Raw genomic sequence first — 72,089 nt, forward strand, 5'->3', positions numbered from 1 at the left:
GTGAACTCCGGGAGTTGGTGATGGACAGGGAAGCCTGGCATGCTGTGATTCATGGGGTCGCAAAGAGTCGGACACGACTGTGTGACTGAGCTGAACTGAACTGAATATATGTAACAGATAATTATATATTATATAATTATAATATATAATGTAATTTATAAAGAGCTATAAATTCTTAATATAGTAACACTTTGGAACTAAATTCCGTATTATATTAGCAAAACTGAGAAAAACTTACTAAATTCATTGTATCAAATAGAGAGAACTAGAAATACATCATTTTACTCTGAACTGAAAATACTAAGTAAGGTTAAATAATTATTTTAAAATTCTTAAAGTTAGTTAAAATGCAAGGTTCGTTCCCTGGGTCGGGAAAATCCCCTGGAGAGGAAAATGGCTACGCAGTGCAGTATCCTTGGCTGGAGAATCTCATGGACAGAGGAGCCTGGTGAGCTGCAGTCCAGGGAGCTGCAAAGAGTTGGGCATGACTGAGCAATTAACACTTACTCTAGTTAAAGATGGAAAAATTAAGAGATTTGCATTTTGTTCCCTTTCTAGATACCTGCTACTACTACTAAAAATAATAAAAAGATTGAAGAACAAACTGGAAGGGGGAGAAAACCCCCATCATTTTCAATGAAATAGGGAAATGATACAAGCGTAAATTGTAAAATAGGAAGCAGAGTTACCAAGCAATGAAATGACATGAGGGAAGAGGCTGAGTGCTGAGAACCAAAGCAAGCCTTGAGTAGGACACAGATTTCTTCGCAAGGAAGAGGCACAGTCCCGAAACCCTGTGATTAAATAGCAAGATCTGGGCCTGGAGGAGTCTCAGGAAGAGTGGAGTGTTTAGTGTGACGGGGTGGTGGAACTAGAGAAGAGGCGAGGCTGGTGTGCCATCTTTACAGCTTCCAGCCTGTTCTCTGAGCCAGAGTGATTGCTAGAGCGAAAGCTGAATGAGCAAAGGAAGAGAAGAGCCAGCAGTCTCATTTCCCTCCCCACCCCTCAGCAGATCTCTGCCAATAACTCATTGACAAGTACTCTGTGTCATGGCAACCGTAGCTTGAAGGAAGGCAGGGAAACACACATCTATCACAGTGTCTGGGGTAGAGACCGCAGGGGAGAAGGTGAGTGCGTCTTCAATTTGTGCCACTACAAAAAAAGAAAAAGAAGTAGGATAAAATCTAGGGGGAAAAAACTAAAATGAAGATAAGCTACAAAAAGAGAGTGAGCCTACAGTGCAAAATAAATCTCCAGTAAATAGACCAAGAGATAAAACATGCCTTTTTCATGGTTTCTGTGTGGCTTGGTGGCTTAGATGGTAAAGAATTCACCTACAAAGCAAGAGGCCCAGGTTTGATCCCTGGGTTGGGAAGATCCCTTGGAGAAGGAAATGGCAACCCACTCCAGTATTCTTGCCTGGAGAATTCCACAGACAGAAGAGCCTGGCAGTCTACAGTCCATGGGGTTGCAAACAGTCAGACAAGACTGAGTAACTAACACTTTCACTTTCATAGTCACTGTTGTAGGTTGAATAGTGTCACCCCCAAATTCACGTCTACACAGAACCGCAGAATGTGAACTTAATGAGAAATAAGTCTGTGCAGATGTAATTAGTTACCATGAGATCATGCTGGATTAGAGTGGGCCCTGAATCAAATGACTGATATCCTTACAGTAACAGAAGAGGACAAACAGAGACACACATAACATAGAAGTTCATGTGATCCTGGAGGCAGGGATTGGAGTGATTATCTTCAAGCCAAAGAATGCCAAGACTTTCAGGGAGCCCCCAGAAGGTAGGAGGAAGCTAGGGAGGGTTCTTCTCTAGATCCATCATAGCCCTGCTAACACCTTGTTTTCAGTGTTTTAGTCTCCAATCTATGAATCAGTAAATTTCTGTTGTTTCAAGCCATCCAGTTTGTGCTGCTTTGTTATGGCAGTCCCAGGAGACTAATACAGTCTCCAAGAACTTACATACAGCATGAGTGTGGTGGACAGATTCCAGGGCAGCCCTCATGATCTCTGCCTCTTGGTGCGCATGCCCTGGAATTAGCTTCTCTCCTTGAATGAAAGTGGTGGTGTTGTTTAGTTGCTGAATTGTGTATGGCTCTTTTGCAACCCTACGGACTGTAGCCCATCAAACTCTTCTGTCCAAGGGATTTCCCAGGCAAGAATACTGGCATGGGTTGCCATTTCCTTCTCCAAGGGATCTTCCCAATGCAGGGATCAAACTCACGTCTCCTGCATTGGCAGGCAGGTTCTCTAAACCACCAGGGAAGGACTCATGATTTGCTTCCAACTAATTTAATTCAGTAAATGGGATAAGATGTATGTGATTATTATATGTGATTATATTACATTACTTTATGTGGGGAGAGAGCAAATTAGCCAAGATGGCATGTTGAGGCTCTCTCACCCACATTTTGTAAATAATGCTGTTTAACAGCTGAGATCATTTATAGCACTGCGCATGCACGTCACTAGGTACTCACTCAGTCAAGGGTTGTGTCCTATGTGGATGTGTGAGCTCCACCTAGAAAAGTGGTGGCATTAAAGCTGTGTCGTGGCTGTGTCCGCTGAGACAGCCATGAGAGGAGAGAATATTGGATGTTCACTGCTACGGCTGCTGCATCAGCCAGGAGAGAATAAACGTGTCTGCAGTTCCTGTAGCTCCTTGCATCTTCTTCCAGCCTTTTAGCTCATTCCTTGCCAACCGTGGGTTCAGCAAACAGTGTGGAAAGTGTGAACAGGGAGACAATTGGCATCACGAACAGGATCAGTGAGACACATTGTAACCCATCTTGTTAGGAGACTCTGTCTCACTGATTTTGAAGGAGTGAGCTACCATGTTGCGGGCTTCATGGGATATGGAAAGAGCCACAAAGCAAAGAGGTGAGGGTGTGATAGCAAAAGATGAGGCCCTCAGCCTGGCAGCCTGCAAGGAACTAAATTCTGTAAACAACCATGCTGAGCTGGAAAGCAGACCCTTTTCCAGCCAAACCTCACATGAGATGGCAGTCCCCCTGGCACCATGATGGCAGCTTCTGAGACTTGCAAGAACAGAACCCAACTAAAGCTGCACTCAGACACCTGACCAACTAAAATTGAGAGAAGTATGTGCTGCTTTAAGTCAGTAAGTTTTGCTATCATTCTTACTAGATAACTAGTACAACGCTGTAGAACTTGAAGGAAAGTCAAGAGTTCAGAATAACAATTTTAGACATGGGAGGAGGAAATATTGAGATGGAAGTTCTCAGAAAATAAATTAAATAGATAAAAACCGCATTAGCAAAATACAGTAAAGAAAAAAAAACTTGACTGAATATAGAATCTCGAGAAATCAAATAATGCCAAATGAAAAATAGAGCAATATAATAAAAATAACAAATTTGATATTTTAAAAAAAGATACCATATAGGCATCTAGGAAGGAAGTAGTTTGGAAGCAGAAATGGAAATTGAAGAAGAAAATAGAAGTTAAACAAATGAAGCTAAGCAAATAAGAAAAAACAATAATTAGATGATACTTTCTGGAAAGGAAGACCAGAATTTGCAGACTGAAGAAGCAGACTTTGTCCAAGTGAAAAACTGATGCAGAATGACATACACCAAAAAGGATCCTGGTACCAAAAGTATTCAAATTGTTGAACTTAAAGAATTAAGATACAATTCTAGGAAAAATCTATATAGAAAAGCAAGTAGCAGTCAAGGCGAAAAAAAGATCTGGCTGTGTTTGAATTTCCCCATAGTAATACTTGAATGCCAGAAAAGAGGAAGAATGTCTATACATTTCTGAGGGAAAGAAAGTGTGACTCTAAAATTTATTCCTAATCAAGGTGTCCTTCAACTCTCAAGAGTACAGAAGTTCAGAGGATACACTGTTCCATAATACTTCTTTAAAAAAAGGGATATCAATGAAATTTACTAATATTCAATTAAAAGCTGCATAAAACATAGAAGTCAAGAAAAAAGAAACTGAAGTGAAAGGAGTGATAATGGACACTGAATCCCTTTAAGGCCACTCCTAAAAAGTGTCAAAAATTCTGGTTGCAGAATAAAATGTAAATGTTATTAATTTTGACATTATGAAATTAATATTATGAGAATCTGCGAGAGGATGTTGCAAGAACCTGTAAGTGCAACCCCCACCCACCCCCGGCTCAACTGCCGAACAAAAAGGCTATGGATACTATGACAAGTTTCAAGATATAGTTTAGAAAATCATGATGCCAACCTTCTAATAGTTTTCTTTACTCTTGAGGAAACTTCTAGAAATTGAATATTTGTAGTAATAAAGAAGGATTTCAGGTTCACCAATTTCTTCAACTTCAGTCATTAAATTTTAATTAAATAATTTATCAAATCCTTCAATTCCCATTTTATAAGATTCTATTTACATAATTGAGGGAAGAATTGTGAAAGTAAGCTAACCAAAGTTTAGTGGTGGCTTTGGGGCAACAAAACTTGGGATAAATTTTGCATATTTTCTTTGTATTTTTATGAATTACTAATTTAGATTTTTAAAATGATAAATGTGCGTTGCTTCTATAAAACTAAATTTTCTTATAAATAAACCTTGTTAATTACTATGCAATTAAAAACATAATATAGACACCTAATAAAAATAGAATGAAGATAAAAATAAATTAGTAAGGGAATTCCCTGGTTGTCCTGTGGTTAAGACTTAGCACTTTCACTGCTGGGGGCCAGGTTCAATCCCTGGTCAGGGAAGTAAGATCCCACAAGTTGCTCAGCATTGCTACTAAATAACTAAATACATAAATTAATGAATTAATGATTGAATAAATGTCTACATCCAAAATTCATGTATATGTTGCTTATAAAGAAATGTATATGGAATGAAATGATATAATATGTTTATAGAAATATTTGCAACAGAATACTAGGCAAATGCAAGCAATAAAAAAGCATAATTACCATAAAAAATGAACACATTTGAAAAGAAAGCCATCTACATTAAACAAATTTTATTTTTAAAAAAGAGACAATTCACAATAAAAATGTAACTTAATGAGACTTCATGTGTATTATAATGTGTTAGGTAAAAGCTACTTGAAGAAGAGAAGAAACTGGCAGAAATACAGATGAGAGAATTTAATTTAGAGTAGGTAAAAAAATTCTGAAAGGGATGGGAATACCAGACCACCTGACCTGCCTCTTGAGAAACCTATATGCAGGTCAAGAAGCAACAGTTAGAACTGGTTGCAACAACAGACTGGTTCCAAACAGGAAAAGGAGTATGTCATGGCTGTATATTGTCACCCTGCTTATTTAACTTCTATGCAGAGTACATCATGAGAAACGCTGGGCTGGAAGAACCACAAGCTGGAATCAAGATTGTCAGGAGAAATATCAATAACCTCAAATATGCAGATGACACCACCCTTATGGCAGAAAGTGAAGAGGAACTAAAAAGCCTCTTGATGAAAGTGAAAGAGGAGAGTGAAAAAGTTGGCTTAAAGCTCAACATTCAGAAAACGAAGATCATGGCATCCATCACTTCATGGGAAATAGATGGGGAAACAGTGGGAACAGTGTCAGACTTTATTTTTTGGGGCTCCAAAATCACTGCAGATGGTGATTGCAGCCATGAAATTAAAAGATGCTTCCTCCTTGGAAGAAAAGTTTTGACCAACCTAGATAACATATTCAAAAGCAGAGACATTACTTTGCCAACAAATTTCCGTTTAGTCAAGGCTATAATTTTTCCAGTGGTCATGTATGGATGTGAGAGTTGGACTCTAAAGAAAGCTGAGCGCTGAAGAATTGATGCTTTTGAATTGTGGTGTTGGAGAAGACGCTTGAGAGTCTATTGGACTGCAAGGAGATCCAACCAGTCCATTCTGAAGGACATCAGTCCTGGGTGTTCATTGGAAGGACTGATGCTAAAGCTGAAACTCCAATACTTTGGCCATCTCATGTGAAGAGTTGACTCATTGGAAAAGACCCTGATGCTGGGAGGGATTGGGGGCAGGAGGAGAAGGGGACGACAGAGGATGAGATGGCTGGATGGCATCACCGACTCGATGGACATGAGTTTGAGTGAACTCTGGGAGTTGGTGATGGACAGGGAGGCCTGATGTGCTGTGATTCATGAGGTTGCAAAGAGTCGGACACAACTGAACGACTGAACTGAACTGAAGGTAAAAAAAAAAATTAATGTACAAGATATTATAAGATTGATTTGTACCCTATAAACAAAAATTTTCATTTTTCAATGCCAAAGAATATCTATAAAATAGGATTGTGTATTAAGTGAAAAATTTTTTTAACAATTTCTGAAAAATACAGGACCATTTCCCCTACCATAATACAGTAAAGCTAAGCAAGTAAAATGCAATGAAAAAGAAACCAAGAGGGACTATTAAATCCTTATAATAATATTTTGCTAAGAATTGTGGGTTAAAAGAGGAAGTGAAACTAGCGATTATATACTAGTTAGATATTAACAATACTACCCATATTAATATAGGGATTGAACTCAAAGCTCTCCTTGGAGAAAGATGTATAATGTTTGATGTATATACTCTTAAGAAAATAAATAAAGGAAGGCAAAAAGACAAGAAGGAAAGAAGGAAGGTGAGAAGTGAGAAAGAAAGAAAAGAAGAAGAGAAAGAAAAAAGGAAAGAAGAAAGTAAAAAAGTGAAATATATTTAAGAACCAAGAAAAGTAACAATAGACAACTGTATATTAATAGGTAAATGAAATGAAGAAGGATAATTAGATATTACTAAATAAAAATAGTAGTTCAGTCAGTTCAGTCACTCAGTCATGCCTGGCTCTTTGCGATCGCATGAAGCACAGCACGCCAGGCCTCCCTGTCCATCACCAACTCCCGGAGTACACCCAAACCCATGTCCATTGAGTCGGCGATGCCACCCAACCATCTCATCCTCTGTCATCCCCTTCTCCTCCTGCCTTCAATCTTTCCCAGCATCAGGGGCTTTTCAAATGAATCAGCTCTTTGCATCAGGTGGCCAAAGTATTGGAGTTTCAGCTTCAGGATCAGTCCTTCCAATGAACACCCAGGACTGATCTCCTTTAGGATGGATTGGTTGGATCTCCTTGCAGTCCAATAGACTCTCAAGAGTTTTCTCCAACACCACAATTCAAAAGCATCAATTCTTTGGCACTCACCTTTCTTTATAGTCCAACTCTCACATCCATACATGACCACTGGAAAAACCATAGCCTTGACCAGATGGACTTTGTTGACTAGATTACTTTGTTGACAAAGTAATGTCTCTGCTTTTTAATATGCTATCTAGGTTGGTCATAACTTTCCTTCCAAGGAGTAAGCATCTTTTAATTTCATGGCTGCAATTACCATCTGCAGTGATTTTGGAGCTCAGAAAAATAAAGTCAGCCACTGTTTCCATTTTTCCCCATTTATTTCCCATGAAATGATGGGACTGGATGCCATGATCTTCGTTTTCTGAATGTTGAGTTTTAAGCCTACTTTTTTGCTCTTCTCTTTCACTTTCATCAGGCTTTTTAGTTCCTCTTCACTTTCTGCCATAAGGGTGGTGTCATCTGCATATTTGAGGTTATTGATATTTCTCCTGACAATCTTGATTCCAGCTTGTGGTTCTTCCAGTCCAGCGTTTCTCATGATGTCCTCTGCATAGAAATTAAATAAGCAGGGTGACAATATACAGCCTTGATGTACTCCTTTTCCTATTGGGAAGCAGTCTGTTGATCCATATCCAATTCTAAATGTTGCTTCCTGACCTGCAAAAAATAGAAGGATTATTACCAATAATTAAGTTTAGGAAACAAGCCATTCTATTTTCAATAGAAGCTTAATGCAATGAGTTTGGTACTTACAGCATACCATAACTGATAAAGCTGGAGAATCAGGGTTTCATCTGGGTCATTAAGGATTGCTGAAAAAGACTGCTGAACTGCACTCCCAGTGTCAACATTGCATATCATGAAGATGGAGATTTAGGAGGTGACAACAGGAGTGCCTGAATTCAAGAACACAATATCAAACATTTTATACAGGAATCGAGTATCTTGGTTTGGAAGCTACCCCTGCTATCATTGCCATTTCTTCTTTGCTCTTCTCCCCTCGCTTTGCTCTTGAAGAAAAACCCAGTATCTGTATGACTGGGACAGGCAGCAATAACAACTAGATTAGATGGGACCTAATTTTTACCCAGAACCCTGCCCCAAATAGATCTGGAAAATGTGGTTTTCAGGCTTTCAGATGCTACAGTATAGAATGTGATGAGTGGAGCAGGCTGGAATGGATGCTGAATACTAGTTAACTATATCTACCACAATAGCTAATACTTGCTGAGCAGTAATACTGGGCACTGTTTTAAGAATTGTACCTCTATCAGTTGATTTAATCTACATAATATCCCTATAAGTTTGGTACAACTATTAACCACTAGTTTACAGGCAAGAACAGTAAGTGCAGAGATCAAGTAACTTACTCCAAGTTTCATGGTAAAGGGCTGAGTCAGGGTTCATACACAGTTAATCTCTAACTCTAGAACTTGTACTTTAAACTGTTACATTCAATATCTGTTTTTGTTCTTTATTTGATAAAGATCAATACAAATTTAAAACTTTCATCAAAGTGGATTAAAAAGTAAAATAATGAATGTATAAGATTAGGGACTCTTATTGAGCACAGGAGATGACAAATCCTTGCTCCATGATGCTAAAAATGGTACCTTGATGGTATTAAATTTAATGAAATGGATATTTTCATTTTCTTAGTGAGGTGGATATTTCTAAGAAAATTTAGTAATCTAAAACTGATGCAGCAATGAATTTGGAAACCTGAGTGTATCAGTACCCTTGGTAGAAAATAAACACTCCTCGGAAAGGGATATGGCTTAATTTATTAAACCACTACTGTAAAATCCTCAAGGAACTGATCATTCTATATCACACCATTTATAAAATTTCTGAGCCACATTATGAGATATAGTGAAAGCGTCACATTGTTTTTCTGCCATTTAACTTTACCACAATGCAATTAACCACCTTATTTCAGGGCCTCGACTATATAGCAGAAAAGTAACCATTGTCATGTGGACCTAATTCCCTTTATCATTTCCTCCCTCTCTCTCTCCCTCTCCTTGGCATGGCATTTACCTTCAAAGGCCTTAAATAAAGTCATAATACGGCCGTGTGAGCTGTCTCCAGCACCCAGGTTGGCATCTGCCTGGGGGTTCAATTCCCAGTTATGGCAGTCTCTCTTCATTGTCATTTGCTGGGTCCAGGTTGGCCTTATCTGGTTTCCTGGCCACTTAACTCTATTACTGTCTTCTGCCCAAATCCCTCTCTCACCTGTGAAACCTCTCCAGTCATCACAGTATTCAAACTTCCAGGAAGAAATACTTTTGGCGGCTGTCTCATTGCTTCTTAGGCTATAAAGGGCTCTCCAAGGGTCCGACTCACTTCGGGCCTTCTAGACATTGGGCAGAGGTCTGACCTAGTTGTCTCGTATCCTCAAGCAGAGCTGAGGAACACTTCTGTGCTCAGTGTCTTTCAGGTGCAACCAGACCTGAAGCTGAGCACAGATCTCTTCTGGTCTCAAGCCTGTAATGTTTCCTGGGAGGTCATCACCATCTCCTCTCTCCTGTAGGACCTTAAGGGTTGGAATGGGGTCCACATGGGAGGGTCAGGGAGTACTTGATGCTTTCTTGAAAACCATACCAATGTCTACACCTTGCTTGCTCTCTGTCCTCCTTATAGTGGACAGAGAGAGGACAGGAAGAGACTCTGTCCTGTCAAGAGACTATTAGAAACCTGGAGTCAAGAATGTGGTGGTCAGGAGACTCCTTGTGCTTATCAACAGTGAAACTGAGTGTTGGTCACTCGGTCATGTCCAACTCTTTGTGACCCCCTGGACTGTAGCCCACCAGGCTCCTCTGTCCACAGACATCTCCAAGCCAAGAATCCTGGAGTGGGTGGCCATTCCCTTCGCCAGAGAATCTTCCCAACCCAGGAGTTGAACCCAGGTCTCCTACATTGCAGGCAGATTCTTTACCATCTGAGCCACCAAGTATATGCCCTGTCAAAATATTTTCTTAAACTTAGACGTGGCCTTTCACTTCCTAAATTAAAAACCTGGTGCTTCTGAGTCTCTGCTTCCACTAGAATAGGAAACTGAGGAGGAAAGGAGTTTTCTGAACTTGTGGGCTAAAAATGAACATCAAATTATTTAAACTGTTCTTAGGAATTAGATACGAAAAGTTGGAGAGTTCCATTTTTACCAATTTATCATAATGAATACAGATAATATGTAGATAATGTAGATAATATTAGCATATCAATGATCATTTTATTAGCTATAATTGATATGTTTATAATAGTAAATAAATATGTCAATGCTAGCAATTTATTTTAAAAATAGACCAGGTTGTATCACAGGAATGCAAGGTACATATTTGTTACTTGCCTATGTTTTTGTGTAATTTTTTTTAAATTTAGCAAGAAATTAATGATCAAGTCACTTTGTGAAGGGGTGTGGTACCAAAAGGGCTTTCTAGGTGGCTCTAGAGGTAAAAAACCTGCCTGCCAATGCAGGAGACATAAGAGACTTGGGTTTGATCCCCGGGTTAGGAAGATCCCCTGGAGGAGGGCACGACAACCCACTCTGGTATTCTTGCCTGGAGAATCCCATGGACAGAGGAACCTGGTGGCCTACAATCCATATCGTCACAAAGAGTCAGAGATGACTGAAGGGACTTAGAATGCATGCATGCTCAGTACAAAAAACACAGTGTTTCATAAAATATCTAACACAGACCTCAAGGATCTTAAGATCTGGTTGGAGAGTCAGATGATACTAGTTCATTGTATGTACAAGAAATATTTTAAAGCAGTACATTCGTTTTTCCAATAAATTATATAAATATGCTCTAGGTGTTCATAGAATATCAGATTACTGTAGAGTGATGTGTGTGTGTGTGTGTATGTGTGTTTGAGTCATGTCTGACTCTGCGACCCCATGGACTACAGCCCGCCAGGCTCCTCTGTCCATGGGATTCTCCAGGCGAAAATACTGGAGTGGGTTGCCATTTCCTTTTCCAGAGAATCTTCCTGACCCAGAGACCAATGTTGCGTCTCTTATGTCTCCTTCATTGGCAGGTGGATTCTTTACCACTCATGCCACCTGGGAAGCACAGAGTGATAGGAAGGAATTTACCAAGAGGGGTAATATGATTTCAGTCTTAAAAGATAAGCTGGGTTTGTATGAAATGAGGATATTTTAGATAGGCAATACAACAGGTAAAATTATGAAGGAAGGAAGAAAAGCTAATTATATACATATTAGCGATTCAATGAGTGAACTTTCTATGACAAAAGAAGGAAATGTTAAAGGTTTAGAGACACTGTGACTTACAAATTTTGCTCCTGAGGTACTATTGATTTAAAAGTTATCTTGTGTATTATTTAACATGCTCAGCTGGTAAAAACAATTTAGAGTATGTCAGTCTACATAAGAGATATGTTTATTCTGTGTGAATAACAAGATTTATTGACTGTAAATTCAGTGTACTTCTCCCCAACAATTACCACCAGGGTGTGGGTCAAGTCCCCAACCTACTTTCTTTCGACTTTGTCTCTCTCAAGACTTGGCTTCAAATGTGGTCAACTCTTCTGCTGTCTACTTTATTTCTATTTTTAATAGAGATAATAATACCAGTCACTGTATTATTTTTTAACTTCAAAAATTTATTTTTATTAAAAAATTATTTATTTGTTTTTTGCTTCCCTGTGTCTTTGTTGCTGCACGCAGGCTTTCTCCACCTGCGGTGCACGGGCCCCTCGTTGCAGTGACTTCTCTTGTTGCCGAGCACCGGCTCTAGGCACGTGGACTTCAGTAGCTGTGGTTCACGGGCTTAGCTGTGCAACACGTGTAATCCTCCCAGAGCAGCGGTCAAACCTGGGTCCCCTGCACTGGCAGGCGGATCCTTAACCATCGGACCACCCGCCAAGTCCCTCTCTGGAATCTTTTCTGTTATTCTTATCAAGGTACGATCCTTATCAGTCAAATGGAGATACAGTTGTTGCTGAAATTATACACAAAATGTTAAAACTTTCACAAAATGACCTTGGAATTGAGAAAGAATAACTGCTGCAGTGACAGATTTTTGTTGCTGGTTTGTCACCTAAACGTGAATTGTTTTTCTAATTGGGCTGTGGATTTCTTGGGGGTCGAAGAGTAGACATTTATGGTTCTTTGTGTGTACTATATGATTAATGAGAACTTCCACAACATCTCTAAAGACAGTTACTGAACTGGAAACACATAGCTACTTTATTTCTCAGGGGCTACTGAGAGAAGAATCCTTACCCACTATTCTCACCTTCCACTTCTCTCGTGCCGCTGTCAGGTGGTCATGTGTTCCTCCCCCTACTTCTTTTTTCTTTCTTATTTTTAAAAGTATTTATTTATTTAGCTGTGCCAGGCCTTCGTTGTGGCATGTGGGATCTAGTTCCTTGACCAGGGATCAAACCTGAGCCCCCTACATTGGGACTGCAGAGTCTTAGCCACTGAACCACCACAGAAGTCCCCTGGTGCCTACTAACTCTCTGATCCAAGGGTACTAGCCTCTCACTTACACAGGTCTGAGTCCAGCTCTTGAATCTAAAGGGAGCTTGCTTTTTCACCCACTCCGCTTTTCCTCTGCTTCCTTTGTCCATTCCTAGAGGGCATTGCAAAAACATCTGCTCCTACCTTGCATCAGCTTTACCTCTTTTATTCTTTCTCAATCTCTAATTTTCTCCTTTGTTGTTATTCCCAACATATTGCACTTACTTACTCTCTAAGTATTTGTTGATTGATTGGTTGGTTCTGCATAATGCAAAAAGGTTACCGACTCTATTTAAAAAATAATGAGATTTGTGACTTCCCGAAAGCATAAGTAAGGAACAGATAAACTCTTGCATGACAAATTGAGAAAGTAAATACTTTGTCTTATTAGATTGCTTCCACTGAGATGCAAATGAAATAAGTGATAGATCACCACCATCAACTAAGTTACAAACACTGCTTAGGTCTATAACAACCATTACTATATCTGCAATCATTTTTTTGTTTGTTTGTTTTGTTTTAAAAATTACTGTCTTGGTCAAAGGGAACATGAAAAATGCCCATTGGGTCAATAATGTGTTCTTTTCATCTGACTCCAACTCCTAACAGTGGTTACAAATGTGTTAAATGTTGGTCAATGTGGGGCTCCATCAGGAAATAAGAGGTCAATGCCAGCATAAAGAGTAGCAGTCATAGTAGTAGCCACAATATCTTATCCATTTGCTATTATTCTATTAGCAGATAGGCTATGGACTCTAAAATGTTTGAAATGGGAAGATCTGGATTTTTCATTAATTTTAATTCATTTGGTGTTTTTAGCTATGGTAGACTGGCTTCACTCGTGTGTGTGTGTGTGTGTGTGTGTGTGTGTGTGTGTGTGTGTGTTAGTTGCTCAGTCATGTCTGACTCTTTGTGACCCCATGAACTGTCGCCCGCCAGGCTTCTGTGTCCATGGAATTCTCCAGGCAAGAATACTGGAATGGATTGCCATTCCCTTCTCCAGAGGAACTTTCCAACCCAGGAATCGAACCCTGTTCTCATGCATGGCAAGCAGATTCTTTACCTTTTGAGCTACAGGAAAGTCTGTTCACTCATTCTCTTCCTCAATTATATTCGCTATCCTTACCATTGGACTTCCCAGGGGGTGCTAGTGGCAAAGAATCTGTTTGCCAATGCAGGAAATGTAAGAGACATAGGTTCCATCCCTGGCTCAGAGGATCGCCTGGAGGAGGGTATGGCAACCAATTCCAGGATTCTAGCCTGAAGAATCCCATGGATAGAGGAGCCTGCCCGGCTATGGTCCATAGAGTCACGAAGAGTTGGACATGACAGAAGCAACTTAGCACATCCTTACCATGGCTTCATGGAGGCAAAATGAACTTCTAACTCCATAATTTGAAGCATCCCTCTCAAATTTTAGAAATATAATGAAATTGACTGAGTAGGTCATTTAGTTTAAGCATTGTTTATGCTTTCATTATAGGATTATTAATTACATCAGTGGGTCTCTTTGTTCTGTTTTGCAAAAGGTAGTTTATTTTATTTATTTATTTTTGGCTGCACGGGCTTTCTCTAGTTCCAGTGAGCAGGGGCTACTCTGTAATTGCAGTGTGAGGGCGTCTCATTGTGGTGGCTTCTCTTGTTGGGAAGCAAGGCTCTAAGACACATAGTGAAGTGAAGTCACTCAGTCGTGTCCAACTCTTTGTGACCCCATGGACTGTAGCTTATCAGCCTCCTCCATTCATGGGATTTTCCAGGCAAGAGTGCTGGAGTGGATTGCCATTTCCTTCTCCAGGGGATCCTCCTGACCCAAGAATCGAACCTGGATCTCCTGCATTGCAGGCAGACCCTTTACCTTCTGAGCTACCAGGGAAGCCCCAAATGTGGGGGAAGCCCAGCGATACTGGAGTAGGGAGCCTATCCCTTCTCAAGCATACTAAGACACATGGGCACCAGTAACTTCAGCTCATGAACTCTAGAGAGCTGGCTCAGTAGTTGCGGAACACAGGCTTAGCTGCCCTGCGGCATGGAGGATCTTCCTAGACGAAGGATTAAAACTATGTTCCCTGCATTGGTAGGTGGAGTCTTAACCACTGGGTTAAGTCTTAACCAAGGAAGCCCCACATCAATGATTTTTTAATCACCAGATTAAAAAGTCAGGGACCATGACTTGTTCATCTCTATTTATATAAAAAGTCTGGAAATTGGAGATGCTCAGTGATTAATTGGATGAATACTTAATTAATTGGATGAATAAGTGCCTATGAATGGAAGAACTGGGAACAGAGGACAAAAGGCACTTCCGTCAGTTCAAGATGTGATTAAACAGAGGGAATCTGGACAAGCAAAGCCCATTTGGAATAAGGGCAATTCTTCAGTTTGGTTGAAAGTTTTAATACATACGTTAGGAAAGATCGAATGTAATCAAATTTGAATCCCAGATTGAAGGCCAGATTTAAGAGTTTGTGTCTTGATTCTGCAGATAGTAGGGCTTCCCTGGCGGCTCAGATGGTAAAGAATCTGCCTGCAATGCAGAAGACCAGTGTTCGATCCCTGGATCGGGAAGATCCCCTGGAGGGGGAATGGTTACCTACTCTAGTGTTCTTGCCTAGAGAATTCCATGGACAGAGGAGCGTGGCAGGCTACAGTCCCTGAGGTTGCAAAAAGTTGGACATCACTGAGAGACTAACACTTCTACAGATAGTAGGAAGTTAGAACCATTTGTAACAGAAGAATGACACAAAAGAAACAGTGTTTTAGGAAGAGGAGGTGAGTGAAGAAGTTTAAATATAAAGGAAAGAAGGGCCAGGACTAGAGTGGTAGAAGCAGAATAGCAAAGTAGGGAAGATGGAAGACAAGCTTAGAAGGATGAATTATCAGGATTTTTGTTATGTTTAGATTTGAAGAGCAAGAGAGAACTATGTGAAAGATAATTGTTTTCTGATTCAGAATCAGGATAACAAAAACTTGTTAATCCCATTGCTAATAACAGAGGAAATAGGTACCAGCTTGGGAGGGGAGAAGGCATTGGAAATAGATTTTAGGAACTTTAAATTTTAAGAAGGTTGGAAAATATATGAGTATAACTATGCCACACGGGCTTCCCTGGTAGCGCAGATGGTAAAGCGTCTGCCTACAATGCAGGAGACCCAGGTTCGATTGCTGGGTCAGGAAGATCTCCTGGAGAAGGGAATGGCAACCCACTCCAGTATTCTTGCCTGGAGAATCTCATGGATGGAGGAGCCTGGTGGGCTACAGTCCATGGGGTCGCAAAGAGTTGGACACGGCTGAGCAACTTCACTTCACTTCTTCACACCACACACAGCTTAAAATCTGGGAGTAAAATTCTGAAGAAAAAATTGAATCAAAAATAAACATTTGGTAGCATCTACATAATTTCTCAAGAATGGAAGAAATCTGTAAGGGAGATACTGTAGAGGAATTGTAGCAATAATAATTAAACTCTTGGATCATCTTGGTCAAATCTGGTTATTTTTTGGAACAATGCATATGGAAAGATAGATGATCAAATTAATCTTTATAGTCATTTCCCACATTAGCAAACAAGTTAATTAATTTATTTGGTTGGTTTGTTATTTGAGTTATAATTAACAGATAATATTATATTATTATACTATATTATTCAGGTGTACAACATAGTAATTTGATATTCTATAAATTATGAAATAATCATTACAATAAGTCTACTTACCATCAGTCACCATACAAAGTTGCCATGATATTATTGACTATATTCCCTGTGTGTGCATTACATCTCCATGACTTATTTATTTTATAGCTGGAAGGTTGTACCTCTTAATCCCTCCTAACCTATTTTGTCTGTCTCCCACTCCCTCTGGCAACCACTGGTTTATTCTCCATCTCTATGAATCTGTTTCTGCTTTGTTTCTTCATCTGTTTTCTGTTTTAGATTCCACATATAAGTGAAAACCAATGGTATTTTTCTTTGTCTGACATTTCAGGTAGCATAATATCCTTGAGGTCCTATCCATGTTGTTGCAAATGGCAAGATTTTGTTCCTTTTTATGGCTCAGTTAGATTCCATTGTGTATATACACTGCCTCTGCTTTATCAATTCACCTATTGATGGATTCTTGCTTCCATGTCTTGGCTGTTGTAAGTAATGCTGCAGGGAACATAGTGATACACATCCTTTTTGAACTAGCGCTTTCATTTAAAGGAACAAGAAAAAGAACAAGCAAAGCCCAAAGTTAGTAGAAGGAAGAAAATAATAAAGATCAAAGCCCAAATAAATTAAATCAGAAATGAAAGAGGGAAAACTACAACTGATACCACAGAAACACAAAGTGTTGCAAGAGAATATTATGAACAATTATATACCAAAATATTAGGCAACTTAGAAGAAATGGATAAATCCTAGAAATGTACAAGCTTATGAGCCTGATTATTTAACTTATATGCAGAGTACATCATGCAAAATGCTGGGCTGGATGAAGCACAAGCTGGAGTCAAGATTGTTGGGAGAAATATCAATAACCTCAGATATACAGATGGTACCACCCTTATGGGAGAAAGTGAAGAGAAACTGAAGAGCCTCTTGATGAAAGTGAAAGAGGAGAGTAAACAAGCTGGCTTGAAACTCAGCATTCAAAAAACTAAGATCACGGCATCTGGTCCCATCACCTCATGGCAAATACATGAGGAAACAATCGGAATAGTGACAAACTTTATTTCCTTGGGCTCCAAAATCACTGCAGATGGTGACTGCAGCCATGAAATTAAAAGATGCTTATTCCTTGGAAGAAAAGCTATGACTGACCAAGACAACATATTAAGAAGCAGAGACATCACTTTGCCAACAAATGTCTGTCTAGTCAAAGCTATGGCTTTTCCAGTAGTCATGTATGAATATGAGAGTTGGACCATAAAGAAAGCTGAGTGTCAAAGAATTGATGCTTTTGAACCCTGGTGTTGGAGAGGACTCTTGAGAGTCCCTTGGACTGCAAGGAGATCAAATCAGTCAATCCTAAAGGAAATCAGTCCTGAATATTCATTGGCAGGCCCGATGCTGAAGCTGATGCTCTGATACTTTGGCCACCAGATGCGAAGAACTGCTTCCTTGTAAAAGACCCTGATGCTGGGAAAGATTGAAGACAGGAGGAGAAGGGGATGACAGAAGATGAGATGGTTGGATGGCATCACCGACTTGATGGATATGAGTTTGAGCAATTTCCAGGAGTTGGTAATAGACAGGGAGGTCTGACATGCTGCAGTCCATGGGGTTGTGAAGAGTCAGACACAACTGAGTGACTGAACTGAACTGACTGATGAGCCTGAATCATGAAGAAATAGAAAACCTGAATAGACCAATTACTAGTAATTAAATTTTTAATAAAGAAGTCCAGTTCCAAATAATTTCACAGGTGAATTACACCAAACATTTAAAGAAGAGTTAATACTTGTTTTTCTCAACTTATTTCTCAAAAAGTATAGAGGAAGAAACATTTCTAAACTATTTTGCTAGGCTAATATTACCCAGATGTCAAAACCAGATAAAGATACCATAAAGAAAGAAAATTACAGGCAATATATCTGATGAACATTGATGCAATAATTCATCTCAACAAAATATTAGCAAACCAAATTCAAATGTCAGCTAACTTACATAAATTTTATAATTCACTTCAGATTTTATTTTTGTTCTGAGGGTTCCCAGGACAAAAAATAGTATCACACAGTAGGCTGTTTGAATGTATTTGTTGAAATCTTTCTAATTTACACTTGGAGAACTTACACACTTTTCTGAGAAGGAAGTATGTTTAAGATTAATTCCTAGCACCAGGTGATTTTATCCATAAACTCTTTAATATATACTACTAACCTATAAGTTTTTTTTTCTGACATAAAGACACTGCTAACATCATATTAAATTCAATTAACATATTTTCTTAACGTTATTTATTATGCAATCCACAGTTTAGTTTCTCCAACTTGATAAAAAAATCTCTTTTCATGGTTGATTTATTTGACTCAGGAAGCACATGAAAGTCACAATTATTATCACTTATCATATTATTTGCTCTATTTAATCCAGAACAGTCTCACCTTCATTTTCCCTCTTGCCATTGATTTATTGGGGCAAGTGGATCATTTGTCTCAGGTCTTGAGGAATGATTAATATTCTGTATTTTTATGCTTATTTCCTTGTGGTATTGTCTAACTTGTCTCTAGCTCCTATTTTTCTTAAACTAGAAGTTAGTTTGAAAGCTTCAATTGGATTCAAATTGAATTTTTTTTTGCTAGAGTATTTGTACTGTTTATTTCTTATTATGTTATACCAAAAGGCTTGTAATAAGTGGTTGCCCAACTTTTAGTGATGGCTAAGTTGGATCCTTGGTTTTGGTGGTGACAAACTGATACTCCCATTGTTAAATTTTCCTCTTAGATTTTTCTCCTGATGGCCTTTTTCTCATTCTATCACTTCTTTAACATTTACTTTCTGTAATTTTTCTTTAAATAGCTTTCCTTCATCAACTGGGACTATTTTAAATATATGACACAGGGCTGATGGGATAAAAGGTTCTTTCTTTCTCTTTAATTGCCATTTTCAAAATAAGAAGTCATGGCTCTAATTGCCTCCAGTGAGTTCTGATGAGTCTTGCTACTTTTTTGTTTTTGCTCTCTTGTTCTCTTTTCTGGAATAGTGTTATGACTCATACATTTTTATAAAATTATTTTCAGTGAACTGAAGTTATTGTTTTTGCACTCAAATTACAGTATTCCATCTTTGGCCAACCTGGCTCTTATCTCATTTTGATATAACCCTAGTATAGTTTGGTGACTTTTTTTGGGGTCACAATAGAATATCTAAGGCTTATCTTATAAATTTTTTGATCTGAATCTGTCCCTTTCCATAAGGATCTCTAGTTTCTTTTTAATAAGTGGATGATATTTAGTGTTCACAATCTGACACTATGTTGGGTCACTGATTTTCGATCTTTTCAGTAGACAGAGCTAGCCAACTTCTTATCACAGAAAAATATAAACATACCCAAAAGTTCACCCAGGTGGCTCAGTGGTAAAGAATCCACCTGCCAATGCAGGATATGCAGTTTTGATCCCTGGTTCAGGAAGATCCCCCGGAAGAGGAAATGGCAACACACTCCAGTATTCTTATCCGGAAAATCTCATGGACAGAGGGATCTGGCAGGCTACACTACGTGAGGTCTCAAGAGTCAGACACAACTTAGCAATTCAGCAAGCACAAAAGTCGAGAGAGTAGCATAATAGATTCTTCATGTGCCATCATCCAGTTTTTCAACAGATATCAGTATTTTTCTCATTTGGTTATATTTGGTTCCCAACACTTTCTATAAAAAGTTCTTGGCAAGGGACAGGAAGTAGAATACCATAAATGAGAAACCACAAATGGAAAGCAAAAATAAACAAATGGAACTATAGCAAATTAAAAAGCTTTTCTACAGTGAAAGAAACCATCAACAAAATGAAAAGACAACCAACTGAATGGAAGAATGTATTTGCAAATGATATAGCCATTAAAGCATTAATATCCAAATTATATAAATAACTCATATAATTCAATATCAGAAACCCCAAGAAATCTGGTTAAAAAATGGGCAGAGAACCTGAATAGATATTTCTCCAAAGAAGACATTCAAATGGCCTGCAGGCACACTCAGCATCACTAGTCATCAGGGAAATGCGACTCAAAACTACAATCAGATACTGCTGCATATCTGTCAGCATGGCTATCATCAGAGTGAATAAATATTAACAACAAGTGTTGGTGAGAATGTGGAGAAAAGGGAACTCTTGTCCATTGTTGGTGGGAATGTAAATTGGAATATAAGTTTGGAAAACAATGTGGAGTTTCCTTAAAAATTTAAAATAGAACTACCATATGATCTAGCAATTCCAGTTCTGGGTATTTACTTGAAGAAAACAAAAATAGTTGCTTGAAAAGCCATATGCACCGTTATGTTCACTGCATTACTACTTAACGATAGCCAAGAAATGGAAGCAACCCAAGTGTTTATCAAAGGATGAAAGGATAGAAATCTTGCCATTTTGGACAACATAGATGGACCTAGAAGGTATTATGCTAGGTGAAATAAGTTAGACAAGAGAAAGACAAATACCATATAATATCACTTATATGTAGAATCTAAAAAAAATAAAGCAAATGAACAAACAAAATAAAACAGAAACAGAGTCATAAATACCGAGGGTAACTGGTGGTTGCCAGAGGAGAGGAGGGCAGAGGTTTAGGTGAAAGGGATTAAGAGGTACAAACTTACAGGTACAAACTTAAGAGGTACAAAGTCACAGGGAGGTAAATAATACACAACTTAGTAACACTGTAATAATTTTGTATAATGACAAATGCTATTAGACATCATGATGATCACTTTGTAATGTATTTAAATGTCAAATCACTAGGTTGTACACCTAAAAGTAACATAATAGTATATATCAGCTATATTTCAATAAAAAATAAGATATAAAAATTAATATATTGACTATTTATAAATTTTAATCTAATTTGCCTTTATAACCCTTAATTTGAGATTAAAGGATAAGGAGATTTGGAGGAAGATGCGATTGGTATTAAAATCAGATGTCAGTGTAGCATTTGTGCTTTGATTTTTCCAGTATAGAGAAGGAAGATTAATACTTTCCAAAAGTATTAGTGATTTATGTTTTATCAATTTTTCTGTTTCTACAGTATGAAACCCTTGAGGGCAGAATATACTTTTGGATACCCTTCTCAGCCAGAATCCAGCAAATTGGAGACAATTAATAAGACAAATCAGAGATAATGCTGATACATTAAACCTAAAAAAGAGAAGCACAGAAAATGAAATTGACAAAATGAAATAGTGAGGAAAGATGGTTGCAGATAAATTGGGCTATCCAAAATTAAAAGTCAGAAAACAAATTATTATTTGTCAAGTACAAATTATTGTTCCCTAAGAAGAGGTGGCAAAAATACATAGAAGAACTGTACAGAAAAGATCTTCATGATCAAGATAGTCACGATGGTGTGATTACTCACCTAGAGCCAGACATCCTGAAATGTGAAGTCAAGTGGGCCTTAGAAAGCATCACTATGAACAAAGCTAGTGGAGGTGATGGAATTCCAGTTGGGCTATTTCAAATCCTGAAAGATGATGCTGTGAAAGTGCTGCATTCAATATGCCAGCAAATCTGGAAAACTCAGCAGTGGCCACAGGACTGGAAAAGGTCACTTTTCATTCCAATCCCAAAGAAAGGCAATGCCAAAGAATGCTCAAACTACCGCACAATTGCACTCATCTCACATGCTAGTAAAGTAATGCTCAAAATTTTCCAAGCCAGGCTTCAACAATATGTGAACCATGAACTTCCAGATGTTCAAGCTGGTTTTAGAAAAGGCAGAGGAACCAGAGATCAAATTGCCAACATCCGCTCGATCATGGAAAAAGCAAGAGAGTTCCAGAAAAACATCTATTTCTGCTTTATTGATTATGCCAAAGCCTTTGTGTGGATCACAATAAACTGTGGAAAATTCTGAAAGAGATGGGAATACCAGACCACCTGACCTGCCTCTTGAGAAACCTATATGCAGGTCAGGAAGAAACAGTTAGAACAGGACATGGAACAACAGACTGGTTCCAAACAGGAAAAGGAGTACGTCGAGGCTATATATTGTCACCCTCCTTATTTAACTTCTACGCAGAGTACATCATGAGAAACGCTGGACTGGAAGAAACACAAGCTGGAATCAAGATTGCCGGGAGGAATATCAACAACCTCAGATATGCAGATGACACCACCCTTATGGCAGAAAGTGAAGAGGAACTCAAAAGCTTCTTGATGAAAGTGAAAGAGGAGAGTGAAAAAGTTGGCTTAAAGCTCAACATTCAGGAAACGAAGATCATGGCATCTGGTCCCATCACTTCATGGGAAATAGATGGGGAAACAGTGGAAACAGTGTCAGACTTTATTTTATGGGGCTCCAAAATCACTGCAGATGGTGATTGTAGCCATGAAACTAAAAGATGCTTACTCCTTGGAAGGAAAGTTATGACCAACCTAGATAGCATATTGAAAAGCAGAGACATTACTTTGCCAACAAATGTCCGTCTGGTCAAGGCTATGGTTTTCCCAGTGGTCATGTATGGATGTGAGAGTTGGACAGTGAAGAAGGCTGAGCACCAAAGAATTGATGCTTTTGAACTGTGGTGTTGGAGAAGACTCTTGAGAGTCCCTTGGACTGCAAGGACATCCAACCAGTCCATTCTGAAGGACATCAGTCCTGGGTGTTCATTGGAAGGACTGATGCTAAAGCTGAAACTCCACTACTTTGGCCACCTCATGCGAAGAATTGACTCACTGGAAAAGACTCTGATGCTGGGAGGGATTGGGGGCAGGAGGAGAAGGGGACGACCAAGGATGAGATGGCTGGATGGCATCACCGACTTGATGGATGTGGGTTTGAGTGAACTCCGGGAGTTGGTGATGGACAGGGAGGCCTGGCGTGCTGCGATTCATGGAGTCGCAAAAAGTCAGACACGACTGAGCAACTGAACTAAACAAATTATATTTTGCAACTTATTAAAGCCTTCTATTAAACAACATTGCTAATTTGTTCTGGTGATTCTCTAAATCTGCTTTAACAGAACCATAGTCATGGGAACTGAACCAAGGTATTATGACAGTAACATGGGATAATGGTGCTGATGTTTTTATATATTCTAAATTTGTGGTGCTGATAAAGAATTTATTGTGTTATGGGAAGGGAGGTGGGAGGGGGGTTCATGTTTGGGAACACATGTAAGAATTAAAGATTTTAAAATTAAAAAAAAAATAAAATAAAAAAATCAAATAGAAAAAAAATAAAATAAAAAAATAAATTAAAAAAAAAGAATTTATTGTGGTGGCTAAGTCTAATATATGATTTATATTGCATCAGCAGCAGAATTGCAACTGAAATTGCAAAGTATCATGGCTATTTTTAAAATGGCTTTTCTATATCTTAATTCTTATTCTAATTGCTTCAGGGTTTTTTTTGTCATGCTTATTCTTTGCCAAAAATACAATGTGGTATTTCAATTGAGAGGCTCATATTATTGCCATTGTTGGAGGTTTTATGCAGATTAGGCAAAACAATGTGTATGTTTTGGTAAGCAGGTTTAAAGCCTTCTCATGACAAGTTCCATTCTTTAAGAATACTTCCCTCTCTATATTGGAAAAATCAAAACACAAATGCTACACTGACATCTGATTGTCATACCAATCACATCTTCTTCCAAATCTCCTTATTTTAAATGAAGTGTATGATAGTTGCATAAAAAGTTAAGTTTATTAACTTTTAAAATTAAATCAAAGCTATCATTCAAATGAGCTTTGGAGAAAACTAACTCTTGTCTGATTAGTTATTTTAATTGAGCATCTACAATGATTATTGTACTTTAATATTTAAAACTGACAGTCAACCTCTCATGTCATATAGTAGGAGAAGTACAGACACTATTCTTCAATACCTTCTTCAGAAACTGTAGCCCTACTAATGCAGAGTATATCATGCGAAATGCTGGGCTGGATGAAGCCCAAGCTGGAATCAAGATTGCTGGGAGAAATAGCAATAACTTCAGATATGCAGATGACACAACCTTTATGGCAAAAAGTGAAGAGGAACTAAAGAGCCTCTTGATGCAAATGAAAAAGGAGAGTGAAAAAGCTGGCTTAAAACTCAACATTCAAAAAACTAAGATCACGGCATCTGGTCTCATCAGGTCAGTTCAGTTCAGTTCAGTCGTTCAGTCGTGTCCGACTCTTTGTGACCCCATGAATCGCAACACACCAGGCCTCCCTGTCCATCACTAACTCCCAGAGTTCACTCAAACCCACATCCATCAAGTCGGTGATGCCATCCAGCCATCTCATCCTTGGTCGTCCCCTTCTCCTCCTGCCCCCAATCCCTCCCAGCATCAGAGTCTTTTCCAATGAGTCAACTCTTCACATGAGGTGGCCAAAGTAGTGGAGTTTCAGCTTTAGCATCAGTCCTTCCAATGAACACCCAGGACTGATGTCCTTCAGAATGGACTGGTTGGATGTCCTTGCAGTCCAAGGGACTCTCAAGAGTCTTCTCCAACACCACAGTTCAAAAGCATCAATTCTTTGGTGCTCAGCCTTCTTCACTGTCCAACTCTCATATCCATACATGACCACTGGAGAAACCATAGCCTTGACTAGACACTTCATGGCAAATACATGGGGAAACAAGGAAAACAGTGACAGACTTTATTTTCTTGGGCTCCAAAATCACTGCAGATGGTGACTGCCGCCATGAAATTGAAAGACACTTGCTCCTTGGAAGAAAAGCTATGACCGACTTAGACAACATATTAAAAAGCAGAGACATTACTTTGCCAACAAAGATCCATCTAGTCAAAGCTATGGCTTTTCCAGTAGTCATGTATGGACATGAAATTTGAACCATAAAGAAAGCTGAGCAATGAAGAATTGATGCTTTTGAACTGTGGTGTTGGAGAAGACTCTTGGGTCCCTTGGACTGCAAGGAGATCCAACCAGTCAATCTTAAAGGAAATCAGTCCTGAATATTCATTGGACAGACTGGTGCTGAAGCTAATGCTGCAATACTTTGGCCACCTGATGCGAAGAACTGACTCACTGGAAAAGACCCTGATGCTGGGAAAGATTGAAGTCAGGAGGAGAAGAGAATGACAGAGGATGAGATGGTTGGATGGTATCACTGACTCAGCGGACGTGAGTCTGAGCAATCTCCAGGAGTTGGTCATGGACAGGGAGTCCAGGTGTGCTGTAATCCATGGGGTTGCAAAGAGTGGGACAGGATTGAGCGACAGATCTGAACTGAACTAGTGCCAAAGAGCAAGGTTAGTGATGACCAGACAGTAGATATGCAGGAAGTCAGGCTGTGGCCTTCTTGAGTGCCACCCCTCTTCTCACTATTGTACTGTGTACCATGGTGCAGGAGGACGTGAGCAGAACATGACTGCTGGTTGACTTGTGAACTGGCCGTGGGCAATTGAAGGCTCTTCACCTGCTTCTGGTCCTTGGGATGAAACTTCTGTCCACTGTTCCCACAGTGGGAGCCATTTTCAAGGACGTGTAGCTTTGAGAGAGCAAGGTGTTGATAAGACTGCAGCCGCCCAAAGGCAAGCCTCTATATAATTCCCTTGCTTATTAAGCATGCCGCATACCTGGCCTGGCTGCCACTTTCTTTGGTCTCTCCCTGACCTGCACAAATGGCCACTAGTTCAGGTTTTACCTGGGAAGCTCTCGAGGGTGCCATCCAACAACAAAAAGTTCTGTCTCATTCTTCCATCTCTCCTTGCCCTCCATGTTCCCAGCCAGTTTCAAATTTCATCAGGAAGAAGTCTTGAGGTTGTGAACCAACATACAGTGAGACAATTTTGTTCTATTTTTTTTAAAGTGAAATATTTATCCTAGAGCAGTATAAAATTGGAAGGTGAGAGTTTTAACTTTAGTTAAGTTGGCTCCTATGTGCTACCGAAGATTGATGAAGCCTTATTCTAAGACCCATTCTCATCTTCATTCCCAATTTGCTCTCCTCTGTTTCCTGCCCTCAGGCTCCTCATCAAGTTCTTCTCTTTCTTGGGTCCTGAACCCTCCCTGCGGAGACTTCTCTCTCCATGGAATTAGAGAATCTTTCTTTTTTTTTTTAAAGATGGAAGAATCTTAAGGGACACCTGACAGACCCCAGAGCATTTCAGTGCCTCTTATCAGCTCCCTGTAGCAGATTTTGGCTGCCAGGAGCCTTACTTTTTTTTTTTTTTTTAATAAAAATCTGTATTAATTTTTATTGGAATATATTTACAACATTGTGTTAGTTTGTGCTGTACAGCAAAATGAATCAGCTACATGTATACATATATACCCCCTTTTTGGATTTCCTTCCCATCTCAGTCACCAAAGAGCATTGAGTAGAGTCCCTTGTGCTATTCAGTAGATTCTCATTGTGTGTGTGTGTGCTCAGTTGCTGCTTTCCCAGGCAGGGGTGGTGGTGGTGGTGGTCATGATAATGATGTATAGTGATTATCATAGACCACAGTATCAAGCCAGTAGTACTACAATTCATTAAAAAAAAAAAAAAACCTCTCTGTCCCAAGCACTATACTAGGAATTTACATTTAAAGTTAACACAACTGTCTTGTGAGGAGAACCATTTTCCCATCTTCAGTATGAAAAAAATACTGTAGTATAAGTGAAAAGTGAAAGTGAAAGTCACTCAGTCATGTCTCTTTGTGACCGCATGGACTAAACAGGCCATTGGAATTCTCCAGGACAGAACACTGGAATAAATAGCCATTCCCTTCTCCAGGGAAGCTTCCCAACCCAGGGATCAAACCCAGGTCTTCCACATTGCGGGTGGATTCTTCACCAGCTAAGCCACCAGGGAAGCCCACTGAAGTATAAGGTAATTGATAAAAACTGTACTAAGAATAAGTGACTTGAATGTCTGGGCCATCTATACTCTATGGTATCACCTCTGAAAAACATCAGTTTATTTCTGACATATGAATGATCCACGAATCAATACGTAGCATGTGCTCGTGTGTGTGTGTTTATATGTTCGTGCTCAGTCATGTCTGACTGTTTGTGACCCCATGAACTGTGGTCCACCATGGGATTTTCCTGGCAAGAATACTGGAGTGGGTTGCCATTTCCTACTCTCCAGGGGATCTTCCTGACCCAGGGATCAAACCCACATCTCTTGCTCCTCCTGCATTGGCTGGTGGATTCTTTACCACTGAGCCACCTGGGAAGCCCAGGTTTCCGCCTAGGGAAGCCCATTAGTTATTCATTTTTTACATAGTAGTGTATATATGTTGATTCCAATCACCCAATTCATCCCCTGCCCTCTTCCCCGCTTGGTATCCATGTTTGTTCTTTACATCTGTGTCTCTATTTCTGCTTTGCAAGTGAATTCATCAGTACCATTTTTTTTTAAGATTCCATATATAAGTGACATTATATGATGTTTGCTTTCCTCCTTATGACATGTTTTACTTTGTATGACAGTCTCTAGGTCTATGCACATCTCTGCAAATTGTACTATTTCATTCTTTTTTATGGCTGAGTAATATTCCATTGTAGATCTGTACCACATCTTCTTTGGGAGGCTGCTGTCCAGAGCTACAGTGAGTTGGTAGATGCTTGCCTTCATTTCAGACTCTCCACCTACTATGACTAAGGCTCTTTTCTTCCAGAATTTACCTAAGATGTGAAGCATACCTTACATATCTTGGTTTTCTTCTAGAAACCAGTCTATTCCAAATATGAAGAATTTAGATTATTCATATAACTATTCATATAACATCTATACTAAGCTTTAGGAAGTAGTATTGTTAGAATAATTAACAAGGAGACCATTAGACCAAGGTATCTCTAAAGTCTATATAGCCTATGTAAACAAATTAAAACTTAAGCCAGAGTCAATTTCTGCAGATGTCTGAAGATCAAGAAAGGGCAACCTGAAGATAGCCAATCATAAAGAGCCAGCTAGGCTTAAGGTAGGGCCGACCTGCCGGGACTTCCTTGGTGGCTCAGATGGTAAAGCATCTGCCTACAATGCGGGAGACCTGGGTTAAATCCCTGGGTCGGGAAGATCTCTTGGAGAAGGAAATGGCAACCCACTCCAGTATTCTTGCCTGGAAAATCCCATGGATGGAGGAACTTGGTAGGTTACAGTCCATGGGGTCACAGAGTCAGACACGACTGAGCGACTTCACTTTCCTAGTCATTTTCAGTTTGGTATTGCCCAATTTAAATCACTGTATGCTCAAATAAAAATATACATGGTTAGATAGCCAACTCAATAGACAAGAATTTGAGCAAATTCTGGGAGATAGTGGAAGACAGAGGAGGCTTGCGTGCTGCAGTTCATGGGGTTGCAGAGTCGGACCTGACTTAGCAACTGAACAACATCAAAGCTCAAATAAGCTTTTCAAGAGTTTAATCTCCCTTACTTTATATTTTAACTAGAGTACATTAATATTATTAATAGTGTGCTATTATTATTGTGCTAAGGGAACGCAGAGGTGATGAATTATTTACGTAGGTATTGAGTAGTGTTGGACCGCGTCAGCAATAATACCAATACTTTAAGTCTGGGTGCAGTTTTCCTTCCAGTAACATGTGATGAATTTTTGTTCATCTTGCCCCAAAATATTGACCTCAAGCAACAGATATAATACAGTCCCAAGAGACAGAAACCTGGGAGTGAAGGCTCTCTTCTTGTCAAGTCTAATTTGCCATTAAGGTCCCATTAATTCTACTTCACAGTTATCTCTTGACTCTGTTTTCCTCTTCCCAACCCCTTTCTTATATTTTGGGGCTTCTCTGGTGGCTTAGCTGGTAAAGAATATGCCTGCAATGTGGGAGACCTGGGTTCAGTCTCTGGGTTGGGAGGATCCCCAGAAGAAGGGAAAGGCTACCCACTCCAGTATTCTGGCCTGGAGAACTCCATGGACTGTATAGTTCACGAGGTCTCAGAGTCGGACACAACTGAGCTACTTTCAGTTCACTTCACTTCATTTCTTCTTATACCTCAGGGCCTATAGGATAAAATTTTGAACTTTGAATACAAGGCACTTTATCCTCTGACCATTGCCTGCCTACTTTGTGGCCTCATTTGTAGCCAGTACTCATTTGTGGTCATGAAAATGCAGGTCTCAGGTTTCCTTCTGCAGGAAGCATAATTGACTGATGGCCCCAATGCTGTTCTGGATTCATGCTTGTGTTCACATAAAGGCCAAGTTTCCCACAGGCTTCTCTCAGCCAAAGTCTGAGTAGCACGAGGATTTGTTCTAATGCATGCCCATTCTTTGGGGCTTCTGGGTGGTTCAGTGGTAAAGAATCTACCTGCAAGGCTGGAGATGCAGGAGTCATGGGTTCGATCCCTGGGTCGGGAATATCCCCTGGAGGAGGGCATGGTGACCCACTCCAGTACTCTTGCCTGGAAAATCCCATGGACAGAGGAGCCTGGTGGGCTGCAGTCCATAGGGCTACAAAGAGTAGAATACAACTGAAATGACTGAGCACGCATGCATGCCCATTCTTATGAGTTACCAGATCCTTGAACAGGTAGTTTTGGCCAGAGGACTCCCCTGACTTCTGCCTGGCTGAAACTTTCTCAGAACTATGCCACATCCAAAACTGTGACTGTACAATCCTTGTCCATCTCCTCTCTCTCACAGGAGGTAGATCTGCATTGCAATCTGAAGGCTTTCCCTTCCTCCTCAGCTTGAAGGTGTTAGTCACTCAGTTGTCTGACTCTTTGCGACCTCATGGACTATAGCTCGCTGGGTTCCTCTGTCCATGGGATTCTCCAGGCAAGAATACTAGAGTGGGCAGCCATTCCCTTCTCCAGGGGATCTTCCCCATCCAGGAATCGAACCCGGGTCTCCTGCATTGCAGGCAGATTCTTAACTGTCTGAGCCACCAGGGAAGCCCACTCCTTCAGAGGGCTTTTTTCTCAATAAATCTTTTGTACATCTAATCTCATCTTAGCATTTCTTTGTGGAGGACCAAAACGAACAACAGTGGTTCCAGGAATGATTTGAAGAAACAGCAGGGGCAACTGGGGATTTTTTAGCTGCGAAATGAAATGTTTTCTGCTTTACGTTCTACCAGTAAACAAGCCTTTTCCAAATACAAATTTCTGAGCCCAGGTGAAACAAAGCCACCTATTCCGAAGCCATCAGCTACTTCCTCCCCAGTAAGCAATAAGCTCTGAAGAGTCGGGAGGATGTAAGAGGTGATCATCCACCACCTCTTACGGTAATCAAGGAATAGGATGTGAATAATCAAGAAAGTAGGATTGGCCCCAGATAGCTAGACGCATATGAAAGATGATTTCAGCAAGCCCGGATGCTTGAATCTTCCCATCCATGAGCTATCTGTGCTCAGTTGTGTCCCACTCTCTGTGACCCCATGGACTGTAGCCTATGAGGCTCCTCTGTGCATGGGATTCTCCAGGCAAGAATACTGGAGTGGGATGCCATGCCCTCCTCCAGGGGATCTTCCCAACCCATGAATTGAACCTGGGTCTTCTACATTGCAGGTGGATTTGTACCATCTGAGCCACCAGGGAAGCCCCTTCCCATGGTGGGAAGATTGCTAAATCTCTTCATGTGAGAGATCTGGGTTTTCCTAATTAACAGTAATCTTTAGATATTCAGGTTATCTGCCCCTTGCTGCAAACTTATATATAGCCTGGCTCCTCCGCTTCCTCCTCAGAGTCAGCTCTCTCAGGATCACCTGAGATATACTGTCTCCCAGTTTGAGTCCTAACATTCCTACTGAATAAAACCCAACATTCAACTTTTAGGTTGCACGTATTTTTTTAGTTGACATAGCTAAGGAGCCTGATGCTGGGAAAGACTGAAGGTAGGAGGCGAAGGGGAAGACAGAGGATGAGATGGTTGGATGGCATCACTGACTCAATGGTTCAAATGAGTTTGAGCAAACTGTGGGAGCTGGTGAAGGACAGGGAAGCCTGGTGTGCTGCAGTCCCTGGGGTCGCAGAGTCAGACACGACTGAGTAACTAACAACATCAACAAGCCAAGGAGCAAGGAAGGGATCAGTGTATGGAAAATTACGAAGTAGAAACATCAGGGGATAAGGGAGGATTCTGACTAAACTGACTTGACAGGATTCTTGCTGAAGACAGGCCAGGGTGAGCAGATATCACCTGGAGATTGGTAAGAAATGAGGAATTTGATCAGATATGGAGGGTGGGAGACTCTTGCTGAACTGGTTGATGCAGGCCCAGGCAGGATAGACACTGAGGCCTAAGGTCAAAACCTAATTGAGAAGAGGACTTAGAAGAGCCTGACCAAAGTCTGGCCAGATAGTTTTTGTTAAGCAGGAAAAAGCGATCCCAAATGTACTGCTGCCTTTTCACTGCTAATGCGAGTAAAAAAATATTAATCTTGGGTAGACTACAGAATCCAGGAAAAATCACTCTAGGATTTTATTCAGAGACAGTAGTATTAAGTGGATCTTAAGGGCAATCTTAAGGGGAAAAGAAAATGTTATAGGAAATACACATGCATTAAAAAAAAATTTTTTTTTTTTCATTTTTGTCTGTGCTAGCTTCACCGATGCTTGGGTTTTTCTCTAGTTGTGGCCTGTGAGCTTTTCATTGTAGTGGCTTCTCTGATTGCAGAGCACATGCTCCAGGACATGCGGGCTTCAGCAGTTATAGCATATCGGCTCAGTAGCTGTGGCTCTTGGGCTCAAGAGCACAGGTCAATAGTTGTGGCTCAAGAGCTTAGTTGTGGGATTGTCCCAGATCAGGGATCGCAACTTTGTCTCCTGCATCGGCAGGTGGATTCTTCATCACTGAGCCACTGGGGAAGCCCCCATATGCATTTGTTTTTGAAGGAAGTATAAAGAGGAGAAGCAGTAAAGCAGTTATATCTTCAATACTTCAATGACCGGGGAAGCAGTAGCTAAGTATTTTAGTTAGTTAGTTAAGTCGCTTGGTCAGTCGTGTCCGACTCTTTGCGACCTCATGGACTGTGGCCCACCAGGCTCCTCCATCCATGGGATTCTCCAGGCAAGAATACTGGAGTGGGTTGCCATTTCCTTCTCCACTTTGTTCTAGGAAAATGAATTATGTTGCTTGCTGCATTCACAGTCCTTGCACAATTCTACCATCTCCCTCATTCCCATACTCACAGCACATATGATAAAAATTATCCAAAGCAGTCGTATAATATACAATAGCCCCCTTGGCTACAGACATTGGGTTAGGAGCACTTGATCTAATAGTAGCTGGTGTGTAGATCTGTCTTTAACCATGACTTAGCATGAATTGGTGATCTGGGTCAATTATATTCTTATTCCCACTTGCATGACTGAGGAAAGAGGAATCAGTTAATAGTGGGTTTGAAGCCAAATATGTGCAGAGGGCAGCTCTTGAGATAGATTTGGAGCTGTAAATGAGCTATTAGACTTAGTTCTATGAAAAGTCAGGACAATCTGAGTTATAAGCAGAAGCGAGTAGGTGGAGAAAAGTTCCGAAATACATAGAGAAAAAAAAAAAAACTTGGTTAGTTGGTATTATAGATTAAAAATGGTTGCAAATTCTTTGACACTTTGTCACTTGGGAATTTCAAGAGATTGTTAGCTTCCAGTTCCCATTTCTTTAAGTACTTACTCTAGAAAGTAAGCAACATGCAATGTCACCAAAATGCTCATGGAGGAGTCTATGTGGAGAATTAAGGCCTGTGATCAGTAGCCTGGGGTTAGCTCCCAGCCAATAGCAGCATCAAGGCTGTCAGGCAGGTGAGTAAGCCATCATGGGAGTGAATCCTCTAGGTGTTAGTGGAACTGCACCCACTGACCCCAGGTGGACCAGGTTAGAGCCGCCCACAAGCACCTCCATCCAGATTGTGAGTTCATGAGCAGAATAATTGATGATGGTATTTTTACTCTTTATCATTTTTCACTGTGGTGAAATACACATAGCATAGAAGTTATCCTCTTAACCATTTTTAAGTGTACAACTCAACATTAAATATATCATATTGTTGTGCAGTTGTGATCACCATTTCCTTGAGTTCTTTTTATTGTACAAAATTGAAACTGTATCTTTGAGAAACAACTCTCCATTCTTCTTTTCCCCTGGCAACCTCCATTCTACTTCCTCTCTCTATTAATTTGTTCTAGGAACCTCATGTAAGTGAGTATTTGTCTTTTTGTGACTGGCTTAGTTCACTTAGTGTAATGTCCTCTCCCTCTTGAACTACCCACCCTCCCATCCCACTCCTCTAGGTTGTCACGGAGCACCAGATTTGAGCTCCCTGTGCCATACAGCAAATTTCCACTGGCTATTCAGTTTTACATATGGTAATGCAAATGTTTCAATGCTACTCTCTCAATTTGCCCCGCCCTCTTCTTCCCCCTCTGTGTCCAAGTCTGTTCTCTATATTTGCATCTCCACTGCTGCCCTGCAGACAGGGTCATCAGTACTATCTTTCTAGGTTCCATATATCTGCATTAATATACAATATTTGTTTTCCTGTTTCTGACTTCACTATGTATAGTAGGCTCTAGGTTCATCCATCTCATTAGAACAAAGTCAAATGTGTTCCTTTTATGGTTGAGTAATATTCCATTGTATATAAGTACCACAACTTCTTTATTAACCATTAGCTTCAAGCTTCGGTTTTATTCAGTCTTTCATTTGCTACCTCCCATTTGCCTATATGCCTACCTCTATTTACTCTCTGAAATGGGAAATAGAGAACATTGAAATTACTAGATGGTAGAGAAGATCTCAAGCGTTAAGACAGAAAACATCATTGCTAACCATTGCCTGAATATTTGAGTTAGAAATATGAATGATCATGAAGAGTGTTAATATGTGAAAGGGCTTAATATGTGTATATGTTACATGTGTTTTGGTGCATCACTTAGACTGTAGGAGCCTAGAGAAATAGTCCTTGACCCCAGCTACCCAATATTAGCATCACCTGGGGAGCTTTTAAAACTATTCATGCTCAAGTCTACCCCCTAGTACCAAGTCATAATATCTGGGGGTGGAATCTCATCAAGATATTTTAAAAAAATTCTCCAGATGATTCTAATGAGTACCCAGAGTGGAGAACAACTGGATAGGAGGATAGAAACTATGTTCATACATTTTGGACATTTTGCCCGAGGCCAACTACACTCATTAAAATATTGAGGATTTCACTGTTGAACTAGGTCTTTTAGTAACAGATGAGGCTTCAATTAGATAGCTAGCCACTCTATTCTATGGTGCTTTCAGTTTTCAAGTTCACACAGATAAGATGAACAGTATCCATGACAACGGCAGATGTGATTCATCCATTCCCTAGTTTTCTGTTTCCTCTGGGACCTTCTGTTCCCTCAGATGACATTTGGGGCAGCTCACGCACTCCAACAGCCATCTGGCATAGCTGGTGATTTGAGCTCTTCTTCATCCATGTCTTTTTAACTTTATAATCCTATAAGGCTATGACTAACGTATGATATCAGTTCACTATGCTTTAAAAATGACACTATATTTGCATGTTATACTAAAATATACTGATTGATTCATGTACTCTTCAGACTTTACTGAATATGTGTTTCAAGGTTAGTTCTTAAAAGTTAATCCTTGCCCTCAAGTATCTCATATTCTAAGTGATGATGATGTTAGTCCCCTCTTTTATACCATCAAATATTTTAAAAATAATTTTACTTTAATTTTTACTTTATTTTTAGCTGTGCTGAGTGTTTGTTGCTGCACAGTCTTTTCGCTAGTTGGTGCGAGAGGGGGCTCTCTAGTTGCTGAGCACAGGCTTCTCATTGCAGTGGTTCTAGGCACACAGGCTTCAGTAGTTGTGGCACATGGGTTCAGTAACGGCAGGTCCTGGGCTCTAGAGCACGGGTTCCATAGTTGTGGCCCCTGAGCTTTGTTGCTGCATGGCATGTGGAATCTTCCCAGACCAGGGATTTAAACCGTGTCTTCTGCATTAGCAGGCAGATTCTCTACCAGAGACACCAGGGAAGGCCCTATCAAATCTATTTTATATTTAAGTTTTCAACTTTGTATATGGTGCTGTTTTAACCAAAGTTATCCCAGGAAACAGGAAACACATATATATGGTGCTGTATTAACCAAAGTTATCCCAGGAAACAGGAAACACATTGTATATATATAGAGAGAGAGTGAGAGAAAGGCTTATTATAAGGAATTGGTGAACAGGATTATGGAAGCTGGCAAGTCCAAATCTGCAGTGAGGACCAGAAGGCAGAGTTCAAGTCCAAAGGGCAGCAGGATGGATACCCAGGAGAGCTGATAGTGCAGGTGAAGTCCAAAATCAGTCTTCTGGAGAATTCCCTGTTGCCCGGGAAGGTAGGCAAGCCTTTAGCTGACCTGGTGTAGCCTAATTGGAGGGCAAACTGTTTACTCAAAGTCCACTGATTCAAATGCTAATATCATCCCAAAACACCTTCTGAGTTGAGTTGACCGTAAAGTTAACCATCACAGGTGCTTAGAACGGTGATGTTAACGATGATGACAATAATGGGTACGTAGTATTGTGTGCTTAACGTGTACCAGACACTGTGGTACTCAGTGTACACCTTTTAGTCCTCACATCAACCCTATGAGGGGATTACTATTGTTATCATAGAGATGAGAAAACTGAGACCTTGTAACAGTTAAATAATTTGTCCAAGTCACAATATGTAAGTTTTAGATTTTTTAAAAAATTTGCTTATTTGGTTGTGCGGGATCTTAGTTGGGGGACGCAGGATTTTTAGTTGCATCATGTGGGATCTTTTTTTTTTTTTTTTTAGTTGCCTTATGTAGGATCTAGTTTCCTGACCACGGATCAAACCTGGGTCTCTTGAATTGGAAGCATGGAGTCTGAGCCACTGGGCCACCAGGGAAGTCTCTGTAAGTCTTGGTTTTAGAATTTAAACCCAGATCTACTTGGCTCAAAGCCCTTGCCCTTAACTACCACAAAGCTCAAAATAGATGTTTTTGAAAGTTTCTTTTCTGTTATCCTCTGAAGTATACTCTTGAGGGAATGACATTTTGTTATACCTTACAGAGGAGAATTTTTCATTATTTGCAGTGCTTTATTTCATACTAGCTGGAAACACTATGGGCAACAGCATTCTAACGTGTTAAATTCAGAGCGAAGACCCATCACTTCCCACTGGATGAGTTTTATTAAAATAAAGTGTGCCTCCACATCTTCCTATTAAAATGGAGAGGAAATATTCTCACTAAAGGTTTATAGAGTGCCTTGAGATTCTCAAGTGAGAAATACTTCAAGGGGAGGTGTTGCTGTGCTGAGTTAAATAAATGAGTCAATTAACTTCACTTGCTCTGATCAATGTAAAATGTTAATATAGCTTCTTGGCTCTTCTGATTTAATTGCATAGGTCATATTATGAGCATAAAAGTAATGTTGTCTGGAGAGCTGTGCTGAAAATCTGTTTGAATGGGAGTCATGATTTTACTCTTCATAAGAATGGGGAAAATTGGCTGAGTCACACAACTCATGCTTCAGTATAACATATTTCATGTGCCTCCTTCACGTCATAGTAATTTAAACTAATTATTTAGTTAATTGGCAATTAGTCCTTCAAAAAACTTTTATTAAGTGCTCCTAATGTGACTGAAAGCTAACATCTGTTTAGAACTTTATAAAGCAGCTTCACTTACTCTTGCCAGAATTCCAAGATGGAGAATATTAGTTCTTTTCTCTAGGCACTTATCAATTTTGCCATGTTTCTACTCCTTTTCAAAAGTTAATTTTGTCTTAATACAATATTACTGACAAAGCTGAAGATGCAGGCTCTCTTTGGAGACAAGTTGATAACCACTGGTATGTATGGTTTTCACTGACATCTTCCTGCTTGGTCTTTCCACTCCAGTCAGGGAGATTAGTTTCTATACATGCATGCACGCACGCTTGTATGCTCAGTAATGTAGACTCTTTGCGACCCCATGCACTGTAGACTGTCAGGCTCCTCTATTCATGGAATTTCCCAGGCAAGAATGCTGGAGTGGGTTGCCATTTCCTTTTCAAGGGGATCTTCCCAACCCAGAAATTGAACCAGTGTCTTCTGCATTGCCAGGTGGATTCTTTATCACTGAGTCACCACGGAAGCCCTGAGATTAGTTTTTATCATCTGTAATTCTTTAGCTGAACAAATCAATAGTATATTGGTTCTTGTCATTTCCTATAGAAAATATCAGTCATCAGAGCAGAGTATCAGATTTTTGGGACATTATTTTTGAGAAAATGTTATAGGATGAGAAGAAAAGCTTTATTATGTTTATATTGGTATTTAAATGAAGTGTTAAACATGAGAGGATCACATTATAAAGGCATGTGATAGTATTTGGAAAAGGAATTCAAATATGATCAGCCAATGCTTGCCTAGCCTAGGCCCTATATGTCACAGAAATAGCAGTGACTGCAAATGTCTGTGATAGGTATAAGGCCCCTTTCTGAACTGGATTTTCCTCTCCTCTTTGTATTATTTTAGATTTTAGTATTTTATATTTTAGTATTTTTCATTATTTATTCACTTTTGGCTGTATCACATGGCTTGTGTGGAATCTTAGTTCACCAACCAGGGATTGAACCTGGAACTTCAGTAGTAAGAACACAGAGTCTTAACCACTGTATCGCTATGGAATTCTCTCCTTTCCTCTTTGAAGATTAATATTGTATTCACCATTTTCCGCTAACCATACCATGTTTTGCTTTGAAAAATGCTGTCAGTTAACTGCTCAATCATTTCCAATATGCTAGACTATGGATTGTACATTAATAAGTCAAAGATTTCAGTTAGTTATTTACTCTAGTAAGTTGACTTCATTTTTATTCATACTTAACATCAACATTCCTGGAGCCCCTGAGCATCAATATCTGTTTTAGGATTATATAGAGATATTTATCTTTCCATATTTTTTTGGCAAATTTTCCATATTTTTCTGGCAAGATCATAAACACAGTGAAATTAATTCATATGAGCTGAAGGCTTGCAGATCTGTGTCATTTTATTTTATTAAACATTTTAAAGTTAATGAGAAAATCTCCTGCCCACCCTTTGGGGAATATTTTCTATATGCCCCAGTTGCCACTTGCCTATACCCACCCTTTTCTACTTCACTCTGATGAGGTGTTGACTGGGATTCAAGAAGACATTATCTGGGCTTCCCTGGTAGCTCAGATGGTAAAGAATCTGCCTACAATGCAGGAGACCTGGGTTTGATCCCTGGTTTGGGGAGATACCCTGGAGGAGGGTGTGGCAACCCACTCCAGTGTTCTTGCCTGGAGAATCCCCAAGGACAGAGGAACCTGGTGGGCTACAGTCCATGCTGTCACAAAGAGTCAGATTTAACTGAGCAACTAAGCACAGCACAGCAAGGCCTTATCCAGAGCACATTTTTAGGGTAGAGTGTAAGCAGGACAGGCATGAATTAGACAGCATGTTCTTGTCCTCCTTCTCAGCTTTCTGTATGAAATTGACAAAATAAGATCTGAGACTTGAACTTGACTTTGCAATGGAGATAAATGAAGCAGACCTTCTGATTCAGGGCTCCTAAGGCCTACCTGGTGTAGACAAGGGGTTTCTTCTTCATCTAATCTAGAAAACTTGGGTTTAACACAGGAGTTTGTAACAGGACCTAGGGTAATATTTAATAATAAGGTGACTTTGTTTTGATTCATCTTATGCTCTTATACCTCCTTTCCAACACTGCGGGGAGAGGTGGGTAAAGGAAGGTTTGGGTACTTATGTATGTCAGTAAAGACCACCATCAGTTCAGTTCAGTTCAGTTCAGTCGCTCAGTCGTGTCCGACTCTTTGTGACCCCGTGAATCGCAGCATGCCAGGCCTCCTTGTCCATCACCAACTCCCGGAGTTCACTAAAACTCAGGCCCATCGAGTCAGTGATGCCATCCAGCCATCTCATCATCTGTCATCCCCTTCTCCTCCTACCTGCAATCCCTCCCAGCAATAGTACCTTAAATTTATCTTACTGGGATCCATTAAATTAACACTTTGGTAACATTTTAATGGACAATCATACCAGGTATACTAACGGAACCTCAAATTAAGCTCATGTGGTCCATTTCCACCCCAAAACTCAAACCAAAGTCTTGAATCTTATTATTTCAATTCAATGAAAGGTCATACTTGCCTTCTTCAGAGGAAAAAGAGAGAATGGGAAAATACATGCATTCAGTAGAGGCTTAGAGTAAAGTACCAATCAGTAAACTGGGACACTGATCTCTGGAGAAATAGGTAAGGGTGGAGGTGAAAAGTTAAAGAGAAAGTTTTTTTTCACTGGACGCCAGCATTCCTTACTCTAGATGTAGTTTGAAAAATGGGATGTGGCGCAAATAAACACAATAAACACTGAGACACAATACAAGTACAAACAAAAGCAAAGAGCAAAATACAAGTACTGAAAAGCAAAGCAGTGCTTACATTTGAGTTCCTTCCTCCTACCCAGTGCAAATCTGGCCAAAAGTACAGTTACAACCGCTACCTTTGTAGATAAAAATAGTCAATAACATAAATATACCCAATGAAGAGTTTGGAAGAGTTTGGAATAATAGGGTAGCTATTATTATTTATTTATTAAAAATTTTTTATTGGAGTATAGTTGCTTTCCATGTTGTATTAGTACCCTATTATTTTAGATAGAGGAAAATAAATCTTTGTAGATTAATAATGACACTTTGTTTCCTTTCTCCCTAAAGCAGAACACTTGACACTACTCACTTGTAAGGATAATCTCATGTGAGGATATGTAATATCCTATATGTGTGTGTGCATATATATATCCCATATAAGAATATATTAGAGTAACAGTTAAATTTAAATCTTCTCAGAGAAGATACAGAAACAAAGTATTTGATAACATTTATTAAGTACTGCTGCTGCTAAGTCGCTTCAGTCATGTCCGACTCTGTGCGACCCCATAGACGGCAGCCCAACACGGCAGCCCAACAGGCTCCCCCATCCCTGGGATTCTCCAGGCAAGAACACTGGAGTGGGTTGCCATTTCCTTCTCCAATGCATGAAAGTGAAAAGTGAAAGTGAAGTCCCTCAGTCGTGTCCGACTCTTTGCGACCCCGTGGACTGCAGCCTACCAGGCGCCATTGTCCATGGGATTTTCCAGGCAAGAGTACTGGGGTGGGGTGCCATTGCCTTCTCCTTATTAAGTACTATCTTCTATATATTCTATTTTTTTGTTGTTGCTGCTCAGCCACTGAGTTGTGTCTGACTCTTTGCCATCCCATGGACTACAGTACACCAGGCTTCTCTGTCCTCCACAGTCTCTCTGAGTTTGCTCAAATTCATGTCCATTGAGTCAGGGATGCTATCTAACTATCTCATCGTGCCATCTCCTGCTTGATCACATTCAATTTGCCTTGATTCATGCACCTAACATTCCAGGTTCCTATGCAATATTATTCTTTACAGCATTGGACTTTGCTTTCATCATCAGACACATCTACACCTGAGGGTGTTTCTGCTCTGGCCCAGCCAGCTCATTCTTTCTGGAGCTATTAGTAAATGCCCTCTGCTCTTCCCCAGGGGCATACTGGACACCTTCGGGCCCAAGGGGCTCATCTTCTGGTGTCATCTTTCTGTCTTTTCATACTTTTCATGGGGTTCTCCAGGCAAGAAAACTGGAGAGGGTTGCCATTTCTTCCTCCAGTGGGCCATGCTTGTCTCCACTATGACCTGTCTGTCTTGGGTGGCCCTGCACAGCACGACTCAGAGCTTCATTGAGTTATGAAAGCCCCTTTGCCATGACAAGGCTGTGATCACATTTGCTAAACTTTCACCATCACTGTGTGGGTAGCTAAACTTTACATATTAGGAAACCTGGGCTTTGAGATATTACTATTTCAGAGATCATACAGTTAGTTAAGTGATAGCCCTAGGATTTTTTTTCTGTGCTGTTCTCCTCCAGATCTGTGTCTTCCTATTTGCTATGTGCTTTATTGTTCTTCAGTCGCTTAGTTGTGTCTGACTCTCTGCGACCCCTTGGACCGCAGCACACCAGGCTTCCCTGTCCTTTACTATCTCCCAGAGTTTGATCAAACTCATGTTCATTGAATTGATGATGTCATCCAACCATCTCATCCTTTGTTGTCCCCTTCTCCTCCTGCCTTATATGTTTCCCAGCATTAGGGTCTTTTCCAACGAGTTGGCTCTTCTAATCAGGTGGCCAAAGTATTGGAGCTTCAGTTTCAGCATCAGTCCTTCCAATGAATATTCAGGGTTGATTTCCTTTAGGATTGACTGGTTTGATCTCCTGCTGTCCAAGGGACTCTCAAGAGTCATCTCCAGCACTGCAATTTGAAAGCATCAAATTCTTTGGCGCTCAGCCTTCTTTATGGTCCAGCTCTCATATCCATGACTATAGGAAAAAACATAGCTTTGACTATATGAACCTATAGTAGGTGCTTATTAACCTCTGAAGGTAAACCGGCTCTGGCAATACAGCAAAGTTTTAATAGAATATCATTAATAATTACAGCTGGATTAATGTCATAATATTCTTATTTTTAGTAACAAAGCTAGTTTGGGGAAGAAAATATAAAGGAATATTAGAGAATGACAAACACTAAATTAGATAATACTATGAGGAAGAACAATGTTTCTGGAATAACATTTAGTGCAATGATTACTGCATAGGGTGAGGCTCAAGAAATGTTGAATAAATTAATGAAAGAATGAATGAAAAGAATATATGTGTGTGCGCACATGCTTACGAATCATACCAGTAAATGATAGACTTAAAAAAAAAATGAAAGTGTAATGTATTCAAATATATTCACATAAAACTCAAGTTCAACTTTGGAAAAACCTAATGGGAAGCCATGTTTAACAAAGCTTATTTTTTATCGTTATTCACTGTCATTACGCCTTTTTACAGCTTCCTTAAAATCTCAAGTTCCTCAATGCAATGCTATAATGATTTAGAAAAAGAAAATCTGAAAGATGGTGTTGAAGAGTAATTAACATTGAACTGGTTGTGAATGCAAGCATGGGTGGCAGATTAAAAAAAGACTTAATGAAGAAGAGAAAAGTAATGATTATCAAAGCAAGAAAAGAGAACACACTCTAGGCTTCAGGTTATAAATCTTTGAAATACCATTGAAAGTTTCAGACTGGGTTTGGGACATCTGAACACTCCTGTTTATTTGTTTGGTTTTGGGAAATGTAATCTTGGGTCTACAGAGCAAGTGTGGCTTTGCAAAACAATCACTTTAAACCTTATCATCCATCTCCTCCTTCCTCCATGTTTATACGCTCTCATTCTCTATGAATTCCCTCCTGTATGAGTGTCTCAACCCAATCATCTTGAGAGGCTGAGTGTAATGTTAAATCTCACGTGGGTAGAATTTTGTAGAATCATTAGGAGTGTTAGAGTTTGCTTTTGTTAGAAAACTCAATGTTTTAATTTTGCTAGGTCATTAATTCAGTTTTAAAGTAACACCATCTTTGCTAGAGAGATACTGAAATTCTTTATCTCCAGTTTTGATCTTTTGTGAATATTCCAGTGCCAGATTTTTTGCTTCTCTATAAGGACTTTTTTATTTAGGTGTTCTGCTAAAACTTTTGGCTTTTCCTCCAACCCCCTTGAGCTTCCCTCATAGCTCAGTTGGTAAAGAATCCGCCAGCAATGCAGCAGACACAGGTTCAATTCCTGGGCTGGGAAGATGCGCAGGAGAAGGGATAGGCTACCCACTCCAGTATTCTTAAGTTTCCCTTGTGGCTCAGCTGGTAAAGAATCCGCCTGCAACGTGGGAGACCTGGGTTCCATCCCTGGGTTGGGAAGATCCCCTGGAGAAGGGAAAGACTACCCACTCCAGTATTCTGGCCTGGACAATTTCATGGACTATACATTTCATGGGATTGCAAAGAGTTGTACACAATTGAGTGACTTTCACTTTTCCAACCAACTTTGAACTGTCCCAATAAATACCCTGAATTGAATTTTGGAATAATTTTCCTTATCTTTCTTTCTTCCTTCATGATCTGTTACCTTGTATAATTTTCCCTTTGAAAACTTAAATATAAAAAAATTAAATTTTAATATTTAAATACTTCTACTCATTGCTGTAGTCTAAATTATCCCTGTTAATTGCTTATCCAAAATATTCTTCAGGAAAATGAAGGTAATCACAAGGTTGTTGTAAGTTTTAAATGAAATAATGTATGCAAAGTGTATGTAGCATAGAGTAGATTCTTGAAATGATATTTAATAACTTCCTTATTAGTTGAAACTTAATAGTTTCCCTATTTAAAACATTTTTTTAAAAAAATTTTGACTCCAGGATAAAATCTAGAAATTCAGATTTGTATTCAAGATCATGGAAGTTTGACCCTAACTACGTATATCAAATTATTTTCCATGAGTATCTAATTGTTATTTAATTATACAAATCTCTTAATGCTTTAAATAGGCCATATTCATTTCAACATCTCTTACAACATTCCCGTTCTTATGCTTGCTGCTGCTAAGTTGCTTCAGTCATGTCCAACTCTGTGCGACCCCATAGACAGCAGCCCACCAGGCTTCCCCGTCCCTGGGATTCTCCAGGCAAGAACACTGGAGTGGGTTGCCATTTCCTTCTCCAATGCATGAAAGTGAAAAGTGAAAGTGAAGATACTAATTGCTCTTTTTGACCATATGCGTTGAACTCCAGTTTTGCCACATCTGTAGAACTTCCTTTAATTGTTCTAGGTGTAGATGATACAGCAATGAATAAGGGGACAACGTCTCTGCTCTCACAAAGCTTACAGACTAGCAGGGGAATAGATAACCAGATGGAGAGAGAAATGAATCAAATGCAATACATACATACAATGAAATATCATTCAGCCTCAACAAGGAGAGAAATTCCACAATATGTTTCCATATGGATGAGCCTTGAGAATAATATGCTAAGTAAAATAAGTTAATCACAGAAAGACAAGTACAGTACTGTCTGATTCCACTTCTATGAAATACTTAGAAGAGTCAGTTTCATAGAAACAGAAAGTAGAAGGGTGGTTTCCCAGGGCTGGATGTGTTCAGTTGCTTCAGCCCTGTCTGACTCTTTGCGACCCCATGGAACATAGCCTGCCAGGCTCCTCTGTCCATGGGATTCTCCAGGCAAGAGTACTGGAGTGGGTTGCCATGCCCACCTCCCCAGGGGCCAGGGAAGTAGGTGGAGAAGAGGAGGTTGTTCAGTGGATCTAGAGTCTCAGTCCTGCAAGATGGAAGCATTCATGTGCATGCAGTCAACTGTGTTTAGTACTTAAAAAGGTTAAGATGGTAAGTTGTATGCTCTGTATTTCTTACCACTGTAAAAAAGAGAAATAAAGGAGATCATCTTAGCTAATTATAGGTATGATTAATAAAAAATAAAGGGATTCCCTCATAGCTCAGTTGCTAAAGAATCCACCTGCAATTCAGGGGACACTGTTTCCATTCCTGGGTCTGGAAGATCTGCAGGAGAAGGGATATACTACCCACTCCAGTATTCTTGGGCTTCCCTTGTGGCTCAGCTGGTAAGGAATCTGCCTTCTCTGCAGGAGACCTGGGTTCGATCCCTGGGTTGGGAAGGTCCCTGGAGAAGGGAAAGGCTACCTACTCCAGTATTCTGGCCTGGAGAATTCCATGGACTGTAAAGTCCTTGGGGTCGCAAAGAGTTGACCCGACTGAGCCACTTTCACTTTCTTTTAATAAAATAAAGCAGAGTAACAAAACAGAGGTCCAGAGAGGCAGTGCTATTTAGAAAGCCCCTGAAAGGGAATTACTTTTAATACTTGAAGGATAGCAAGCCTCAGCCCGAAGCATCAGGAGAAACGGTTAAGTGCAAAGGTCATATGCCTGTCAAGTTGCTTCAGGTATCCTGTATCCAATTCTTTGAGGTCCTATGGACCATAACCCACCAGGCTTCTCTGTCCTTGGGATTCTCCAGGCAAGAATATTGGAGTGGGTTGCTGTGACCTCTTCCAAGGGCTCTTCCTGACTCAGAGGTGGAACAGGTGCATTGGCAGGCAAGTTCTTTACGACTAGCGCCACCTAAAGGTCATGAGGCCAAAACAAATTTGGGCTGCTCAAGGAAGAGGAGGAAGGTGGCATGCAGAGTGCAAGCAGTGAATTTGCTGAGAAAGGCCAGCACTAGATGCTATAGGGATTAGTGGGCTGTGGAGAGGAGACTGAATTCTACTTAAGTGCAGTAGGAATTCAGTAGAAGCAGTGGATGATATAGTCTGATTTACTAGTTTTAACATTTCAGCTAGCTGTCAGTGGAGATGCACAGAGAATGTACTTGTGGGCATGAGGGGAAGGAGAGGGTGGGATGGATGGAGAGAGTGGCATGGAAACGTGTATATTACCATATGCAAACTAGATAGCCAGTGGGGATTTGCTGTATGATGCAGAGAACTCAAACTGGGACTCTGTGACCAACTGGAGGGGTGGGATGGGGTGGGAGGTGGGAGAAAGATTCAAGAGGGAGGGGGCATATGTACATCTATGTTTGATGTATGGCAGAAACCAACACAATATTGTAAGGCAATTATCCTTCAATTAAAAATAAACTTTTAGAAATATAAGAAAAAAATTCAGCTAGCTTTAATAAAGTGGAGAAGGAAATGGCAACCCACTCCCATATTCTTACCTGGAAAATCCCATGGATGGAGGAGCCTGGTAGGCTGCAGTCCATGGGGTCTCAAAGAGTTGGACATGACTGAGCGACTTCACTTTCACTTTTCACTTTCCTGCATTGAAGAAGGAAATGGCAACCCACTCCAGTGTTCTTGCCTGGAGAGTCTCAGGGACAGAGGAGCCTGATAGGCTGCCGTCTATGGGGTCACACAGAGTCAGACACAACTGAAGCGACTTAGCAGCAGCAGCAGCAGCAGCTGTAATAAAGAAACAGATTCATAGAGGTAAATATAGAAGCTGAAACACCAGTTATAATGAATTTACACTGGACTATAGATGATGGTGACTTGGACTAGAGCTGAGAAGGAGTGAGAATGTCAGAATCAGGATACATTTTGAGGCAAGGATAATTGGACTTGTGCATAGATTGGCTGTGGGGATGTATAAGAAAGAGTCGAGGAAGACTCTATGCCACTGGCCTAGACACCTAGGGGAAAGCTGGGAGAGAAACAGGTTTGGGTTTGAGGGAGTAAGCAGTGAAGGGTTCAGCTTTAACCTCCTAAAGGTCTTTTCTTAAAACATCCATATTGAGATATAATTCACATGCCATATAATTCGCACATTTGAAGTGTACAATTCAAGGACTTTTTAGTATATTCAGAGTCATGGGATCATCAGCACCATCTAAGTTTAGAATATTTTATCACTTCACAAAAAAACCCTCTACCTATTCCCCTGACCCTAGGCAACTGCTAACCTACTTTCTGTCTCTATAAATTTCTCCAATTTTGGCATTTCATATTTAAAAATGCCACAATATATGAACCTTTAAAGACTGGATTCTTTCCCTTAACGCTTTTAAGTTTCACCCATATTGTAGCATGTATCAATCAATCAGTACTTGAATCCTTTTCATTGCTGGATAATATTCTAACATAGGTATATACTAGTTATTATATCCTTTTGTTTTTAGACATTTGTGTTGTTTCTACTTTTGGGCTGCTATGAATAATGCTGCTATGAATGTTTGTAGACAAGTTTTTGTTTGGATATATGTCTTTATTTCCCTTTAGTAAAAAATCAAGAATGGAATTGCTAGGTTATGTAGTAACTCTATGATTAATATTTTGAGAAATGGCCAAAATATTTTCTAAAGTGGCTGAACCATTTTTTTCTGCCCATCAACAATTGAATAGGGTCTTAATTCCTCCACATTCTTGCCAACACTTGTTATTGTCTGTATTTTTCATTGTAACCACCCTACTGGGTGTGAAGTGGTATGCCATTGAAGTTTTGATTCGCATTTCCTTAATTACTAGTGATGTTGAGCATGTTTTTATGTGCATATTGGCCATGTGTCCCATCTGATCCCATCACTTCATGCATGATAAATGGGGAAAAAGTGGAAACAATAACAAATTTTATTTTCTTGGGCTCCAAAATCAATGTGGACAGTGCCTACAGCCACAAAATTAAAAGATGCTTGCTTCTTGAAAGAAAAGCTATGACCAACCTAGACAGCATATTAAAAAGCAGAGACACCACTTTGCTGACAAAGGTCCACATAGTTAAAGCTATGGTTTTTCCAGTAGTCATGTACGGATGTGAGAACTGGACCATAAAGAAGGCTGAGCATTGAAGAATTGATGCTTTCTAACTGTCATGCAGCAGAAGACTCTTGAGAGCCCCTTGAACTGCAAGGAGATCAAACCAGTCAATCCTAAAGGAAATCAACCCTGAATATTTACTGGAAGGAATGAAGCTGAATGCTGCTGAAGCTGAAGTTCCAATACACTGGCCACCTGATACAAAGAGCTGACTAATTGGAAAAGATCCTGATGCTGGGAAAGATTGAGGGCAGGAGAAGAAGAGGATGACAGAGGATGAGATGATTGGATGGCATCACCAACTCGATGGACGTGAGTTTGAGCAAACTCTGGAAGATGGTGAAGGACAGGGAAGCCTGGTGTTCTGCAATTCATGGAGTTGCAAAGAGTCAGACATAACTTAGCAACTGAAAAACAACAAGAATTGCCCATTTCTATACTTTATTCAGAGAAATATGTATTTAAATCCTTTATTTTAAAAATATTTATTTATTTGGCTGTGTGGGATCTGAGTTGCGGCATGTGGTTTTTTTTTTTTTTAATTGTTGTTGTGGCACACAGAATCTTTTTAGTTGTGACATTTGGAATCTTTATTTGCAGCATGTGAACTCATAGTTGCAGTATGTGGGATCTAGTTCCCTGGTCAGGGACTGAACCCAGGCCCCCAACATTGGGAGTGTGGAGTCTTAGCCACTGGGCCATTTGGTAAGTCCCCCTTATGAATTAAAACATTTTTTAAAAATTGTTGAGTTGTACAAATTCTTCACATATTCTGGATACAAGCCCTCAGTCAGACATATTATTTGCAAATATTTTCCCCCATTCTTTGGGTTGTCTTTTCACTTTTATGGTGGTATTGTTTGTAATACAAAAGTTTTAAATTTGAATGTAATCAAGTTTATCTATTTTTTTTCCTTTATTGTTTTTGCTTTTAGTGTCTTGTCTAATAAATGGCTAGGTCAAATTTTAGTTATGTATTAGACATCCAAATGGAGACAAGCAGCTGCAAATGAGTCTGAACTTTAGAGCAGAGATCAAATTGGATAAACATTGGGGAGCAATGGACTAGACTTCATGGAATCACCTGGACTTTATGGAATCACCCAGAAATAGAGCATAGGAGTCAAGTCCTGAAGGATAATCACTATCCATGGCATGGGGTTCAGTGCACGCCCAGAGTTCTAGCGTCAGCTACCAGCAAAGAGAGTCTACGTTACTGAGTAAACAAGAAGACTGCCCAGTCAGGGGTAGGCAGGGAAGAGTTTGTGAAATGGTTTCTGCTTTGTGGCACTATAAAATTGTCTCCTCTAAATAAACCAGATTAGAATCTTCTCCACATGTTCTTAACTTCCTAAGGAGCTGATCCAACCCCTGTATGAGATGTCCATGCTGGTCAAAGAAACAAACAGAATCCATTCCAGCTTGTTTAAGTTAACAAAGAATTTAGTAGAGAACATCAGGGCTTCACAGGTGGCAAAGTGGTAAAGAATTTGCCTGCCAGTGCAGGAGACGCAATGGACAAGAGTTTCTTCCCTGGGTTGAGAGAATCCCCTGGAGGAGGGCATGGCAACCGACTCGAGTATTATTCCTGGAGAATCCCATGGACAGAGGAGCCTGGTGGGCTAGAGTCCATGGGGTCGCAAAGAGCAGGACGTGACTGAACACAGGCACAAACAGTCAGGTAGCTCACAGAACCCTCAGCAGAGCTGAAGACATAGGCACCAGGTTAAACCACCAGGAATCGCATCCAGAACCAGCCACATACTGGCTGGATAAGCATACTGTTGCAGCTGCCTCTGACCCCAGAAACACAGTGAAGAACTTGCCTCATGTGGAAACTGCCACCATCATCACTACCACAGCACACACTCTAGACGCAAGGAGCATAACTTCTCTAACATTGGTATGTTGGTGTTGTTTAGTCGCTTAAGTCCTGTCTGACTCTTTTGAGAGCCTATGGACGGCAACCCACCAGGATCCTCTGTCCATGGGATTTCCCAGGCAAGGATAGTGGAGTGGGTTACCATTCCCTTCTCCAGGGGATCTTCCTGACCCAAGAACAAAACCTGAATCTCCTGCACTGGCAGGAGGATTTTTACCACTGAGCCCCTGGGAAACCCCCAGGATTGGATTACATGTCTCTAAAACTGCTTTCAGTTCAGTTCAGTTGCTCAGTCATGTCCACCTCTTTGCAACACCATGGACTGCAGCACGCCAGGCCTCCCTGTCCATCACCAACTCCCGGTGATGCCATTGAGTCAGTCCATTGAGTCAGTGATGCCATCGAACCATCTATCCTTTGTCGTCTTCTTCTTCTCCTGCCTTTAATCTTTCCCAGAATCAGGGTCTTTTCAAATGAATCAGCTTTTCGCATCAGGTGGCCAAAGTATTGGAGTTTCAGCTTCAACATCAGTCCTTCCAATGAACACCCAGGACTGATCTCCTTTAGGATGGACTGGTTGGATCTCCTTGCAGTCCAAGGGACTCTCAAGAGTCTTCTCCAACACCACTGTTCAAAAGCTTCAATTCTTTGGCACTCAGCTTTCTTTATAGTCCAACTCTCACATCCATACATGACTACTGGAAAAACCATAGCCTTGACTATACATACCTTCGTTGGCAAAGTAATGGCTCTGCTTTTTAATATGCTGTCTAGGTTGGTCAAATCTTTTCTTCCAAAGAGTAAGGATCTTATAATTTCAAGTCTGCAGTCACCATCTTCAGTGATTTTGGAGCCCCCCAAAATAAAGTCTGACACTGTTTCCACTGTTTCTCCATCTATTTGCCATGAAGTGATGGGACCGGATGCCATGATCTTCGTTTTCTGAATGTTGAACTTTAAGTCAACTTTTTCACTCTCCTCTTTCACTTTCATCAAGAAGCTTTTGAGTTCCTCTTCACTTTCTGCCATAAGGGTGGTGTCATCTGCATATCTGAGGTTATTGATATTTCTCCCGGCAATCTTGATTCCAGTTTGTGCTTCATCCAGCCCAGCATTCTCATGATGTACTCTGCATAGAAGTTAAATAAGCAGGGTGACAATATACAGCCTTGACATACTCCTTTTCCAATTTGGAGCCAGTCTGTTGTTGCAACCAGTTCTAACTGTTGCTTCTTGACCTGCATACAGGTTTCTCAAGAGGCAGGTCAGGTGGTCTGGTATTCCCATCTCTTTCAAAATTTTCCACAGTTTATTGTGAGCCACACAGTCAAAGGCTTTGGCATAGTCAATAAAGCAGAAATAGATGTTTTTCTGGAACTCTCTTGCTTTTTTGATAATCCAGCAGATGTTGGCAATTTGATCTCTGGTTCCTCTGCTTTTTCTAAAACCAGCTTGAACATCCGGAAGCTCATGGTTCACATGTTGTTGAAGCCTGGCTTGGAGAATTTTGAGCATTATTTTGGTAGAGTATGAGATGAGTGCAATTGTGTGGTAGTTTGAGCATTCTTTGGCATTGCCTTTCTTAGGGATTGGAATGAAAACCAACTTTTTCAGTCCTGTGGCCACTGCTGAGTTTTCCAAATTTGCTGGCATATTGAGTGCAGCACTTTCACAGCATTAGCAATTTCATTGAGGTTCTGCTCTACCCTCTACCTGAACTCAACTTCATTGAGATTTTACTTTACCATTTAAAGCAAGTTACCCAACTGCCCTTGCCGTTAGGGAAGTATCAATAGATGCCTAACATTTAGCCTGTTTCCTCTTGTTATGAATGGAAACCTCATGTGGGTGACTCTGACTGGTGGAACCAAGGTCATTTGCTTGTATCCTGGATGCCTAGTATAGTGAGAAAATAGATTTTCCTAATTTTATCCTGGGGATTCAAAACTCACAATGAAAAAACTCATACAATACAGAGGATATTGTTAAAAAGGGGTGGGAGACCAGGTGTGGGAAGTCTCCACCATGAGGTGCTGTGCACACTTACCAGTTACAGAACGTCACTGTTACCTGTGGGAGTTTCCTGACCAGACACTGTCTACTTGATAAAGCTTACTGTTAAAATTCCTCTATGGAGAAGTGACAATTTCTCCATCTAAATATAACCTAAGGTGAGCTATATTTGTGAATTCACAAGTTTATCAGCTATTTGTTTTTATTTTAGAACAGGCCTCAGCGCTGAATGTTAAGTTGCTATACACATGGAGTGTTATACACATTTTAATATATATAAGCAACTCAGTGGCTTTACATTATTGAACATTAATAATTTCCCTTCATAGAGAGAGACATTTTATGATGTTATTCAATTTAATGAGATCTGCATGCATTATTTGTGTCTGTGAAATATTTGGCAAAGAAAAGTCACCATAAATAGAACTCACCATTGATTATAAATCTTCAAAAAAGCAATTGAATGGGGCTTGAACAAAATAAGAATTTTGCTTTGCTTAGTCACTGATTTTTTAAATTTAACTTCATTGAGGTATGATAGTCATAAAATTAAATAAGCCCTCTTTAAATGTGATAAATTTTGATAAATACATCCATCCAAATAATCATCAGCCACAAACAAGAAATAGAACATTTCTATCCCCTCCAAAAATTCACTTGTGTGGCTTTGTATCGTTCTCACTTCCTCAGCTGCATGAAAACACCAAACCACTTTCTGTCTCTACAGATATTGATTTTTTTCCCCTAAATTACTGTGGCATAATTTACATACAAGATAATGCATTCATTTTAAGTGTGCAGTTTGCTATAGCTATTGATTTTCAGAATTAGTCTCTATGTTTTCTCTTGAATTCTCAGCTATAGTTTATTGAATTAAAAAAAAACTTACCAATCGTTGGTTATATACAAAGGCATTCAATAAGTTCTCTTTGTTTTCTATACACACAGATTCATACAAAATACCTCCATACTTTCTGTACACAAGCTATGTGATATCACAATATTCTTGATCCATAAACTATTCTTGAAAATTTGCTGATACACAGGCTAGTGAAAGCTGACATAAAACTAAGCTGCTGATTTAGAACCAAGCTATTATTAGCTACTGCCACATGCTCATGAATCATAAGGTCCCTGAAATATGAATGTTAATGGTATTCCTAGCTAATCACTCCTATAAAATTATGTTAAGGAATGTAGAGTATAAATCTTAAGCAAACAAATGAATAAACAAATAGGCATAGTTGGTGATTTAACGCTGGATGTATGCGTGTATGGAAGAGGATAGATAGAGTATGTGGCACCCAGTGACGTCCACTAATTGACGCTATTAGCATGTTTTATGAGTTATTGATTTTTAAATGTCTTCTTCCCAGTTTAGAAAGAGAATCAGATCGTAGAGGACCATGCCAGCTAATCTTTTAATTTTTTAATCAGGTAGGATGGATAGAAGCCGAAGAGACCAAGAAGAGATGGAAAGAATACACAGAAGAACTGTGCAAAAAAGATTGTAATAACCCAAATAACCATGATGGTGTGGTCAATTACCCAGAGCCAGACATTCTGGAGTGTGAAGTCAAGTGGGCCTTACAAAGCACTGCTGTCAATAAAGCTAGTGGAGGCAATGGAATTTCAGCAGAGCTATTTAAAATCCTGAAAGATGATACTATGAAAGTGCTGCACTCAGAATGTCTGCAAATTTGGAGAACCCAGCAGTGGCCACAGGACAGGAAAATGTCAATCCTCATCCCAATTCCCAATAAGGGAAGTACTAAAGAAAGTTTAAACCACTGGATAATTGCCCTCATCTCCCATGCTGGTAAGGTTATGCTCAAAATCTTGCTTGCTAGGCTTCTACATTATGTGAACCGAAAACTTCCAGGTGTCCAAACTGGGTTTAGAAACCAGAGATCAAATTGCCAACACACACTGGATCATAGAGAAAGCAAGGAAATTCCAGAAAAGCATATACCTCTGTTTCATTGACTACAATAAAGCTTTGACTCTGCAGATCATAACAAACTGTGGAAAACTCTCAAAGAGATGGGAATACCAGACCACCTTACCTGTCTCCTGAGAAACCTGTATGCTGGTCAAGAAGCAACAGTTAGAACCTTGTATGGAACACCTGACTGGTTCAGTATTGAGAAAGGAGTACAACAATGCTATTTATTGTCACCCTGTTGATTTGACTAATAAGCAGAGTAAATCATGAGAAATGCCAGGCTGAGTGAGTTATAAGCTGGAATCAAGACTGCTGGTAGAATTATCAACAACCTCAGATATGCAGACGATACTACTCTAATGGCAGAAAGTGAAGAGGAACTAAAGAACCTCTTGATGAGGGTGAAGGAGGAGAGTGAAAAAGCTGGCTTAAAACTTAATATTAAAAAAAAAAAACTAAGATCATGGCATCTGGTCCCATAAATTCATGGCAAATAGAAGAGGAAAAGGTGGAAGAAGTGACAGATTTCCTTTTCTTGGGCTCTAAAATCACTGTGGGTGATGACTGCAGCCATGAAATTAGAAGATGATTGCTTCTTGGCAGGAAGGCTATGACAAACCTAGACAGTATGTTAAAAAGCAGAGACATCGCTTTGCTGACAAAGGTCCACATAGTCAAGGCTATGGTCTTTCCAGTAGTCATGTGAGGTTGTGAGAGCTGGACTATGAAGAAGGCAGAGCGCAGAAGAATGGATGCTTTTGAACTGTCATGCTGAAGAAGACTCTTGAGAGTCCCTTGGACAACAAGGAGATCAGAGCAGTCAATCTTAAAGGAAATTAACCCTGAATACTCATGGAAAGGACTGATGCTGAATCTCTAATACTTTGGCTACCTCATGCGAATAGCTGACTCACTGGCAAAGACCATGATGCTGGGAAAGATTGAAAGCAGAAGAGGAAGATGGAGAATGAGATTGTTGGATGGCATCACTGATTCAATGGACATGAACTTGGGCCAACTCTGGGAGATGGTGAGGGACAGTGAGGCTTAGTGTGCTACAGTCCATGGGGTTGCAAAGAATTGGACATGACTTGGTAACTGAAAGAGATGGTATTCCCATCTCTTTGAGAGTTTTCCACAGTTTGTTATGATCTGCAGAGTCAAAGCTTTATTGTAGTCAATGAAACAGAAGTAGATGCTTTTCTGGAATTCCCTTGCTTTCTCTATGATCCAGTGTGTGTTGGCAATTTGATCTCTGGTTTCTAAACCCAGTTTGGACACCTGGAAGTTTTCGGTTCACATAACGTAGAAGCCTAGCATGCAATATTTTGAGCATAACCTTACTAGCATGGGAGATGAGGATGGATAATGGTTTAAGTATAAGCCAGCTCCTTGAACATGAAGTGAATAGAATGATTTCCCAATCTGCATGTGAGTTACAGTTATAGTAACAATTGCTGGAGCAAATTATTATAATTTAGAAATTTGGAGCCCCTGAGGAAATTTTGAAGGAAGGGGAACCTACACCATTTAAAATTCACAAAATAAACAAGAATAGCAATCATATAATCAATCAAGCTATTAGACAATTAATCTACTGCTTCTTTTTAACAAACATGTATTGTGAATGTATTGTATGTGAAACACCACTTAAGGCAATGCTGAGAAGCTCAGTCATGTCCAACTCTTTGCTACCGCATGGACTGTAGCCTGCCAGGCTCCTCTGCCCATGAAATTCTCCAGGCAAGAATACTGAAGTGGGTTGCCATTTCCTTCTCTAGGGGACCTTCTCCATCCAGGGGTTGAACCTGGGTCTCCTGCGTTGCAGGCAGATTCTTTACCAACTGAGTCACCACGGAAGCCCACTTAAGGCCACTGTGATACAGAAATGCAGGAAGGAGAGAACAGTAACAATTGTAGCAGAGTGCTGAGCACACTTGGAGATATATTCAGGGTGCCATGGTAGCAGGGACAAAGAATACTGGATTTAGGTCAAGAGAATCAGAGAATATGCTTCGAAAAGTGAGGTTTTTGTTTACTTCAAGGAGGAGCAGAAATTAGGCAAATAGGAAGTAGAGTTTGGCTGCATCCCTAAGAAGCTTCTTGTTATTAAAACATTATAACTTCTTCAATGAAAAAAGATAAGATGTTAGAGACTTTCAAGACTGTAATAGTAAGGTTTCTTTTTCCCCTGCAGAAATTTCAATAGTAAAGATATCTTTATTGTTAAAAGGGTATTTTTATATTATAAACAACAACAACAAAATCCAAATGAAAGCAAAACAGTTTCTCATTTAGTCTTGGCTCCATGTAGCCTCAGTTCCTTTTTTTCTGAGTCCTGACCTCACAACTGTGCTTGCTACTTTGATAACAGATGCTAATTGGAAAAGACTCTGATGCTGGGAGGGATTGGGGGCAGGAGGAGAAGGGGACAACAGAGGATGAGATGGCTGGATGGCATCACTGACTCGATGGACGTGAGTCTGAGTGGACTCCGGGAGTTGGTGATGGACAGGGAGGCCTGGCGTGCTGCGATTCACGGGGTCGCAAAGAGTCAGACACGACTGAGCGACTGAACTGAACTGAACTGAAAGGTAAACAAAAGAGCCAAAAAAACCGAAGTCCATGGAAAGATGTTAGCTGAGCACTTGGCCATACCCTCAAAAGCAATCATTTTTCTTCAGGCATTGTTCTGCATGGGTTTCCCTCACCCTCATGTGTTTGTGTGTGCTAAGTTGCTTCAGTCGTGTCTGACTCTATGTGACACTATGGACTGTAGCCCGCCAGGCTCCTCTGTCCATAGGATTCTCCAGGCAAGAATATTGGAGTGGGTTGCTATTTCCTCCTCCAGGAAATCTTCCCAACCCAGGGATCGAACCCACATCTCTTGCATCTCCTGCATTGACAGGCAGGTTCTTTACCACTAGCGTCATCTGGAAAGCCTCCTCGCTTCTCCTACTAGTGAGCTATTCATTCCCAAGAGATTGACTTAAAATTGATAGCAGTTTACACAATGCAAAGTAGGTTTCATAATTAGTTGAATGCACTATATCTAATCCCCATTATGAAAGTATATTCTCTTGGAGATAAGAAGTCTGGTGTCACTGGAGCACAGAATATGTCTGCGAGCAGTTACTTTCAACAGTGAGAATGGACAAGTAGCTAGATCCTGGCGACCTTTGTGTGCTGTGCTAAGGAATTTGGATTTTATTCCAAAAGAGAGGCAATTGAGTAATGAAGTACAGGGAAAGTTGAAAGAGAGCACAAAGATATGGATTTTGAAAAAGCCCCCAGGCAGCAGTGTAAAATATAGATTATGTGTTGGGTGTTGGTGAGAGAGACCATTAGGAGTCTATTAGGATAATGAGGACCTAAAGTATGGCAGTAGGAAAGGAAAGGAAGGAATAATTTAGACAGATAAGAACACTGGATGATTTTACTTAGTGACAAAGGAGATGTTGAGGGTGTGTGTGTGTGTGTGTGTGTGTGTGTGTGTGTGTGTGTGTGTGGTGTGGCAATGCTTGTGACTGGGTAGAGGGAGTTTAACTGCTATCTTTCCGTCTTAGTGAGATAAAGATAGGAGGAGAATCAGAAATAGGATTTTTGGAGGGGAGTGATGGAAGAGGATGGCTCATTCCTAAATTTAATTTATAGATGAAATATAAGACAAAATGCTCAGCAGGTATGCCTGAAAATCAGACAATTATATTATAGATAAATAGGATATTAGATAATAAATTTGACCTAAAAATTTCATCAAAACATACACATGGTTAAAAGCATCAAATGATCAGTAGTGGCTGAGAAACAAACAAACAAAAAAACATGATTACAGTGTGGCAGTTATGGATGACTTGCCTCTCAGCCCCAAATCCAGCTGCCTTTGCCGGCTCTGGACCCTCGAAGCCTTTTCCCTTTGCAGCAAGCACGGTGTTGAGCGTTCACAGCAGAGGGCACTGGAAGAACACTGGAAGAGGAAGGAATTTCTCTCACTGTTTCCTGATGCTGTTTCAGTCTGCTGCTGCAGCGTGGATGGCTTTGGTGCACTCCAGCACCGAAAGCGTGAGTGGCCTTCTCCAGGCTCTGGCTGGGCTCGCAGCCTCTCCAGCACACAGTGGCCAGCCGCGTCCTGGGACACCTCCCCTGGCAGGTTGGCAACAAGTTCTTAGGTGGAGCATCTCCTAGTAAAGGAAAGTAAAAGTGTTAGTTGCTCAGTCGTGTCTGACTCTTTGTGATCCCATGGACTGTAGCCCACCAGGCTGCTCTGTCCATGAAATTCTCCAGGCCGGAATACTGGAATAAGTAGCCATTCCCTTCTCTAAGGGATCTTTCCAATACAGGGATTGAACCTGGGTTTCCTGCATGGCCAGGCATATTCTTTACCATCTGAGCTACCAGAGCCTCTGCTTGCCTATGAATGCCCTCCTTTGGCACCACAGAGGGTAGATTTCCAGCCAGCCCTGGTGGCTCAGCTGATAAAGAATATGCCTGCAGTGTTGGAGACCTGGGTTTGATCCCTGGGTTGGGAAGATCCCCTGGAGAAGGGAATGGCTACCCATTCTGGTATCCTGGCCTGGAGAATTCCATGGACTGTATAGTCCAGGGGGTTGCAAAGAGTCAGACACCACTGAGTGATTTTCACTTCCATTATTTCACTTTCCAGATGACAGACTTCCAGAAAGTTCTTCTGGCATGGCACCATGGCAATAGCTCCGTCATCCAGTTAGCCATGGCTGCGTCCTCTTCCTCAAAGTCTGATTCTCAGCTCTAAGGCAGGGACTTTTCTAAAACACTGTAGCTCAGCCCTAGGCAGAGGGGCTGCTCATTTTTTTTTACACTGGTTATTCCTATATTTTTCAGAGTCCTCTTCAGTTCTTATTGTCAATTTTTGTTACTTCAATCCCATTATAGTTGTTAGCATTCTGTATTTAACTTTCCATCTTCAGATACTAGGGGATTTCTCTTTCCTGATATGGGCTTCCTTGGTGGGTCAGATGGTAAAGAATCTGCCTGCAATGCAGGAGACCCGGGTTTGATCCATGACTGGGGAAGATCCCCAGAAGAAGGGAATGGCAACCCACTCCAGTATTCTTGCCTGAAGAATCCCATGGACAGAGGAGCCTGACAGTCTACAGTCCATGGGGTTGCAAAGAGTTGGACACAACTGATTGACTAACACATACTCCCTTTGATGGAACACTGACTAATATAATCATCTTTTCTAGTCCTTACAAAACTAAAGCCACCCTCCAGAGGCAACAAGTTTTTATTATTTTAAAAACTATTAAAACATTCTTATTTTAGTTTTCCTGATGGTTTTATGGACTACTCTAAGACAATGAGGACTTAGTGTATTTCGATATCATCCACTCAGGCTACTCAGTGGTAACGAATCTGCCTGTAGTGCAGGAGACTGGGTTTGATTCCTGGGTCAGGAAGATCCCCTGGAGAAGGAAATGACAACCCACTCCAGGATTCTTGCCTGGAGAATCCCATGGATAGAGGAGCCTGGTGGGCTACAGTCCATGGGGTCACAAAGAGTCAGACGTGACAGAGTGGATAAGCAACGACAACAAATACCATTTACCACCTCCATCACTTCCATATTTCTCCCATCCCATCCCTCCTTCCCTTCTTCCCTTGATACAAACATCACCTTTCTCAGTTGCTCCACTGGTCACGCTGCAAAATATCAAACTGCGTATCTAATCTCCATTTCTTATTCTATAACCTAAAGAAAGCACATGGTTTTCCCACTAATCTTGTATTGTGAAAGCACTGTCACTTTTTCCCTCATTGCTTCACCTTTTGCCTCCCTTTCATCTCCATAAATGTATCAGCTCTGCTTTTAGGTTTCTTCATTTTGAAAGGCATTTTTAAAATCATATTTATTTTCTTTTAATTTATTTGGCTGTGCTGGGTCTTAGCTTTTTTTAATGGATAAACTTTAATGTGGAAAAATTAAAAACTAAAGGAATCGCATATAGGTAAATTCTTAACCCTGAAGGCCAGCACACAACATTCAGCCTTTCAGCTGTTAAAAAAATGTTGCTCTCTGAGCCAAGTAATGCACTACGATGATGTTTCTTTCCTTCTCTAAGTTTACAATGTCAGGATCCAGTGTTATCCACCAGAGAATAACTCTAGTATCAAGTTCAAAAGGTTTCTTTTTATCTTTTCTTCAAACTCATGTCATACTTTAGTTTCTTTCAAATTTAAACTGCCTTTCTTTTGTAGTTTTTTTTCCTTCCTGTTGCTGAGTTATCTCTCATTCTTTACTTGTGCGATGTGCATCATTGCACATAGTCTTGAGGTTTTTCAGCTGTTATCCATACTATAAATTATGTTGAATTATCCCCCATCCCGTGTTCCCTTGGAGATCTCCTGGAAGAGCTTTCTACTGTCCTTTTCCAACTTAAGCTCTTTATGTTCTCTGCCTGTTGAACAACTTGAAAGTTCTCTTAACTGCTTTTCTCCCCAAATGGCTCAATTTCTTCTTTTGTCATGGTTTACTTCCCTGTTTTGTTGGCGCACATCCTCAGACAACTTCCTGAAAAAAGGTTTAGCGTGTGTACATTTTCAGAGTTGTCACATGTTTGAGAAGGTCCGTATTTTGTCCTCACATTTTATTAGTAATCAGATCAAAATATTTTTTTTTCTTGAGAACTCTGAAGACATTGCACCATTATGTTCTGATGTACAACACTGGATTTTAGTTTTCTTCTCGGTCTCATGAACATTCATAATGATGTATCTCTGATGAAGTGGGGGGAGGGTGACAGGATGGTGTGTGGGTACTTTTTCACTCATTCTTCTTGAAACTCAGTTGGTTCTTTTATTCTATGCTGCTTCATCAGTTCCCACCCCCATCTATGTCTGATTCCTGAAACTTTGTTGAAATATATCATGTGTTGGCCCTTAAGCTAGACATTCTCATTTGTCTCTCCAGATTCACTTTCCACCCTTCTTCACGCTGTGTGCCCCAGGAGGGTGGTTTCTGCAGATGACAGCAATAAGCTTCATTGCCCTCTGGATTCTAAAAGTTGGTTTTGGACAATGGGAGGCATCAGCAGGGTATTGAAATGAGGGGATAGGGTCAAATTGATGTATTTATTTCCTATGGAAATCTCCCTGCTGAGCCATGTATGGGCAGTGGTTGAATTTCCTTATAGAGGGTCATAGCTCTTGTGAGGCTTGACAAGTATTCGTAAGGCATAACAAGTAGGTTTTTGGAATTACTCCTTCTTGTCCCTTCAGACAGATGGAAAATAGTTGCTTCCCACAGTTGCTTGACCCAGGATGCTTCATTATTCCGTTATTGGATTGGATTTCCCATATTACTGACCTTTTGTAGATTACCTATGTGTTAAAGTCTCTTCAGTGTCCATTTTGGGGGTGCTATTTGGTGTCTGTGAACAACCTGACTGATACAGTTCCCCAAGTTGTTTTCTTCTTGGTAGATGAACATATGCATTGAGAAGAGATCATACTGCTGCTTAATCTCCCATTATGACTACTATTTGAGAATATAAGTGAATCAGAGTATAGGTAATAGGTAAAGCTTGGATAAGGATCAAGTTACTCAAGATTATGTTTTGTGGCACATGTTGCATTTCCACCTGTCTTGTCAGTGTGTATATCAGTAATTTACCTTTAAAAAGTAAATCAGCTGGATGTCAGCAAATTTAGTTTGGCTCAAACTGAGATACTTTTTAGGAGATACTTTTTTAGTGACATTATCCTAGTTTAGGTAAAACCAGTCATTCTTTGGTTATCTGCAATTGCCAAAGTCCCTTACAGAAAATGATGTATTGGGTTGACTCACTGTATCCACAGATGTAGAACTTGTGGATATGGATGGTCGACTGTAATTCATTAATTTAGCAGATTTTTCATTCATCAGTTCAGTTCAGTTCAGTTCAGTTGTTCAGTCGTGTCCGACTCTTTGCGACCCCATGAATTGCAGCACGCCAGGCCTCCCTGTCCATCACCATCTCCTGGAGTTCACTCAGACTCACGTCCATCAAGTCCGTGATGCCATCCAGCCATCTCATCCTCAGTCGTCCCCTTCTCCTCCTGCCCTCAATCCCTCCCAACATCAGAGTCTTTTCCAATGAGTCAACTCTTCTCATGAGGTGGCCAAAGTACTGGAGTTTCAGCTTTAGCATCATTCCTTTCAAAGAAATCCCAGGGTTGATCTCCTTCAGAAAGGACTGATTGGATCTCCTTGCAGTCCAAGGGACTCTTCATTCCTAAGTAGGTGAATTCTGATTTTGGAGATTATAGGTTGATTACCTATTAGCTTTTTGTACTTTGAATGTTTGTTGTTACTATGTATAAAGTAGAAAATAATTTCATTTACATTGAAAATTTTAACTGGAAGTTTCTTTAAAGAATAATTTCATTTCTTTATTATTGTTGGCTGTGGCAGGTCTTCATTGCTGCCTGAGCTTTCTCAAGGTGCGGGGAGCAGGGGCTTCTCTCTAGGTGTGGTGCTTGGGCTCCTCATTGGGGCGTCTTCTCTTGGTGCGAAGCCTGGCTCACGGGCACACAGACTCAGCAGTTGCAGCTCCCGGGCTCTAGAGCACAGGCTCAATAGCTGTGGCGCACAAGCTTATGTTCCATGGCAGGTGGGATCTTCCTGGATTAGGGGTCAAACCTGTGTCTCCTGCATTGGCAGGTGGATTCTTCACCACCAAGCCACAGGGGAGCCTTGGAAGTTTTTATTACTGCTTCTGCTGTAGCTAACTATATGTGTGTGTGTGTGAGTGTGTGTGTGTGTGTGTGTGTGTGTGTACATGCTAAAGGGCTAGATATATTTCAGAATTGCATTCCTATGGTTATTTTAAGAAAAGATTAGGAAGAGTGGAATTGAAGTGTATGAAGGAAAACGTAAGCGATCCCATCAACTTCACGGAGCAGGGTACGTCCGGGTTCATCCTAGCAGACAGTTAAGTGCACAGTCCCAGTAGATTGAGGGGTGCCCAATATGGCTCTCTTTGGTCTAAACTTTTATTCTTGCTTGTCTTCCATGACATCATTTTCTATTCTACTCTTCTTAAAGTTCTCTTTATTTGAGTCATTATGTTGGTGCGATGATGAAGCTGGGAGAGGGGAGAAGGGAGAACAAGTGCAGCTAGGTTGGCACCTGGCTTCTCCCCAAATCCCGAAGTCCATCCACAGGGGTCAAGATGATATCAGCTCATAATAAAATTGCCTCTCCCCTGGCAGAGGCTTCCCAGGTGGTGCTAGTGGTAAAGAACCCATCCACCAATGCAGGAGACATAAGAGACACAGGTTCGATTCCTGGGTTGGGAAGATCCCCTGGAGGAGGGAACGGCAACCCTCTCCAGTAGTCTTGCCTGGAGAATTCCATGGACAGGGGAGCCTGGCAGGCTACACTCCACAGGGTTGCAAAGAGTTTTACACGACTGAAATAACTTAGCACAGGCTAAGAGAGAATGGTGCATTAGACTATAATCATTTTACCCCTAGTTTTCTATTCTTATTATCAGGAAGGCCTAGACATCCATCTTTCCCTACTCATCGATACTCAAAACCTATCAGCATCTCCGTTGTATCTATCGGGGTAACTCTGTTATTCCACTCATGCCTATTTATGTCAGTTACCAGAGGATCCCCAGACGTTCATGTCACCTCTCCTCTCCCACACTCAAATCCCCACTGAGTTCCACATACTTCCACTCTGCTCTCTTTCCCTGTCCTTCTCCAACTCCTAAAATTCTTCCATGGTGCCCTCTAGAATTTTAATTCCACGAGAATGAAAATCTCCTGTATCTCCACCTGTTTTCTGAATAGCCCTTTCATCTCCTTGCTGTGAAAGAAATCTGGCACAATCCTGAAGTTTCTGCTTCCCTGACAGTAGAAACTTGACCCACCAAGTGATGGGTGCTTTTCTTCTCCAGATATCCTACCTCTGAGCTGTGGGTGGGAAGGTATCTCTCTCTCCTTTTTTAAAACTCTTTTCTATTTCTACTATAGATTACTTAGCAATTATTTCTGTTTAGTAATCCCCCCCCCCCCCGCCCCAGTTTTTGGCTGTGCTACACGGCCTGTGGGATCTTAGTTCTCTGCCCAGGAATCGAAGCCATATTCCCTTATTGGAAGCTCAGAGTCTTAACCACTGGACAACCAGGGAAGTCCCTAGGTGTCTCTTTCTTATACCTTATTGCTGCAGTCACACCTTCCTTCCCTTTTCCGCCCTACATCCTTCTCCAGCCATTTCCTCTTATCTTCTACAGTTTTACTCATGGCTCATTCTTGCTACCTATAGGACTCTCAAAATTTTTGTTAATTTTAACATAGACAGAAGGAATCTTTCCAACACCCTGATCTGTTAGTCCCTTGGACTCTTCTTCAAAGAGCTTATTTCCAGGTTAATGCTGCCCCTCACTCTTTTGGTTATATCCTAGAGCTTGTGAATACCAATAAATGCAAATCCTTCATAATCTCAGTATTCATGTACCCTAATCTCTAACCACTTCTCCCAGCTCACATCCAGTCATCTTTGGAGCTCCACTGGGACCTACAGTTCATTCATTTAAACTGTCCCTCTGCTTGTGACATCTTCATTACCTTTCTTACCCAGGTTCAACTGTAGGCAAGCATAGTAATCTCCCTCACACTTATTCTTGATTCCCTTATCCCATCTCCCTCTTCTTTGCACTGCCTCATGGAACTGCATTTAGGTTAAATCCTTCCTTCTCTGGACCATGGATCTGAGTATTGCTGGAGAAAAACGAGACCATAATGACTGCTGCTGCTGCTGCTGCTAAGTCGCTTCAGTCGTGTCCGACTCTGTGCGACCCCATAGACGGCAGCCCACCAGGGTCCCCCGTCCCTGGGATTCTCCAGGAAAGAACACTGGAGTGGGTTGCCATTTCCTTCTCCAATGCATGAAAGTGAAAAGTGAAAGTGAAGTCGCTCAGTCGTGTCCGACTCTTCGCGACCCCATGGACTGCAGCCTACCAGGCTCCTCCATCCATGGGATTTTCCAGGCAAGAGTACTGGAGTGGGGTGCCATCACTTTAACATCGATATATGAACTTTAATGCTACCAGGTAATTGTCCTGGCCCACTTTCTTAGACAACTACTTCATATTTTCACCTCTGCTTTCAAAACCATAACCCTCTTCTTTCTTGCCATCACTCTCAACTTCGTCACCATGAGAAATGAAGGAGTAAGAGCAGAACTTCCATAGAATGTCCACCACATATCCATCAGCATCTCAACACTCAGACTCTGCTTTTCCGTCCTCACTTTTTCACTGCTTTCTTCCTTCTCTTCTTCCTTGTTTCTTGCCAGCCTGCTCTCCTGCATTTCTTGCTCCCTCTTCTTTTATTCAACATGTATTTATTGAAAACTTCCTTAAGGTCATGCATTGTTCCTTATGCTAGAGATGCATATAATAATGAACAAAAGAGAGCAAATTTCTGCCCGTATGGAATTTACATCTTAATAAGTTCATAACAAGCAGACTAACAAACAACGATATAACCATAAATCAGAAAGACCCCAAGATTCATTGCAGCACTATTTACAATAGCCAGGACATGGAAGCCACCTAAACGTCCATCTAGGTTGGACAGATAAATGCATAAAGAAGTATATACAATGAAACATTGCTCAGCCATAAAAAGAAGTGAATGTGAGTCAGTTGACCTGAGGTAGATGAATCTAGAGCCTGTTACAGAGTGAAGTCAGTCAACTAGAGAAAAACATTAATATCACGTATTAAGGCATCTATGTGAAATCTGGAAAAATGGTACTGAGGAATCTAATTGCAGGGAAGGAGTGGAGATGCAGACATGGAGAATGGACTTATGGACACAGCAGGGGAAGGAGAGGATGGGACAAATTGAGAGAGTAGCATTGACATATATACACTGTCATGTGTAAAACAGATAGCGAGTGGGAAGCTGCAATGCAACACAGGGTGCCCAGCTGAGTACTCAGCGACCACCTAGAGGGCTGGGATGGGGGCTGGGAGAGAGGATCAAGAAGGAGGGAATATATATATGCACACGCACTTACACACACACACACACACACACACACACACACACACTTATGGCTGATTCACAATATTATATGGCAAAAACCAACACAACATTGAAAAGCAATCATCCTCCAACTAAAAAGTTTGAAAAGGGTGTATTGACGCCTCCAACTATTGTTGCTGAAAATAAATAAATAAATACATCAGAGAACAATTGGCATCTTTACAATATTGAATCCTCCAATCCATAAGCCTGGCTGTCTCTTGATGGGATCTTCTTTAATGCCCTTCAATAAAAATTTGCAATTTCTTCCATTAAAAAATACCAGCAGATGATAGATCTATGGAGCTAAATCAGGTTAAGGTAATAGTAGAAGGAGGTAATAGTGGAAGGTAAGGGGGCTGTTAAGGATAAGGTGGTCAGGGCAGGTCTCTGTGAAATAAGGCGGAGAATAAGCCATGTGACTATCAGGAAGAGCTTCTCAGCTGAGGTTAGAGCAAATGCAAAGGGCCTCAGGCATGAGTTCATTGGGGAATATGAGGAACTGCGCTGCTGACAGGACAACCAGAGCAGAGAGAAGGCTATGGAAGTACATCGGTGAGGTAACCAGTGGCCAAATCATATGTCTTAAAAAAAATTTTTTTTTATTGAAGGATAATTTGCTTTACAGAATTTTGTTGTGTTCTGGCAAACCTCAACCTGAATCAGCCATAGGTATACATATATCCCTTCCCTTTGCAGCTTCCTTCCCATCTCCCTCCCCATCCCACCCCTCTAAGGTTGATACAGAGCCGCTGTTTGGGTTTCTTAGCCATACAGCAAATTCCCATTGGCTATCTATTTTACATATGGTAATGAAAGTTTCCATCATGTAAGTCTTTATGTTACAGATTCTTTCAAGTTGGTCGCCAGCAATGATACTAGGCAGGTTCTTCTACCTGGTGTCACTGAGCCCACAGAACCAATACAGCTCACCCCGCCAATCCCTGGGCCCAGACTGTGGCTCCAGGATGGCTGACTTGCTCTGTTTGGGGAAGTTTGTCTTGAGCCGTTAATATGATCGTCTTGTGCTCTTTTGTCTAAGGGGACACCCATCTCCAGTTTGTCTTACATTAAGTGGATAGAACCCCATCCACCAATCTTTGTAAAATATCTCCTCCGAGCAGGGGTCCAGGGCATTCAGGGACATACAGGAAGGAATGAGTGTGTGTGTTTGTCCAATATGCATCTAATGACTCTGCAAATGCCCATTCTCAGGTCTTTCCTGATAACCCCCTCATTTTACAATTCTTGTGACAGAGTTTGCCTGATCTGGTGTTCAGAATCCAATAAGTGGTACTGGTGTTGATTAAGAATTCCATAGTCTTTCTTCCTATGTCCAGTGCCCACTGGGGCTCCTTGGAGGTCAACTGGAGAGCCAGCTTAAGAGACCCCAATCCTGTCATTTTTCATGTATTTGGACCATCTGTCTTCAAGGGTGGAGAAGGAAATGGCAACCCACTCCAGTGTTCTTGCTTGGAGAATCCCAGGGATAGGGGAGCCTGGTGGGCTGCCGTCTATGGGGTCGCACAGAGTTGGACATGACTGAAGCGACTTAGCAGCAGTACCAGTCTTCAAGGGTAGTGGCCCAGACCTGCCATTTCAGCCACACTTTCTTGACTTACCTGAATAGAGAGTCTCCCTGGGTGGTTGGTACAGAATCTTGCGCCAATGGGTTGACACTGAAGGGCACAGCCAGTTGGTGGGCTTTCCCTGGGCCTTTTACCTTCTGGCTTTCCCTCTTCTATATCTTGGCTATTAAACTCCCCATTGGCAACCTTGACCAGGTGGGTGGTAGGAGTATCTGGTTCTATTTCCATTTTCTGAAGTTTACTCTTAAGGTTGGAGGCATTCCCTGGGGGCACTCTAGGAATGCCTAAGGCTTTTCTGTTGGTTCCTGATACATTTCTTTATTTTATTCCAATTGACAGGTTTCTTTCCTGCTGCCTAGATTCCCTTTAGGATTATATTTTTATAGCAGGTCAACCTCTGTCTTCCACTCTCTTCTCCATCGTCTTGGTGGTCCCAGTTGGGTTCCTTATCTGGGACCACTTGATTCCCCAGTCTGAAAATAGTGTGACCTGTATTGTTTACGATCTCTGTGTCAACTTCCTCTTTGCCTGGAAACCCAGGCCCTAGCTTCATGACTTTGTAAGCTGAGGCCACCTGAGATCACTCTGAATTTTACCTAAGGCCTCCACCGCTGTACCCCTCCAGAATGTCCTCAGAGATCGGCCATCCTCACGGGAACTTCCCAAAGCTTCCACCGTCCTCTCACTGGAGCTGGAGTAAGCCTGGAGCCTAGTGCATTTCCCAGGCAAGAATATTGGAGTGGGTTGCCATGCCCTCCTCCAGGGGATTTTCCCCACCCAGGGATAGAACCCTCTTATGTCTCCTGCATTGGGAAGTGGGTTCTTTATCTTTACCTGGTGGATAGGTGCGGGTGAAAAGCCCAATGTCCATCTCACTAGAGTCACAAAACTTTGTCACCCTCCTGAGTCATTCCCCAACAAGAGTCTTCTTGCCCAGTGTCCTTTGAGACTGAGTTCAGTTCTGAAGCAAAGGAAAGCTTTATTCTCATTCCTTGATGAGAGCACAGAGAAGTGCAGGACCCCGCTCTAGAGCACTAGACCTCCCCTGCATATGAGGGTGCTTTAGAGGGGTCTCCTGGAGTAGCGGTCGGGTGGGGAGAGTTCTCCGTGGACTGGAGCAGCTGTGCTGGCCACGCTCCGGATCCTGGGGCCACGTGGAGCATTTTCACACACCGCTCACTGCTGCCATCTTGAATTGAAGTGCGCTCAATGCTTCTGTGCATGTTCTGCAAAGCTAGGACGTCAGTGCGGCAGCTTCTGTGCTGGGAACTCATCCAGTGTACTAGGTGCAAGCCTCCGCACACAGGCCTGCTACAGGCAAGTGAAACCAGTTATTGTCGTTGTTTACTCGCTCAGATGTGTTTGACTCTTTTGTGACCCCATGGACTGTAGCCCGCCAGACTCCTCTGTCCATGGGATTTCCTAGGCAAGAATACTGGAAGGGGTGTGCCATTTCCTTCTCCAGGGGATCTTCCTGATCCAGCGATGGAACTTGCATCTTCTGCTTGGCAAGGAGATTCTTTACCACTTGGGAAGCCCAAGTGAAACCAGACTAAGCACAAAAGAAGAGGTTAGACCTTATCCATCTTATTTTTCCTGGGGGCCCCTGTGGCCTTTGCCAGTGACGTGTGTGGGTCGTGGACTGGACTTAGCATTTCTGAGTATTGTGGGAAGCCATGGCAGGGTTCTGGGCTTCCCTGGTGTCTCAGATGGTAAAGAATTTTCTTGTAACTTCAGAGACCAGGGTTCAATCCCTGGGTTTTAAGTAAATGAGTGAGATGGTCTGATTCACAGTTTCAACAGCTCACCCTAGTGGTTGCATGGAGAAAAGCATGACAGGGGAAAGGGGGCAACTTCTGGAAGCAATAGACATATGGGCTTGGCAACTGTCCTGCATGCTCCTAAAGTTTTCATCTTACCCGAAGCTGAGAATTTGAAGGGTTTATAAACCAAAGGAAAACGGAAAGGAGCTAACAGAAGTGATGAGGGCTAGGAGAAGCCAGAAACGTTGCGGCAAAAACCATAGAAATAGTCAGAGAGTTCCAGCCCAGTTAAGGTTAATGGCTGTTACCATTTTTTGTCTCTAATAAATATGAATGTTGACCACAAATAAAGCTTTCACAAGTGGAAATTTCACCTGAAATTCTAGGAAGAGGGAGAAGGTCCAGAATCCTGGAGCTGAACAACTAGAGTGTACGAAAATCTAGTCGGCGACTCCAGGATAAACAAAGAATGGTGGAAAGAGGGTGAAAAGGATGAGGAAAGCAGGGTCTTGAGATGAACACAACTTGCCACCTGAATCTACCTTTGTTGCCAACCTGCTAAACCTTGCTACGGCCAGCCACTGAGAACAGGTGAGTGTACTGCAAGACAGCAGTCCCGATTTCATGTTTGTTTCTGGTTCTCCTCCAGCATGGCAAGGATAAATGATGGAAATCAGTGTTCTCATCCTTGACTTCTCTCTATTAAGCTTCCCCCACATTTAGTTTTCTATGAGAATGCAAAAAACTTGGGTACTTTTTGTGACAATGAAAAGGTCTGATGGCATCTTTTGATATCTAAAGTTTCGAGAGCAATGTTTCGATGCATATTTCATCTTGACACTCTTCTGCCCTGTGGCTGCACTACCTGGGAAGGGACTACTGCTCTAGTCATGATTAATCAGTAACTGACTTACTTTGTAATTGGAAATGCAGTACAAGCCTGAGAATGATAATGCAGCTTCAAAGGCCTTTGTTTATGAAGTGTTTTATCATAATGTAAAAGTAATCTACTTGTTTTCACATAAACCTGTGAGGCAGGTTATTGTCACTGCCATTCGAAAGATGAGAATGTGGAGCTTGGATGACTCCTACAAGGTCATAAAGGGAAGTTATTTGTTTAGTTGGGACAAGAACTCACAGTCCTGTTTTGCCAGATTATTGTCCTTCGAGTCACATAATTATAGTGACAAATGGAGTGACCACGGATAAAATGTTAAGAAATGAGGCAAGTACAAAAGTCCATTGATGCAAAGAGCTGGAAGGCAAAACGGGCCATTTTTCATGCAACAGACATAGTCTGTGCCATGCTTTTAAGCCACTAAGGAGAACTAAAACAGAATTACATATTTGCTTTTTTCATTGCTGTTGCTGTTTGTGCTGCCTCTATTACCTGAATACTGTCCTTGCTTTTGGGTTTGTCAAGTGACTTCCCTGTGGCTCCTGTCACTGGTAGAAACCGTCAAAGAGAACTCGATGTTTCCATGATGTTCCACGTTTCCTACTCAAAGGGAAAATGATGAGTGCAAATTTAACAAGATAAAAATAAGATCAAAATGCAATAGAAGGTTTGACAATCTCATTCTGCCTTTCCTTTTTAGAATCCTGTGAGATCTATTGCTCTATTGAGCGAGAAGGATGTTGAGGGTGAGAACAAAAGAAAATGGTTTACCATTTTACTCGATTTCTTGACATGGTGATTAACAAAAGGGAGTCTTTACATATTAGGTATGTGAATCATAGACCAAGTCTGAAGTGGGGCCAAAAGGAAAGGTCTGGCTTTATGATCCAGAGAAGAGAACTATTTTACTGAGATCTGATGCTGAAGATTTATGAAGAATGTCCTTATTGTTCCGTATCAATGGCCATTCCATCCAGGAGTGATGGGTAAGAGCAAGGGCAAGCTGAGTGGTGACAGCTCCAGATGAGACAGATTGAAAGGTGACCTCTTAGTGTGGGGAGGAGCACAGTTTGTAGACATACAGGTGCAGGACTCACCTATAATGGAGTAACAGAATAGGGAACCATTTCTCACCTCTGCACCATGAGAGTAAGAATCCTTATCAGTAGGAGAAAGAGTGAATGCAGAGTAAATGTGGAAAAAGTCTTGGGAATCCCATGTCAAGCCAAGAGATGTAAGAGAAAGTTGTCCAGCCTGCCCTACTTCCCTTGGGGAGAAAGTAAATTTTGTTTCCTGAATCTAATCCTATTGGCGATCTTCGAAGAGATATATATCTTATAATTAAGAACCAGGCTGCCTTGCTTCCAAATTCAGTTTTGTCATCTCCAAACTGTGTCATGGAAGGACATTTTTTTTAACCTTATCTGTGAATGGTGACAATGATACCCACTTACATTAGTGGTTATATCAAGAATTTAAGTTTGGCTGCAATCAGAGAAAACCTAAATAAGAATAGTTCAACTAGATAAAGATTTACTTTTATTACCTAATAATGAGTCAGTGGGAAGAAACATAGTCCAGGGCTGCCTGGCAAGTCTAGTATGAAATCAAGACCCAAGCTCTTCCCACACTTTTGTTTTAACCAGCCTTGGTGTGTGTGTGCGTGCCTTTTACAATGGTCATGTGGTGGCGGCTAGAGCTCCAGCAATTGCATCTGCTTTCCAGGTGGAAAAAAGGTGATGAACAAAAGCAAAATCCACATGACAATAAGTTGCCTCCCTTTAAAATAATTCTCAGAAGGCTCAGCCAAAAGCTTTCCTTTATAACTCATTGGCCAGAATTGTGTCTCATGAATGCCCATCTGGACAGAAATCTGGGAAATGTGTTTTCTGTCTTTTAGCTGGGCATATTGCTCTTCCTAAAATAAAAAGGATTATGTTGTTAAGGAAAAAGTGAGGATTGCAGATTGGATAGGCAGCTAATGATATTGGAACACTTAGCAAATGGCTTGTACTCACGTTTAAAGTAGGCTTGTGATTGTAACTGAAAATGTACTAAATATATAGAAATGGTGGCTATGTAGACTTGAATATTGGATTTACAAGATATACATTTTGGGTAGCTTCCCAGCTCTTGGGTATTTTCTGTGAACCTGGATCTTTATATATAATCACTCATTTAATCCTTAACCACAACTCTGAGAAGTACCTACATATATCATTTTCATTTTGTGGATGAGAAAAACTGAGAGTTTAAGTAGGCTGCTACCACAGCCATCAAATGGTAGAGCTAGGTGAGATTTAAACTTAGACAATCTGCTTCCATAGTCTGTGCTCTTAGTTGTCAATTTAAGTGAGAGAATGTCTTCCAACAAAAGTGAAATTTAAAAACCTCCAAATTTTCTAGTTCCCTGGATGGAATATGTTAAATATGAAATCTTACAAGTATAGTTAAATTTGTTGTGTGTCTTTGATGTCATGTTCAAAATAAGGAGAATAAATAGCAGATGGTG

Source organism: Capricornis sumatraensis, chromosome 7 (genome assembly GCF_032405125.1).
Source record: "Capricornis sumatraensis isolate serow.1 chromosome 7, serow.2, whole genome shotgun sequence".
Lineage (NCBI taxonomy): Eukaryota > Metazoa > Chordata > Mammalia > Artiodactyla > Bovidae > Capricornis > Capricornis sumatraensis.